Here is a 55507-nt window from a genome sequence, read left to right on the forward strand (position 1 = left end):
ATTAAAGGGTATTCGCAAACGACCGTGTAAGGGATGGTACACAAATTATGTCACGCTAAATTTCAACTTTTTCGACCCCCTCCCCCTCCCCTTTGTCACGTTTTTTGTATGAGTCCTCCGAAATTTTTGTAAGACTTGTCACGCTTGGCTCGCCCCCCCCTCCCCTTGGAGCGGGACGTAATTTGTGCATGACCCCTAAACTCAATCTTTTGGCACTAAAATTGGGACAGGGCTTTGGGACCCTATTGTAAAAGTTTCATTAAAATTTGAGCGTATTCCAATCTTCTGGAATTTTTGAAATACTGTTTCTGTCACGACACTACTGTTCTGTCAAACGCACGCTTGGTTATGCCAAGCCATTTTGCGCCCATTCCCTGATAAAAAAATGAGTTTCGATTTTGGCAACTGAAAATTTCAACTTTGTTGTCTAAAACCGAATCCCATCATCCTTCTGGTAAACCTGGAGATGAGTATCTGAAATGCTTCTTAGAAATCATTGGGCTCCAAAGTTTTGTTTTGTTCTTCTGAAGCGTGGGATACATTAATGAGTTGAATCTCAATAAAATTCCTTAAATTTTACTGCACGATGACCGACGTTTTGTTCATTGTTCCCCTATATATTAATTGATTACGAGGTGTATCCGTAACTTACATGTTCAGTTCGATGTACACCATTTTTATAGATTCACAAACCAAACCCCCTTATCGCTTCTTCTGTTTTCATCTTCTCATTCGCGTTCATGCGCCGCGCTGCACATGTTTTCCTTTGATCTGTCAAATGCTGGTCGTTGAATCGCCGCGAGTCGCAAACTCTTTCCGCATGTGTTGATAGGATTCGGGATAGAAATCCTGCGATATTCCTCGGTTTCCGCGTCCGAAACTAGTGCGAATCGGTTCGATTGGTGCTTTAAGTGTTATTTCCATAACTAGGTTTTTGAACAAAGTCTCAAAATGCAGCAGGACGAGGTGAGTAACGATTTGTTTTGTCCCGATACATGTGTTAACCTATTATCTCAACGGCGATTCGTTCCGTCCGGATCCCGGTTACAGATCGTGTGGAGCATCATCAGCCGGCAGTTCTGCTCGTACATGGTAAAGACCCAAACTCAGAACTTCTGCCGCAACGAGTACAGCTTGACGGGTTTGTGTTCGCGTAAATCCTGTCCCATTGCCAACAGCCAGTATGCCACAATCCGGGAGGAGAACGGTATAATTTACCTGTATATGAAAACGGCCGAACGGAATGCATTCCCGGCGAAACACTGGGAGAAGGTGAAGCTTTCGCGCAACTTCGAGAAAGCCGTCCATCAGATCAACGAGAATCTGCTTTATTGGGACCGATTTGTGCGGCTGAAGTGCAAACAGAGATTCACCAAAATTACCCAATATCTTATCAGGATGCGGAAGTTGAAGCTCCGACGCCAGAAGATGTTGGTTCCGCTGTCCACGAAGGTGGAACGGCGAGAGCGGCGGCGGGAGGAAAAGGCCCTGGTCGCGGCCAAGATCGACAACGCCATCGAGAAGGAACTGATGGAACGGTTGAGGAAGGGAGCCTACGAGGACATCTACAACTTCCCGCAGACGGCGTTCAACAAGGCGCTGGAAGCGGAAGAAGTGGAAGATGAAGATGAGGAGGAGGCGGAGAGCGAGATCGAGGAGGAGCTGGAGAAGGAGATGGAAATTGACGATGAGGTGCAGAAGGAACTGGACATGGATGATGAGTTTATCGAGGGCGATTCCGAGGATGACGAGGATGAGGAGGAGGACGAGGAAGAGGGAGATGAGGATCTGGAAGATGAAGAATCGGATGCGGAAAGTGAATCTGGTGTTCGAGAACGGGTGGAAGTGGACAGCGATTTTGAGTCGAGCGAGGATGAAGATATCGAGGTAGGTGGCAAACATTATATTATTTAAAATGGAATGGTGTTCGTATGTCAGTATTGAAGTATTTCAAGTTTTTCAAGAATCTGAATGACATTGCTTGATATTTAATTTTGCTTCTGTTGTTTATTTGGAGGGTGATGGCAGGTAGTGTAATTAGACAATAATTAGATGTAGAAGACAGAACTCGTAAATGCTTGACTCTTCAACTACCTTTACTGCACTGATAATAATCCACACGTTCGATCTGTGTGTTTAAAATTTTGGATCAATTCATGAACGTCCACATCGATTTGCTGTGATTTTCTTGCAAACTTCATGTGTGTTACACATTAAATTCCTTTGTTTTGCTTTATGGATTGATTCATCAACCGATAACAGGGATTTCATAATATTTCCACATAAGTTCCCGAAGCTTTTCCTTCAGGTTCGTATGCGCAAGTTATGTGTTCCCCTCATTGGGCAAATCTACAAGTAAAACACATGACCTTGACGTATAGATTTTTCTCAGTGTGAGGATTCCAATATTATATGGCGATTATATGGTGGCACATTACGCACGTGAAAAATCGGACTGCAAAAGATACTCCATAGCCTCTGATTTTTGGATTTTTTAAAAATGTGAATACCTTTTACTTTCCCATGTGTCTGATAGAATAGCCAACAGTTTAGCCTGGGAGTTAATCTAAAAAAACTTACGTGTAACAAAAGTGATCATAAAAATGACAAAAAAATTTATATAAATCAGGGAGGATGCAAACCAGTTCTTTTTTTTTCCTACTCGTTGCTTTTGTTTCTTTTGCAGAAGCAATACCCCGTTTTCATAGCAAAATTAGGAAGAACCTATCAGGTGTAACTATAACATTCTTTACATTTTTACATCTGTATTTTTTCTTTTTGTTCCTCCATTGTTTATCCATAAATTATTCAACATTCAATAATACATATAAGACTACCCCTAAATGACTTTTTTCATAAGAATTGTTTTTTTTTTCCAAAATCATGGATATTCAGTAGTATGTTCAGATTCTTTTTCTACAAAAAAAAAAACAAATTTTGTAGCTTATGAACGGTCGCTTTGCACTTCTGCTCTCCCGTAACAAAATTTTACATTCAAAATTATTTGAAACTTAGAATCATTTTTAAAATACTAAGTACTAGTATTTTGAACGCTGATTCATAAATTGTGACTGGTGTGTATATTTCCCACAATTTATTGATCAAGTATTTTACTCAAAAATCTTATCCATATCCTTATAAATACGCATTTTTCTCTCATGGCTATGTTTATTGCATCTGTAAATGTTGTCTGGGGCTCAATCTCTTACAAAAAAATGTTGTTACAAACTTAAAAACGTCATTACTAGCTAGGCGTCAATAGGCACACGGCTTACAAAGTTGGCCAAAAATACAGCTTAAATAGCTACAAAATAAATTTAGTAATATTGTTGGTTCATACCGCGATCAAGAGCTATTTTACTGAGATAAAAAGCCTTGAAATGGCTCAACATTATGTGTTGCTTGTCAGAAAAAATGATTCTGTTATATTTTGTGATAAGTTTGATAATAATTTTGTCTTTTGAAATCAGTTGATTCATAAATTGTGGGTGATTCAACTGCGTGGGGTGACTGTACCATCGTCCTAAATCTTGGCTGCTAACGTACGGCCCTTGGGCCACATCTTGCCCGCAAAGAGGTTCAAGATTTTTCTCATATCTGACCCGTTAAATGCTTTACCAACTTAAAGCTAAATTATCATGGCTAATTATTTTATCTTCAAATTCAATTTCAAAGTATGAAGATACTCTATGCCCTGAGAAGTCCAAAAAAAAAAAAAAACGTTTGCGAACCGACCCTCAGCTTGGTCAAGCTGCGCGATTGTCGCTACGGCTATCTGGGCCCTACAATTGAGGTAATTTGATGTGGATTATGCACAAAAAAAAAAGCTATATTTACTTCACCAACGGAGTTTAAAAAATTCTCACTGAATTATAAGTTGGATTTCTAGAATTTTCAGGATTCCCTGAGCATAAATTTTGAGGAGGATTCTCTTACGTCTAATATTACAGAAGAACTATTCCTGGATTCGATTACAGTGCTGGTAGTAGGTACTTTTTAGACCTGGTAACTAAAAAGCCACTGTTTGCAACAAAAAATCTTAGAGTCATTTTTTAATGTAAAATTGTTGCCGCTAAAGTCACTATTTTCGTGGAGTGAAATTTTAGGCTGGGTCAGCTTTTGATACTCAAACAGCAAGAAACAGACATTTGTTATTATAAAGACGAGTATAGTGTGATTTGGAAATCCAAGTGTCAAGAAAGATAGGGATTGCTGGCCAGCTTTTTGGAAAAATTCAGATGAATGTTTTGCAGACATTTCCAATGGACAATGTGAAACAAAATGCTGGGCATTGTTTTATAGAATATTCTGACAAAATTTGGGAAGTGACCCTGGGCTGAATTTTCTTGCCGAAAAATTTGAATGATTTTTTGTGAAAACCAGTACCAACATCTGACAGACCTGCTGATGAAATTATTAGTGATCTTGCAGCAGTAATTTGCGGAAATAAAAGGAATCCTAAACCTGCCTTTTGAAAGAAGGTCATTAAAACTACTCCGGAAGGAATAACAATAAAAAATTAAAGAATTTGTCAGAAACTCGTTCTGTGCTTCAAAAGCGAGTACTAATGTTGCTATAAAACATAACATAAATTACATACAAATTCCAACAAATGAGCTAAACATGTTTCCCATAAGTAACATTCTGCATTTTCCATGACTTTGATCAACTACTTCTATACAAAAAACAGGTTTCTGAAAATGAATTGAACATTGCTTGAATAATAATAATTAATCAATAGTCGACAAATGAAGAAAAATTGTTTATTGTTTCCATTATAACTAAGTATGCAAAATTAGTCAGGTTTAAGGTCGTAGAACAGATTAAACATGAGGTTCGAGTTGGTACTGCGTGGTATACCGTCAAACGGGGTGACTTGCAACACATGACATTTACCATTATATTTCACTATAAAACACAAATAACAAATGAAAATAGGTCATAAATCGATCCTACAATATCCGTGACCCACAATTCGATTAGTGGACACATCTAAAGCTTGTAATGTAGTAATTTCTACAGATCAAACATAACTCTTGAAAATGCCTTGAAAATTGATACTTGATAGATATTCAAAATCATGGCCTAGAAACATGAGGTAAATTTAATATACAAAAATAATACTCTACATGGTATTTCTATAACTAATGAGTAATAATATATAGCATTTTATTTAGCAAAATTGTCGAACCAACTTTTTCAATAAAAATACATTGTTCCTATCTGTACGGGGTGACTTGCTCACTTGCAACACCCAAGCTATTTAGTGTTTCGTAAAAGCGGAAAGCATTTGTGTTAAGTCTACTTTATAACCAAAAGAGTGGTAATTCATCATTCAACTACAAACACGAAATTTGGTTGAAAAAAAAAAACAAATAAGTATTAAGTGTTGCAGGTTACCTCGCAAGAATACATCGCTCTGGAGTTACTGTTTATGTGAAAAAAGGGTTTGATTTTTCAGAAACTCTGCCACAAATTTAGCCTGATTTTTAATTTTTGCTTGGTTTTGATTTGTTTCTACTTTTTTTTTCTCAGGATATTTTGAAAGTTTTCTCGCAATTTATTCCACAGAATTGGTAAAAATGCTGTTTTGTATTTCTACTTCAAAATCTTCAATGACTAGGTTGATTAATATCCACATAAACCGTATTTTCATTTGAAGTCATTTTTATCACTAACACATGTAATTTTGAAGTCACTTTTAAGTCACTTCTCGCATAACCTGTGATCTCGCCCTAAAAACCATTGGTAACCGAGTGTGTAGCTTGTTGTTACTGAGCAAACGAATGGATTTACGCGATATTTAACAATGCTACAATACACTCTATCTCCCAGTGGTTATAATTTTTATCCCGGGCCATTTATTTGCTTAGAAACGAGGAGCTACACACTCTGTTACCAATGGCTTTTAGGGCGAGATAACAGGTTATGCGAGACTTCTTCGTCACCATGTTGACCATTTTGGTCATTAAAGTCATTATTTTTTTTTGCTGTCTGGCCGCTACCAGCCCTGCGATTATATTCCTGGCTAGGATTCTGCGAAATCCTATCAAAGTTACTGCAGGAACCATTTCACAGAATCTTTGGGCACATTATGCGTCATATTGGGGTGCTTCTTGTTGCATAACTCTTATGGAACTCTGGGCGGGGTTTTCACACAATCCAAAGTATTTTTTGATATAATTCTGTTCTGGAATTTCATGAATTTTTGGACAGCATTCTCTGTTCTCAGAAAAGGATGAATGAGTCTCTTATGAAATCTTCGAGATAATTCTTCTCAAATTCCTCGGGGTTTGTTTTTCAGGTTATTCCAGGTGGTTCTAATAGAATAGATTTTTTATCAAACCCTTGAGGTAATCCGTATTGAGGCTAAGGTATAAGTTTTAAAAGAAACCTGAGAGCTAGATTCTCGAATAATTCTTACATAATTTAGCATAAGATCGCTACAGAACGGATTTGCGTAGTACCTAAGCATGATGCATGATGAGTACAAATAATCTTTTGTCGATAATCCTAAAGCATACAACTCCTCACCGACTGACTTTTGTTAGATCTTATCATATAAACTTAGCTCGCCCTTCTATATCGTTTCTAAAATTTAACCCGTGCACAATGGTCGGAAAAAATGAAGTTTGGCCAAAACTAGTTTTATCGCCTTAATCAATTAAATATATAGTCTGAATATGTTATTTGACGTTTTTATTGTTTCAGAAGGGATTAATCACATATTACGTAACTTATTTTAAAATTATTTTAATGTAGTTTTTTCCATTTTTTTTTATTAGAAATGCAATCAAATTTGGCTGAAAGCACAAATATTGTTTGTATTTTACCTAGATTGATCATAGGGATGAACCTGCCTACGACAGAAAATCCCTTCAATAAAAAGTAATTCAATTCCTAGATTGATCAAAATGTGTATGGAGAGTGGTTAAATATAGTTTAAATGAACTTTGTATGAAAAATATCGTCAAAATATATGTAAAATATTGAATTATTCAAATATCTCTAACTTGAAAATCAGCAAATTTCTGCAAAAAAAAATTAACCGTTTTTTGTAAGATCTAAGGATGCTTTTTGATGTGCAATATTCGAAATGGCGGCGACATGACGCGACAAGAGTTGTTATTCATGTTTAAAATCTTCAAAATCTTCAAAGTGTGATATTGAATAGTATTAAAACTTCAACCAAATATTTTTTTCCATCCTCATGCTTGATAAAAGTGTAAAAATAAAAGCTTTCAGATAGTGCGTAACTTTGCGGAAATGTTGCATTCCTTAAATAAGATTTTGTACTTTATTTTATTGTTACATTTTTCAATTTCTTGACTTCAGCCAATTTGACGTCATAATAAATTTAAATTTTAAAGTTTTAAAAATATTGATAGTTATTGGTGGGGCCCGACCATTGTGCATCGTTCAACCACCACTATACAATGTTATGAAAATATAAGATCCAACAAAATACTTTTGCTTGAATTGATTCAATTATTGTTTTCCCATAAGCACTTTATCAATCCATTTATGGTGAAACTCATACCAATATTTCCTAAAACTTCTAGTTTTGTCCCTGAAACGGCAGCGATATGAACTTATTGATCTGTTTACACGTTCACTCTCTAGCATGACATCCTCAAACACACATTTCACACCTCCATTTTCAATGAGCTAAGTGTAGGTACATACAAGACAGCACCTGAACTCAGTCCATTTGTTTAAACAATTAACTTGGTGAAGTATTTGTTGTTCCGCACGCTGGACATTTGCGGAAAACATGCATATCATCTACCAACTCAAAGCAAAGCCAAGCAATGCGGCATAGCTGCAAGCACTCAACAACTATATTGATATTTGCAGTACCTACAAGCAACTGCTTCAAACAACTGGCTCCCAACCAATTTGTTGCATGCGTGTTGTTCGCTTTCCGTACCATCGTTGGTGCTCTGTTTTCTCTCATTAACTAATTCTTTCGTAAATTCTTAGCTAAATTTCTTGCCGTATCGAAGTCAAATCGAATCGAGATCGAAACAAAATCGAATTGAAAATTACTTCAAATCTCATCAAAATACAATAAAATCAAAATCGACATCGAATCTAATTTAGGGTAAGTGTTCCCTTAGTTGTGGGTGTTCCTATAGTTGCGGTAGTGCCGTTTTCACTGATTTTATTAGATTCGCCACAGAACCGACACTGCCAAACGACGTATTGGCTTGTTGATACACGAAATAGTTGAAAAGAGCGTTCAAATTGCTTTAAAACTGATGAAATATCACTTAAATTGCTAAAACTGTTCTTGCTTGTACCAATAGTTGCGGTAAAGTGTTCCTATAGTGGAGGATCCCATAAGAAAACCACGGATACCGCAACTATAGGAACACAAATTAAAAAAATACCGCAACTAAAGGAACAGTGTACCAATAGTAGAGGTATTATTTTTCACTGACATGCTGTGGATTACAGCGATGAAATATTTTTTCTCGTTTCTTCGAATCTATATCAAATCGAAATCATCGATATCCCTCCCCTTGGTTATGCGACCTTGCCGCGATGGGAGGGCATAATCCATTAGCCCTTATGATGGAAACCAAAGGCGTAACCTGTAGTGGTGGTATCACATTTTGGCATTTTTTGCTTGAAGCCGCATCATAATTCATATGGCATGGACGCAATAATATCTCGGATGTGATCCAACGGACATCCTGCGTCGTTGATAGAATTGATGCCCATTTCAAATAATTAATCTATTCGAAGTGGACATTAACACTATTGGCGACGATTAGTTTGCCTTTTGCTAACCAGATTGATCCTTAGCCACTCTTACTATTAGCTAGCTAGACACATTGTTATCATATACGACGTAAGGAATATTACTCTGAGGAAAATGACTGGAATATTCACTGAATAGAAATAAGTGGCGACAATCTTATATTAATATGGTTTTCACATTGCCATAACACATACCGTAAAATCGGGTGTAATTGATCAGAAGGGTGAAATTGATCATCGTATCACACGATTTTATTTATTCGTAACTAGTGGTCCCGGCAAACTTCGTCTTGCCATCAAGTAGGCTGATGGAAAATGTCAAGAAATACATATACAAAATGATACCTTAGTCTTCTCCCGTTTTCCCCATTATTCCGGAGACTTTTCGGAACTTTTTCCTCGCACGAACACGTCGCATCCCTTGTGGAGGGCAACAGTGAAAAACTTGCGTCAATCCGATGACCCGTTCTCGAGCCATTTCGTGACATACAAACACCACTCCATTTTTATTTATATAGAAGATAGAAGATGGAGCACAACTATCAATGTAAGCTGCAGTAAATGAACGTTGCTTGTCGTAACTATTGTAGAATTGTGTGTTGTGAAGTTTTTTTGCGTTAAAGAATGTTTATTACTATGAAAATAACGTAAAATTTCAAAATAATGCACGGTGCAGTATTGACAAACAGCTATGAACTTCTATTTATAAGCAAGGATTTGAACATGGTATGAACCTGAAAGTTTGTGAGGATGCTTGAGATGTATTCCCAAACCAAATTTTTTTTTTTTTTTTTTTTTTTTTTTTTTTTTTTTTTTTTTTTTTTTTTTTTTTTTTTTTTTTTTTTTTTTTGGTATGGTGTTCAGTTGGAGCTGCCTGACAGCTTAACTTGTCAAGGCTGAACCCTCGGTCTGGCTTTTGCCAAGTTTCCCCTCTACCAGACGGACTAGGCAATGGCGCCCACATGAACACTGTTTTTTATTAGTATTGTGACGTGGTAGTTTTTGAAAAGTACCCATATTCCTATGCTTCTGAGAAAAAGAAGCATTGTGAAAATCAGCAGCTCCATCAGAATTTTTTGTTTGAAATAGTAGTGTAGTTGTGTCGTTACTAATACTGTCTAGTCGAAATGGTTTTGAATAATTTGTCAATCAAGTGCTATTCTGATTACTTCTGTCTTTTACGTTAGATTAGAGTCTTAAATGTCAATTGTCGTCAATTAGGCTGTTTAGTAGTAGTTCCAGTTAATTTCTTTTTATTGTTAAAAGTATTAATTGGTCATTACGTTCATATATCCTTAAAGAAAAAAGTCATTTTTAGTCAAGTCATTTTTATAGTGAATATTTACGAGTAAAGTTACCTTAGACTTCTATTACAGTCTCCTACAAGCAGTGCTGGGAATGGTAATAGTAGTAGGCTTGAATTTTCGCAAAAATCACGTGGCTCTCCCAGTACAGTAGTTTAAAAAAATGAATCTCATCAAGTAGCCTATGTTGGGTGTACGAATTTTCTAAATCATGAGTGTCATTGAAGGCTCTAAATGCGGGAAATGCAGCGGGAAATAGAACATTTTTCTACAGTAATTCTGGGTTGCCCTTAGCAACGGGTGTTTTGCTATTTTCAAGGCTTTTTGCCTACAGCAGCGATGGGCGTGAGTTTCACTGGCTTCGCTGACTGTGATTGGCTTTGCTTGGCTACTGTAGAGTGAATTTCAAGATTTTTCCCAACCCTGCCTACAAGATTCACTTTTCGGTGGCAAATGCATTGCTTCACAACGCCTACTTTCTACTTGTAAATTTTGCGAAAATGAAGCTGGAATTAGATTATTTATACCGTTGTTACAAAAGAGGTATTTCTTATTATGGCAATGTAAAAACCATATTAAAATAAGATTGTCGCCACTTATTTCTACTCAGTGAATCTACTAATCATTTTCCTAAGAGTTCCTAAGTATTCCCTGCGTCATATATGATAACGATGTATCTAGCTAGCTTATAGTAAGAGTGGCTACGGATCATTCTGGTTAGCAAAAGGCAAACTGAACGTCACCAATAGTATTAATGTCCACTTCGAATAGATTAATTATTTGAAATGGGCATCAATTCTATCAATGACACAGAATATCCGTTGGATCACATCCGAGATATTATTGCGTCTATGCCATATGAATTATGACGCGGCTTTAAGCAAAAAATGTCAAAATGTGATACCACCACTACAGGTTACGCCTTTGGTTCCCATCATATGGGCTAATGGATTATGCCCTCCCATCGCGGCAAGGTCGCATAACCAGATTTCATCACCAAAACTCGTACCAATTAGTTCATATGGTTGAAATAATTGAATTTCTGTTAGATATAATTGAATTCCTTAGGAAATTGCATACATTTAGGCGTTTGCCGCGTAATTCTTGAAATTCAACTATTCGTTATTTATACAAATATTGCATTATTAAGAATTTTACAAGCATATTCGGATTCAGGGAGCTCAAATTAATCATATAGAGTTGTTTTGGAAACTAACAATAATGGCATTGACAAGTGATCAATTTCACCCCGAAATGAGATCCTCTGATTTTTTATTTTAGAGGTATTTGTTAACACTTAAAGGACATTTGTTAGAAAATTTCGGTATATAAGTCGATGAGGCTCACCTTCGTACTTGTTTTCATGTATTTAGTTGTTTGGCATTGTTAACATTATAGAAATCAGACTAGGAAAACCGTGAAAAATGATCAATTTCACCCGAAATTACGGTACCTCTTTTGTTACAATGCACTGTGTTTTATTTTCTCGTTTTCATGCGCTTTTTGGATAGCGCCCTAACCGTTGATTTTAGCGATATAGTTTGTTCGGAGAAGTTTCTTGGTATATTAAAGCGCAACTTTTGACGAAAAAAGTTTTGTGATCAATCCACCTAGCAGTGAGATAGAAAAACTATTTTTTCAAAACATTTAGATAGACATATGGTGTCTTCGGCAAAGTTGTAGAATTGGCGATTTGAAACAACTTTGTCGAAGACACAATTTTTCTATCTCTTATACTTTTTGAGATATATGCCGTTGTATGTGAATGACCCCTAAAAATCATATTTTTTATCATAACTTTTTTCAAGATTTTTAACATTTTTTGTGTTTTCTACAAAGTTGTTTGTCATAGAAAAACCCGTGTTTTTGCTGAACATATCATCACCCTATCTTTTGAAATAACAACGTTATTCATGAATTACTCTTTTTGCAGGGGTAGTTTAGGCCTCTATAACTGGCTTCGGCGCAAAATGGCGCAGATAACTCTTACAAATCATGAGAGTGCCATATCTCCCCTTTAGGCAGTTGATAAAAACTTTTGTTTATAAGCGTCTTTGCATGGGTTTTTGCTATCAAACAAATAAGCCTTATTAAAACGAATTCTACTGACAATTCTTTTACTTTAAAAAATAGAGAGGTGCAATGTTCAGCAAAAACACGCGTTTTAAGATGTTTAACAACTTTGTAGAAGACATGAAAAATGTTAAAAATCTTGTAAAAGAGTTACGAATTTTTTAACATAAAGTACACAAATTTGAATGGAAAAAATCGTTTAAAATGATTTTCGTTTATAACTTTCTACTTAAATTTTTAACATTTTCCATGTCTTCTACAAAGTTGTTAAACATCTTAAAACGCGTGTTTTTGCTGAACATTGTTCCTCTCTATCTCTTAAAGTAAAATAATTATCAGTCGAATTCGTTTTAATAAGGCTTATTTGTTTGATAGCACAGCGTAACAAAAATGACATTTTTGCGTGTCTCAAGGATCAAATTATGTGTCTCTAGTAGATTTGGGGTGGCTGAATCTGGTGCCATTCTCAGAAATGTTCCAGCACGTCACAATTTTTAGCTACAGGTCGCCAAAGTTGTATAAAACACTGGTTTTATTAATGTTTACATGAAATTTAAAATACAATTTATCATACTTTTTTGTAATCTAATCCACCAAACATGCAAAATAGAACTTGAACTTTCATTTCAGACATAATTTGATTGAAATTGCGCGATTAAATTTTGATTAAACCGATTTTTTCAACATGCTTGCAGTCTCCATACAAAATTCTTCATTTCTTCTATATGGCAAAATACAACAATTCTCTAAACCATCAGAAAATAACTTTTCCGTATCGAAAGTAATACAAACTTTGATGATAAGTATTGTTATAGACATAAAGTTTGAATTCTGTGCCAAATTAAGCCAATATATTACCTTACAAGCTGGCAAACTTGCATGCAAGTTGGCTAAAATAGTCATTTTTTGCATTTTCAACGGTCAATATCTCAAAAACTAGACGTGCTATGATATTTCTGAAAACGGCAATGGATTCAGCAACTCTTAATTAAGTGAATAGCGGTATTTTGATGCTGGAGACAAAAACATGTTCCGCAGTGTAGTAAATACCCATGCAAAGACGCTTATAGACAAAAGTTTTTATCAACTGTCGAAAGGAGAGATATGGTACTTTCATGATTTGTAAGAGTTGTCTGCGCCATTTTGCGCCGAAGCCAGTTATAGAGGCCTAAACTACCCCTGAAAAAAGAGTAATTCATGAATAACTTTGTTACTTCAAAAGATAGGGTGATGATATGTTCAGCAAAAACACAGGTTTTTCTATGACCAACAACTTTGTAGAAAACACAAAAAATGTTAAAAATATTGGAAAAAGTTATGATAAAAAATATGATTTTTAGGGGTCATTCACATACAACGGCATATATCTCAAGTATAAGAGATAGAAAAATTGTGTCTTCGACAAAGTTGTTTCAAATTGCCAATTCTACAACTTTGCCGAAGACACCATATGTCTATCTAAATGTTTTGAAAAAATAGTTTTTCTATCTCACTGCTAGGTGGATTGATCACAAAACTTTTTTCGTCAAAAGTTGCGCTTTAATATACTAAGAAACTTCTCCGAACAAACTATATCGCTATTCAAAAAGCGCATGAAAACGAGAAAATAAAACACAGTGCAATGGTATAAACGATATAATTCCAGCTTCATTTTCGCAAAATTTATAAGTAGAAAGTAGGCGTTGTGAAGCATTGCATTTGCCACCGAAAAGTGAATCTTGTAGGAGACTGTAATAGAAGCCTAAGGTAACTTTTAACAACAAACACGAAATGAACTAGATCTACTACTAAACAGCATAATTTTGTTTAGACTTGACGAAATGTCAACTTAAGACTCTAATCTTACGTAAAAAACCGAGTAATCAGAATAGCACAAATTATTCAAAACCATTTCGACTAGACAGTATTAGTAATGACACTACTATTTCAAACAAATTCTGATGGAGCTGCTGATTTAAACAATGCTTCGTTTTCTCAAAAGCAAGGGAATATGGGTATTTTTCTAAAAACTACTACGTCACAATACTAATAAAAGAACAGTGTTCATGTGGGCACCATAGCCTAGTCCGTCTGAGTATTGGTCCTGGTAGAGGGGAAACTTGGCAAAAGCCAAACCAAGGGTTCAGCCTTGACAAGTTAAGGTGAAACATCTCAGAATCCAAAGATGGCCGTCACAATGTCACTTGTGCCCCTACTCACGATTTCAAAGGCACAAAACTGGAGAAAAAGTTGGCAAACGTTTCTGATCTTCTTATTTTAAGCTTTCTGCTAGTGCACAAAGCCAAAATAAAAAGTGCACGGTTGTTGGATGCTTCCTGTGCCTTTGAAGTTTTAGTGCAATCTTAAAAGTTGATTCAAAGCTTACAATGGGTTGTGGGTACTTTTTTAACCATTCGATGACCCTGGAGGGATCGATTCTGCTTTTTGTATAATTCTGAGCAGAGTGTGTTCTCCTCATTGTTTAGTTCAAACGCGCTTCCTTCCTTTTTTTTGACTTTCCTAAAAACAGTACCATCCGTTTTGTAATTTAATTTATTTTTGACGGTCGGATATGTTTGTGTTTTACGCACATTATTATCTTTTTTTACAAACGATGACCCTGGAGGGATCGGTTTTGCTCTTTACTGGCTATTGAGCAAAAAAAAAAAAAAAATTACCGGACAGTCGACAATCATTACTCTAAATACTATTTAGATATATAATAAATAAACTGTTGCTTTCTCAAAAGACTAAATAATTACCACCTAATCACAAATGCTCTGGGTCCATCGCTAGCTTTTCAGGCGAATCCTGACGTGACCTTATACCCTTCCCAACCCCCACCTCCGTAGCATTTAAGAGGGCGTCGCTGAGTCGGTGGCCTCTCATTAAGTAAGTGCTACATCAACATATCCTTCCCCTATCCTATGTTACGGTAAAGATGGGCGTGGCCGGGAATAGCGATGTTCATGCTTTCAATATTCTTGTTTATGATTAGAACAAGGTATATTCCCCTGCCTTGTTCCTGAGAGTAGTCAGGATGAGATTATTAAAAAGAAACATGAATGTTGCTAGTATCCAATCTACGAAGTATACCGTAACAACGCTAACGCTAATCTTAAAAGTTGATTCAAAACTGTTTCACCTTAAGCTGTCAGGCAGCTCCAACTGAATACCACACAAAAAAAAATCGAAACCATCGATATTGAATCAAAATCGAACGAAAATTGAATCGAAATGAAATCGAAATTACATTAGAATTTCGATCGACGACAATTTGATTTTAGTTAGAACAAATTAAACAGTTCTAAATGACGTCACAAAATACACAATCGCCACAAATTAGCAAGTCTCTACTGCGTTTCACTGGTAATTTCAGAGTTGTATGTGTCGCTCTGAGAATTCCCTCCTAATGCTGAACCGGTTTGACAGAACATTCACAAAAATTGCATCTCTCATTCACGATGGATGGCGACAAACATCGACCGCCGGCACAACACCGGCTCCGATGATGACGCAAATTGGATAACTGGAATTATCGTCTAAGTGATTCTATTCTGAGCAAGATTCGGTTGTTCGAGTATGATAAGGTCAGAACAACCCGTTCGGTAAGAATAAGTTGGTCGATAAAAACAAAATTATTAATTAGAACCCTGTTCTCAGTGCGGAAGCTTTGCGCGCAGGGCTGGTAGCGAGTAACTTTTTAGTGACATGGCCACTTAATTATGTACCAAACGATAAAGTTCAGGCCAGAAACACATGTGTGTTTGTTTACTCAATTTCTCAATGTTTTTTTATAGGTTCAAGTAAAACAAAAAAAAAATGTTTCTGGTTTTTGAGATTTTGGTTTGAACTCATATTTTGGGTGATTTTTATTTTCCGTGTACCTTCCGATATGTCAGATAGCAACAACCCCGGTGTTAAAAAGTTAAACCGTGGCGTTTTTGTCGAACGTCAAACATGATCAAAAGTGTCAAAGTTGAAATTTCTAGTTTTAATATGATATATCCGTTGTTTCAGAGGGAAATTATCAAAAATCGTATCGAATGCGAATCAAAACCGATTTTAAAATGAACTTATAGTGCAAACTCAAAAGCACTATTGTTACCACCATGCTGATTTTTTAATCTGTACTTTTTTGAGTATCGTTATCCACTATTTTCTCAAATCTGATTATTAAAATACATATTTTTGTCGCCACTTTTTGTTACCAGCCCTGTGCGCGAGATAAGAATATTGCTCTTATTCTTGTCCGAAGCATCCGAAGAGCGAGAGAAGGGTAATGAATGGAACTCGTTCGCTCGTCGCGAGGCATTGCTTGCATGTTCTGTTCTCCCGTATCCACCCGCTTGGTTGATTTTTGTTTTCATGGCTAACTTCGATTGACGGTGGCAGTGGCGGCAACGGCAGTATAGTAAACAGACACGACCAGTCAGTAGTAATTTGCGCGCCGTGCGATCGTTCCGCGTATCAACGCGTGTGTTATGTGCCTCTTCTGATTTTTTTTTTCTATAGCCATAAAAACTCGGAAGAAGGCGCCGAATCGAAAGAGCGTGCGTGCGATCGATCATTCTTCGTTCTTGTTTCTGATAAGAATTGGCGATGAAAGTGTGAGATAAGAAGAGTTTAGTTGGCTCGCCGAAATTGATATCCGATGAAGATCAGTGAAGAGTGACGAAAGCTAGTCAGCCGGTTCGTCGCGTTTGCGAGCGTTGCGTTCTTTCGGAGAAGAGTGAGAAATAGAGGGGGAAGTGATTGGATTAGAATCGAAGCGAGTGAAAACGAGAAGAAGAGAAAGGTGATTGATTGATTGAATGAAATGCGATCTGATTCAAGGTGCTCGATGAAAGTGAAAATTCTATGAAAGTTTTTCTTACGAATGAAGACAGTTCTGATGAAATTGAAATTCATTGATATCTTCTTCTGGGAAGAGAAAAAATAGTATCGCCAATTTGTGAAGAAAACGTGGAAAAGTGAAGTGGTTTTAGGCTTTTGCTGAATCATTTTGGAATAATAGGTTAGTTATTGTACTCTCCAACGATCAAGTGCTAATTTAGCGAAAACAAATCTGAGGAATCTCACGATATTCTAATGATAAGTCTTTCAGCTCAGTTCGGATTCGATTGCTAGACATTCTTCCTAATAGATTTATCCACAGTCTCTTTTCGGTCTGTCATGAGGCAGAGTTTTCGAGTACATAAGTAAATTATCTACCTTGGAAGTAATTCAAATTACTTTTTCTCGAAATCTAAAATGTATTATCCTCCAAGCTTCATAGTTTTAAGCATAAGCATTGATGACCGTACAATTCGTAGTTGCTATTCCATGATTGACCGAAATAATTAAAATTGCACAGGGAACCAACAGAAGTAGCTTGGGAGTAGCATACATCTTCAATGTACAATTTGAGGACTCCAAATTTAGTAATGTCAATAACGGCGCCGGCCACGTCCTTACGGTCATCGGGGAATGGAAGGAATGTTAGTGTGACGTCCATTACTACTAGAGACCGAGATTACCTCTGCATCTCCATGGTTTTCACAGGAAGAAGTTTTGTTAGTGGGAGGGTTCAAAAACTACTTGATCAGGATTCACCTTGGTAAGTGATGCGATTCATGCAGCCTGAAAAGTTTGAAAAGTTATCTATCAATGCGTGGACAAGTTTTATGTCGAACTATTCAAAGGTTATTTTTCGGTAATTGCGGAATAAAATACATATTCGTTAATCTCAAAAATTTATACTTCGAGATTAAGGGCTTATGCCGACACTTCTAGTGACGAACTTCCCATAGTTTGTTTAGCGATTAAATAAACGTAAAATTACAATACAAATGTGTGTTACCGGGTACCCCCGTTGGTTTGACCACATTTAATCTGAACACTTTTTAATCTGTACCCCGCTAGTTTGCACATCGTTCAGATTAAAAATGGCTCAAACGTCATTTAGCTCATGGAACACAGTGAAGTGAGAAGGAACGCTGAGGAACGGAACGCAGAATCAAAACAAAACAGCGAAAGAGGTAATCAGAAACACGTTTCTAGGGTGACTAGATGTTCAAATTAAAAATGAACCCCGATGGTTTGCATGAGGTACCGTTCAAATTAGCGGGGGTGCACAAGCAGAGGCGACTTGTAACTTCACTTTCTACCTGTTCCACGCATCTAAAAATGCCTCTTTCCGCAAATTGAGATCATAAAGCAAATAGTAAATGATTGGAATCTTCCTTTCTAGCATATCTTCACTTGATAGTTGCAAATTGGTTCCGTAAAATCAAGAATGTCTATTCGTGGAACAGGTAGATTTGAGCTTAGGGAATCGTCACTGATCAAAAGTATGAAACGAGCTCACCAGTTGCTAATCCATTCTTGAATGAAATCATGTTCTCGGCATCAACGAATTTATCCAGCCCACTGCCCAGTAAGGCCCAAATCCGAAAATATTTCTCTCCGGAGTCACGAAAACAGAATCCGCTTACTAAGGCTTCACGCAGCACACTGCCCAGCGAAATGTCAAACCAAAAAAAAAAGAAAAACACAAATTTCACTCCGGCGACGCGAAAAACCGATTCCGATTTCATTTCACTCCGGAGACGCCAAAAAAAGAATCCGCAAACTCAATCCTTTACGACAAAAAAGCATGTAGTCAAGAAAGCACTTAACAGCACCAGAACTCGCAACCAAATCAGACATGCTTTATCATTTTTTTCTGTCACTTTTACAAACTAAAAAAAAAACTATCCGGGTGGCGTTGCACCAGTCCAACCACCAGCGGAATCCCGTAAAATCTATCACATATAACGCCACAAACAGTTTATGAATTCAATCTTCGTATAAACAAAATACTTTTATCACTTTTCAAAATATTTGTTATGCCACAATCAGCCGATTATCCCTGCAAGCTTCATAGTTTTCAGAATAAAGTTTTCCAAGTTTATTTGTAATTTGTAATTTATTCATTCATTTAACGTTAGCCTGTTAGTTAAAACACTTTTGATAAGTTTATTGAAATAAGCTTCCCAAGTTTAGTTGAAGAAGCTCTTCAAACATCGTGGAAGAAACTTCCCATTGAGATCGATTCTTTTGAAAATTTTCCGTTCTGCGGTAGCCGCCAAGTTCTACCGCAGCTGTCAAAGTTCTACCGCAGCCTTGAGAATCATTGTATCATTGAACGAAACCATCTAATCAAAGTGTGCTAGTAGAGTCCAAAGCTTTGAAAAACAGTCGAAAACAACAATCATCAGTCTGGTTTCCAAGGTATCATCGCAACCGATCGATGATGCTTTGTGAAAATCAGTAATGTGACAGCTGCGGTAGCTTTCTGTTCAACCGTAGAACGGAAAATTATCTCTAAAATTGCAATAAATAAGATACAAAAAAACTCTTCTTGCTTCCAGATCAATCTATTCAAGCATGCTGAAAGATATCCAAGCTTCAAAAGCTTGTAGCTTGGATTTTGGATTACAAGCATTTTAAATTTCCTTCTTAAAAAAAAGCTTCGCAAACTTTCTGTAACAAGGTTACCAAGCATACTTAGAGAAACTTTAACAGATCATTTCCAAGTTATCAGGAAAGAAGACTACTTAGATTTTTGGAAGAGGTCTGTGCAAGTTTTATGGAAAAAGTTTTTGAACCTTATGAGAGAAGCATTCCAAGCTTTCTGGGAAAAAACTTTCCATGCCTTCTTGAAGAAGCTTTCTGGAACAAATCTCCCAAGCTTTCTGGAAGAAGTTTCCCGAGTTTTCTATAAAAACCATCCCAAACAGCTTGGAAGAAAATTTCCAAGCTTTCTGGAAGACCCAGATAACCAGAAATCGCATGAAAGTTCCCGTTACACCTCGTATATTCATACTAATTGCTTCAAACCCGCAAAACACCGTGGATAAACTCGTCAGATTGATGAGTTTCCTCGCATAAAACACTTCTATTCTGAGTTCATTTGTACATTTTGTTTCGTCCCGTACACTCGTACAAAGTAAGTCGAATCAATCCGTAGCAGCTGTCAAATCAACATTTGTTATCATAAGCTAAGTCGCATGAGATCACAGGTTAGTTCAGTAGAATATTTATACACTCGCATTGTATGTTGTTATTCATCACATAATATATGCACGCATATCGCCTCCACTTTTGTACGTAGAAGGCCTTTTCGCGACATCTTATAAGTGAAAATTTGCACATACACAGCCTCCAGGTGATTTCGTTATACGTACATTTTTGTTGTCTGGGGAAGCTATCCCAGCTTTCTGCCTGGAAGAGGGTTTCCTAGTTCCTGACTGGTAGAAGCTTTCCAAGCATTCTGCCTTGAAGAAGCTTTTCAAGGTTCCTGCAATTAAGTAGCTTTCCAAGGTTCCTGCCTGGTAGAAGCTTTACAAGGTTGCTGCCTGGAAGAAGAATTCCAAGGTTCCTGCCTGGAAAAGCTTTCCAATATTGCTGCCTGAAAGATTTCCAATGGAAGAATGTTTCCAAGCATTCTGGAAGAAGTCCAAGCTTCTTGGAAGAAGCTTGTAAAGCTTCCTGGAAGCAGCCTTCCAAGCTTCCTGGAAAAAGCCTTCCAAGCTTCCTGGAAGAAGCTTTCCAAGCTTCCTGGAAGAAACCTTCCAAGCTTCCTGGAAGAAGGTCTTCAAACGTCCTGCAAGAAGGTTTTCAAGCTTTCTAGAAGAAGCCTTCCAAGCGTCCTAGGAGAAGCTTTCAAAGCTTGCCAGTATAAGCTTGCAAAGCTTCCTGGAAAAAGCTTTCCAAGCTTGCTGGGAGAAGCTATCCAAGCTTCCTAGTAGAAGCTTTCTGGGAAAATCGTCTCAAGCTTCGTGGTGAAAACTTTGTAAGGTTTTTGAAAGTTTTCAGGAAGTACTTCCTAAACTTTCTAGAAAAAGATCTCTAAGCTTCCTGAAAGACGCTTTTTAAGCTTCCTGGAAGAAAATTTTCAAGCTTGCTGGACAAAGTTTTTCACGTTCTCTAGACGAAGGTTTTCAACCCTTCTTGGAAGAAGCTTTCCAAGCTTACTGTAGGAAGCCTTCCAAGAAATTTTTAATTCTGAAAGAAGCTTTCCATGTTTTCCAAACAGTCAATAATAAACATTACATGTTTTGAGACAAGCATTACAAGTTTTCTTGAAGCTTTTAAATGTTTATGGAACAAGCTCCCCAAGCTTTGATTTGTTCAATAGAGTGTTTTCAAATGTTGGTCTAGGACCAACATTTAATTCTATGCAACTTTATTGTTTTCTTACCTTGAATTTTGCATAATTTCATGCCACTTTGAATATGATCTCGCGAACTAAGGTCAACTACTCGCATTCATATCAATGACAGCCTCACTGGTCATCAGCATCATCGTTCAGTACGGATTGCTAGAAGTACCACCTTGACTACATGATATGCATCCGAGAGCCATGCATTTTTCAGTTCAGTTCGGTCGGTGCAAACACTTAAACCCGAAACATGATGTAAGCAAAATCGTGCCGATCTCCCTTTCCCGCTTCCGCCAGGTAAAAGAGTCAACCCCATCCATCGGATCGGAACCGGTTTTAATTGCAACCGACTGCTCCATTCGAATTAAACCCCATTCCTCTCCACGTGTGTGCGATACTCGTCTCCCTCTCTCGGCGAGGGTGGACTACCGGCTCGTTTTACTGTCAAGGTCAGTGAATCACACACTTAACCCACTATGTCTGTTTCACACTCCACTGTGAAGTACTACTACTCATAATGCTTCGCAATCGCAAGCGATTTTTTAAAAACCCACCAAAACAGATCGACTTCCTTCTATGCCTAGACATCTATTTCACCATAAACCGATCGGATCAACAATATACCCATGGACGATGCCACCGAAAGGGGTAACGATCTAATGAGCACGGTAGTAACCTCGCTACTACTGGCTTGCCGCTGCACAGTGGTTTGAAGGCGGGCAAAACCTCCAAAAAGTAAAATGATTTTCTACAAACGATTTCGGCAACGCTTTGGTGGTTTGTGTGAATTAGTGGCTTAGAACAAATTTGAATAACAACTCATGGAGTAGACCGTAGACAAAATGTTTCATGAAAATGTGGATTACCAGCCACTAATTCACTTGCTTAGGCGGCGTCCATTTATTACGTAACGCCCTCCCCCCCTCCGTAACGCTTTTTGTATGAAATTTTTATAATTTTTGTATGAGCCGTAACGCTTTAGTCTACTCCCCCCTCCCCCTAGAGCGTTACGTAATTTGTGGATGCCGCCTTATTAGTTTAATACTTCAATAATTTGGCGCTGTTGTATTTTGTACAACTCGCCTTTTCTTTCGTATGCGGCATCAGCGCGGTGCTTCTCACGGTCATCAACCGCATGACAAACGGAAGGTTGATGAGAACCCTAATCGTAATGTATCTTACGAAAAGTTGTACACCTGACTCGAAAAAAAATAAGATGAATACAACATAAATCAATGCAAAACATGCTGTTTGTTACAAAAAGTACCATAAGACTATCTATAGTAGCCCATGTATGTCCACGTTTAGATTAAGTACATTTTAAAGTTTGAAACAAAAGCTTATTTGGGGCATTGTTTATTTTGCGAAAATTGTACACTAAATTAAGATCAAGTAAAATAATAACCTCTTATTAATGTTCGAATCCACTGAGCAGAATCTCAATAGAGAAACTTAAAAATAGATGGAGTACCGTGTACCTTTTAATTCCGCTCCTAAATGCTTATCTTTGACACACGGTACACGGTACTCCAAAGTAGATGGAGTTAAGTTTCTCTATTGAGATTCTGCTCAGAGGATTCGAACATTAATAAGAGTTGTAATGGCTTTTACGCTTTCCGAATCAAATACTTTTATCAAGCTGAAGAAGTCGATCGCAGGGTTAAAAAAGACATAGCATTTTTAAGTGAGTGTCGTAAGCTTAATCTCACACCAAAGAGTCATAAGATTAAGGTTAGAAGTCAGGTCCCCAGGACATTATTAGGAAAATGGAATCAGAATATTTACGATCCAGTATCAAGAAATTGCACTCAAAACTGAACTCACAAACTTTGAAGTGTTACAATTTACATTTGAAATTTGCCAATAACCCAAACAACACCCTTGGGAATTTCCACTTTTCCTTACCAAGGTTTTAAAATATAGCAATTTTAAAAAATAAGCAGCAAAGCAAAGTGGTAACAGCATTGCCGAAAGTCCATTCTATTGAAGGTTTTGTGGTCAATCGTTCGACGCAGCAGTTCTCAGAAGAATTGCAACACTTCTCAATAAGGGATTAGCATATGCGGTTGCCACAAAACCAGATATTGAACAGACAATAATCGATGTTGAAACCGCCATTACACACACAATACCAATAGAGTTGCAAGAATCAGCTAGAAATGACACTGAAGAGTCATTAAAAGAAAACAAATTTCAATTAAGAGGTCAAAATAGTGATGAGGATAAAGTTTGGTGTGAACTTCGAGATAAGTCGGTATGAAGAGTAGTGTGTGATCTTTTGACCGTGACGCTTGCTCCTGCGGGGGCGGGTGAAGCGGTCAAGCAGGATTAAACGTGTTAGGCGCGCAGTGCAGTTGGGGGGGAGAAGAGTGGCGTAATTCGCGGGCTTATTTAGTAGTGTGTGATCCTTTGACCGTGACGCTTGCTCCTGCCGGGGCAGGTGATGCGGTCAGAATCGATCATGTTACGTGTATAGTGTAGTGAAAGTGTGTAGTATTTCGCGGTAAGCACAGTGCGGCGACGGGAGAAACAGCGTTACATCCTGGTAAATTCATTCTTTATTATTATTTACTCACCTATTACCCTATGAAACTAAATACGTGCCAGGGTCGAAAATTTAATTTTCGATTCAGGAAGTGTAAAAACATTTCAGATATCCATTTGATATCTGGGTGTTTTTATGCGGGGCTTACTGTATATGAAAATGACCTCAGAATGTGTGTGTATTTACTGCCATTCTTGAAAAGGGTCGTTGGAATTTCAGTAGAGCTATCACCTTTCATCTCCTGGGCTAAAATTGTCTGCAGATATAAAGATATCGAAGGGTATCAATAAATACATGCATACAATTTTCTTCCATAAAAGCACTGCCGGTCAGTGGGAGGTGGATTGTATACACACACACACACACACACAACTTCGAGATAAGTCGGTATACTATGTAAAAGCGGACAGAGGTTATTTTGGATAAAGATGATTATGATAATCAAATGAACGAAAAAATAACCACTGGTCCCTATAGGTATTTTAGAGTCGATCCACTTTCCACAATGGTGAGACATGTAGAAAAAAACTTTAAAAGATTGTAAGCCACTTCTTGGAGATAACACCAGCCGCCTCAAAGTTTCTAATCCAGTTCTACCAAGAATTAAAGGCTTGCCAAAAATTCACAAACCTGGCAATGAAATGAGAGAAACTATTTTAGCAGAAGGGTCTCCTACACACAAACTTGCAAAGTGTTATCAATACTCAGGAGTTTGCGAGCCAACTTCAGGCTTCTGGGTATATTCAAGATGATGAAATTATGATTTCTTTTGCTGTCAAAGCATTATTTCCTAGTGTGCCAGTTAAAGAAGCCATAAACCTTTTGGAAGAATGGCTACTTAACCAACACAATAAGTCAAATTTGGAAAAACAAAGTTCGGTATTATATTTAATTAACTCGACTTTGTATAGAAGAGAACTATTTTAGCTTCCGTGGTAATTTTTATAAACAGACAAAAGGTGCACCTATGGGTAATCCATTGTCTCCATTTTTGAGCGAGTTGTTTATGGCCCATTTTGAAAGCATTTTGAAAAAGAAAGAATTGTTACCACAACGTTGGTGGAGATATGTAGATGATGTGTTTAGCATTATCAAAAAAGATTGTTTGCCAAAAATTATAGAGGCAATTAACAGTATCCACAAAGATACCAAATTTACTCATGAAGAGTAAAAGGATAATAAACTACCTTTTTTGGATTTGCTTATTACTAGGGAATCGTCACACTTTGAATTTGAAATTTACCGGAAACCAACTAATACTATGCGAGTACTTCCAACCACACTTATCAACATAAAATGGCGGCTTTTCGTAATATGATACATAGAATGCAAACCCTTCCTTTAAGTGAAACTGGAAAATCAAAAGAACACGCAGAATAATAGTGTAGGGTTGAATAAAAGAACGCGACAATTAGAACTAACAATTCTTGTTTGAATTGAAACAATCCATCTGTTGGTTTGTTTCTAATTCGACATATTTTTGAAACAACAAAATTCTGTGTCGAATGAAATATTGATGCTCGATTTTCATTTCAACAAATGACAATTGTTGTTTCAACAATATCATTTTGTTGAATAAACCTTTTTTTGTCGCCATTTTGTATTTGAGAAATAAGCAGAAAAGTTAGAATCGAAAATTAAATTTTACCTAAAGTTGAAAAATAAGTGTCCATGGGATATTCGGTAGCTGTCAATTGTAATATCTTTGGTGAGTATACATTTTCCGTCGTAGTTTAATTTTAATACAATAATATTTTAGTAATCATATGACAAAAAGCTGACATAGATGATTTTACTATTCATGAGGGTTATGGCGGTGTGAATGCAAAAAGAAGGAAAGCTGTAGGTAATTAAAAACATACGATTACATTGCAAGACAAGTTGATTATTTAAAATTTGTTTATTTCAGAATTTTCTAAATTTGTCGGACGGTTTAGCAGATAACGGACTATATCATGTTACACGCATTTATTCGAAACACTAATTCAATGATGAAATATAATCTGTGAAGCTACTTGCGCACTGAATTAGTAGGAATGTTAATAAAAAATGATATTTAAATCAATGAAATGCTTTGTTAATATCAATTAACAGAATTGTAGAAACAACAATAATTGTTTTTTGTTTCAACACACTTCTTTGTTACTTTTAAAAGGTGTGTTTTTAGAATCAACAAATTATATTTTTGAATCAATTGCATTTCTTTTTGTTTTTGACAGCTGGCTATTTTGAGACATTCTTAGAAACAACAATTCATTTTGTAGGAATAAATGAAAGTTATCATTGAGTCAACAAAAATTGCCGATAAGCCGTGAGTCAACAATAAAATTTGTTGAATCTATACCGATTTCGTTTGAATTTACAATATATTTCTCTGCGTGAACTGTATTATATCTTTGAGACGGCTAGGATTAACGGATATAGGAATAGTACAATACAAGCAGTAATAGATAAGAGAGCAAGGGAAAAATATAGAAAAAGTATGACAACACTTACTGCCGAAAAAGAGGATTTAAAAAGAGTAGCGATGAATTTTGATAGTAAGATTACAAAGTCTTTGGCTAAGAAATTTCGAAAATATGGAGTAGATTTGGTTTTCAGCAGTAGGAGTAGTTAGCTAAAATCTAGATTAGGTTCAACAAAGGATACAATTAATAAACTGAATAGAGCAGGAGTATATAAAATTACATGCCCCCATTGTAATAAAATCTATATAGGACAAACAACACGACCTCTAGAAATAAGATTCAAAGAACATATTGCAGAGGTTAAAAAAGCGGGGAAGGAATTAGAAAAGGGTTTAGCGTATGACTTTAAATCAAAAGTGGCTGAACATGTTTTCCAGGATGGACACCAAATGACTAGCGATAACATAGACATCGTACGAAGCGTATCTTCATCTTAAAAACTAGACGTCGCTGAAAGTTTAGAAATTTACAAACGAAAGCCTGCACTACTTCTTAATAGGGATCAAGAAAACGGACAATCAAGGCTGTTTAAGTTTGTACCTAAGCAATATGAACGAGCTTGAATATATAGGTAGATAATTAAGGATTAGTATAGTTATTATTATCCCTTTTCTATTTTTGACAGGTGTATACCTGCTATGTCGTGAGCAGGTATACACCTGTCGAAATTTTCCTATGTAGATTGATTGTGTAGGTACTTATCTGGTGTTCAGTGGATACGAGTAACTGACACTGAAGAAGACTGCAAGTGGTAGTCGAAATACGCGTATCTGTCAAAGATAAGCATTTAGGAGCGGAATTAAAAGGTACACGGTACTCCATCTACTTTTAAGTTTCTCTATGTAATACGCTTCTTTAGATGTTAAGTAGATTGTTTCCATCTTGTTTCGCATTTAAAAATTATATGTTTCGTGAGTGAAATTGTTTTACCAAAACATTTAGTAACTATTAAGTGAATTATTACTGCCAAACTTAGAAGCTTTTTAGGTAACTAAAGCAGCTACTTTGCACTTACTCTTACAGTTACAGTTATGCGCTTACAGTTATAGGTTTTTGTATTCTTCTCTTTGTCAAACATTTGATTCCTTTCATTTCTCAAAACAGAATCATAACGTTTCCTAGAGATGGTCGGGTTTCACACTTGAGGAACCCGAAACTGACCCGATTTATATTATTTTTTCTAACCCGCTATCCTGTTGCGCTCTACATACACCATGCGTTAGGGGTTGCAGATGCAGGAATTGCAAGAAAAATTTGACTTGAACCGCAAAGTGCCCTAATTCAGCGCATCGCTTAATTCCGCGCATTTAATTAGAAAATCGCCGAAATTTGTGAAAATATTAGAATTTTCCCATATTGTTATCTGCACATTACAATTAAAATTAACACAATTATCATTAAAATTAATTTCCATTTATTATAAACATTCCAAGATGCGCGGAATTATGTTAAAAAAAGGATAAAAAGGATAAAGTTCTGTTTAAGTCGTCAACCAGTTCGGACGCGTTTGTTAATTGCTCCAGCCCACCTGTGCGCGTTTTCATTTGTCATTAAATTTGCATTACATCAGCTTTAAGTAGCTACAGGTGCCGTGCGCGATATTGTTTATAATCGAATCAGTTTTTTTTGTCACGCGTAATGAGTTGCGAAATTTGTGCTTGCGACACTTCTGTCGACTCGGTATTGTGGTCATGTGTAGGCTGCCCGCGGAAGTTCCATGCAAACTGCATTGGTGTCACCGTGCAGAGGGGTTCACTGCGGAGAAGAGACAGGAAGGTAGTGGACGTTAACTCTTACGTACTACCATGCTGTGAATCCTTTCAAGAGCTAATCCAGGCGAAATTGGATTTTAACGGACTATTGGAGCAACAAAAAGTTCTCGAAAAACAACTGAATGCCAATACGGAAGTAATGCACAGACTCTCGCTTCATCAAGAAAAACCAAATGTTGTCCACGAAGCTATTGAAGGTATGGAGATTTTGCTTACTAGCGTGAGGAATGAACTGGCAGCAATAAATAAAAACAGTAGCTTGGCTGGGAGTGTCGTTGCCATCAAGAATCATATTACCGGCCTTCTTGATACCGCAATAACGGCAACTACTGAAAATATGTACTCCACGCTAAAAACGGTGACATCCGATATATCTACTGACCTGCGCAACATAAATGACGAAATTAGTCATTTAAATCAATTATCAATTGACACAGCGGCAAGTTGCGCGATGAATTCAAATCCAATGCTGGGGCTGGACATCCTCGATGAATTAAAGTCTTTGTCCGCAAATATATTGACAAATAAAAATACGTCGGATCCACCATCAATAGAATATCCAAGTTTGGAAGCCGAATTGAATAATAAAATTGCTGAAGTGTCAGGATGGCGCCTACTTGGAAGCAGAAAAGTTTGGAAAGCCGATTGGACGCAATATGACATACGCAAAAGCTATCACAAAAGGCAGCAAAATATGGCCGATAAAGCGAAAAAGCGTAGAAAGCGGAGAATCAGGAACTCTAACAAAAATTGTAATAAGAACAACATCAACAACAACGACGTGAACATTAATCACCATTGCCATAATAATGTCCCATCCAAAATTCATCACAAAGTAAGCAAACAACAGAATAACAATCGCGGAAATTTCACCTTCAATAATAGCCAGGAAAGGAATCATCAACTTCCTCCTGACAGAGAGCTTCTTGCGGCAGCGAAACATCATTTCTCTAGACCGCCAACAAATTATCGACCAACCATGCAGTTTAAAAGACGAGAAATTTTAAACCCATATCCGGCGAGGGAGGCGCCCCGGCAGTCCGTTGCAGTACCACCACCGAACTGGACGACGGAAGGATCCTCAACTGGTGGATCTTGTGAAGCATGCGGTGCATGCCGGCATTCGTGTTTTCAACGGAATTGACGGACCCCTCAGAGGCAGAAAATAATTCAATTCAACCCGGTGAAGCTAATCAGCACTTGGTAACAAATAATAATGACAATTCACCATATGGTTTAACAGACTTAAATAACGAACTACCAATAATTACTTCTGAAACACAGCCAACTGAAATTTTAATCTATTGTCAAAACTTTAATCGTATGAAAAGTACTTTTAAAATTAATGAAATTCATAAAAATATATTAAGTTCATCGTACTCAATCATATTGGGTACAGAAACAAGTTGGAATGATGATGTGAAAAGTGAAGAAATTTTTGGTAGCAATTACAACGTATTTCGCAATGATCGTGACTTATTTTTGACACAAAGAAGATCGGGCGGAGGAGTCGTCGTTGCAATATCATCAAATTTCAGTTCTGAAATCATTGCTTCACCTAAATTTAAAGAATTTGAGCATGTGTGGGTTAAATCAAATATTGGTAATGAAACTCATATTTTTGTATCAGTTTACTTTCCCCCAGATCAGGCTTGTAAGTCAACATACGAGAGTTTTTTCCTGATAGCAGAAGAAATCATAACTCAACTTCCTCCCGAAAACAAGGTGCATATTTATGGCGATTTCAATCAACGTAATGCAGATTTCATTCCTGATTTTGAAAACGTTTTTGTTGGAGATAATGAAACTTTGCAATTTATTTTTGACAAAACTGCATCCTTAGGCCTTAATCAAATAAATCACGTAAAAAATAAACAAAACTGTTACCTAGATTTTTTATTGACAAATATGCATGAAGATTTCTGTGTAAGTGAGTCAATTTCACCATTATGGAAAAATGAAGCGTTTCACACGGCAATAGAATATTCTATGTTTATGCATATTTATCATACTCCTCACGAATATGTGTATGAGAATATTTTCGATTATAGTAGAGCCAATTATACCAATATTAGACTAAAATTAGATAACGCAAATTGGCAATCTGTTTTGAGAAATCAAAATAATATTGAATGTGCAATAGAAATCTTTTACAATTTATTGTGGGAAACCATTAGGGAGGAAGTACCTGTTAAGAAGAGACGAAGGAATCACAACTCAAAAAATCCAATTTGGTTCAACAAACAAATCATAAATTTGAAAAATCGAAAACAAAAAGCTCACAAAGTTTACAGAAGATATAAAAAACCAGACGATTTAGAAAAATATTTGGTTATTTGCGACCAACTCAATTTAGCCATTTCTACAGCACTTACCGAGTACAACATAAAAACTGAAAATGAAATAAAGTCATGTCCGAAGAATTTTTTCAATTACGTTAAAACAAAACTCAAATCGTGCAACTTTCCATCAACAATGACTTTGGATGAAAAAGTAGGAAATAATTCTGAAGATATTTGCAATCTTTTCGCAAAATTTTTTCAAGAAAATTATTCAACATTTTCGGAAAACGATCGAGATTATTCTTACTTTTCACATTTTGCTGACTTTCCGAGTGATGTTGGCGTTAATTCTATAAATGTTCAAGACATTTTGTTTGGTCTTAAAAATTTGGACGCCACTAAAGGATCAGGGCCCGATGAAATTCCACCCGGTTTCATAAAAAACTTAGCAACTGAACTCACAACTCCATTATTTTGGTTATTCAATATGTCTCTTCAAACTGGCCAATTTCCAAAGGTATGGAAAAAATCATTCCTCATACCAATATATAAATCAGGTAAGAAATCGGACATTCGAAATTATCGCGGTATTGCTATTATGTCATGTATTCCAAAACTTTTCGAGTCAATTGTAAACAAAAATATGTTTGCCCAAATAAAAAATCGTATAACAAACGCTCAACACGGCTTTTTCAAAGGTCGTTCGACCACTACGAACCTTCTGGAATTTGTAAGTTACTCACTGAGTGCAATGGATAAAGGTTACTTCGTAGAAGCTCTTTACACTGACTTTAGTAAAGCATTTGATAAACTGGACATTCCAATGTTGACTTTCAAGCTTGAAAAAATGGGAATCGAAATGAGTCTCCTTAAGTGGATCAAGTCCTATTTAAACGACCGTCAGCAAATAGTAAAATTCAATGGGAAAAGATCAAATCCAATATATGTTACATCTGGAGTACCTCAAGGCTCACACTTAGGCCCTCTTCTTTTTATTTTATATGTTAATGACGTTTCTTATATTCTAAACAAACTGAGGGTCCTTATATATGCTGACGATATGAAGCTATTTTTAGAAATAAAGAATGATGACAATCATAATGTTTTTAAGAATGAGATACAAATTTTCTACACGTGGTGCTGCAAAAGTTTATTGGAATTGAATATAAAAAAATGTAACCTCATAAGTTATAGCAGAAAACGAACCACACCAAATATGTCTATTGTTTTAGGAAACGAACATTTAAAAAAATGTGATAAAATAAGAGACTTAGGAGTTATCTTAGACTCAAAACTATCATTTGTAGATCACTATAATGCAATAATTCATAGAGCAGGAAATATGCTCAATTTCATAAAACGATTTGGCCAACACTTTCGTGATCCTTACACATTAAAAATACTATATGTTGCATATGTAAGATCAATATTAGAATATTGTAGTATTGTTTGGTCACCTTATACAAAAAAACATGAAGAACGTATAGAATCGATACAAAAGCAGTTTTTATTATACGCACTACGTAATTTAGGCTGGTCAGTACTTCCTCTACCTTCATATGAATCACGATGCATGCTTATCAATATGAAATCACTGAAAGTGCGTCGTGATTATGCTATGGTTTCTTTTGTTAACGATATTGTTTCACAGCGCATTGATTCTGCTGATATACTTTCAAAACTGAATTTTTATACTCCAACTCGTCACTTGCGCAATCGTTACTTGTTCACAGTAGGTCATCATCGCACGAATTACGCTAAATTTAGTCCGATGAATCAGATGATGGCTATATATAATCAGCATTGTGAAATGATTGATGTTAACATGTCTCGAGCAAAACTGAAAAAATACTTTTTTGATGTACAAAACTATAGTAACTGAGGAATGAATTATGAATCGAGTATACTCAACAAATTTATAATATATAAACATATAGATATTAAGAACACAATGTAATTTAGAATGGTCTACAAAATGCTTGACGTCAAATAAATAAATAAATAAATAAATTAGGGTCTTAGCTGCTTAGCGCTGAATTACGGTAGGTACTTTCAGTCCAAAACCGTAGCGTTACCTCTTGGCGCCTTTGGCAAACCTCTATTTTCGCGCCCTCTACACAAACAAACTAGAAAACTCAAAAGGATTTTTTTTTCAAATTCTATCTTTACTCTTGAAAAAATAGTCACACAAATCCTCCTAAGTATTATTACAGCACTTAAAAATCATCTTAAAATCTATTAAATAATGGACTTTTGGTTAAATTTCTGCTAGAGGCCTGAACTTTTTGTTTACGAAAATTGTCCTTGTGTCATTCGATATCACAAAAAAAATCTTAGACGCTATTATCAAAAAAACTAAATGGGTTCATAGAAATGACACAAACAATTTAATTGTCTTCAGCGAGAACGTAAAAGAAATTTGTTAGTACACAATAAATCATGCAAAATTACGGTAAGTTCAAACGTTTGTGGGTCGCTGTAGAATATTCCTTCAAACAAGTTTAAGACAATTAGTTTTACAAGATTCTTTGAGAACCCTGTTTAGAATTCTGTATGAATTATAACAACAAACATAATTTTCAAATAATAATGCTAAGAGTTGTTTCTAGTTTTCTGCCACAATTTACAGTAAGATTCCTGTTCGGAATTGTGCTTGAATCATTTCCAAAATTGTATTGGATCAATACTCAGGATTCTATGAAAATATCTGTCGAGATTTTGTTGGAATGTAGTCTGCAACTCAAATAAGTTATGTTTGAAAGAATTGGCTGTCACACAGCAAATTTTATTCAAGTTCAATAAAGTTCAGTTTGGGTTCATTCACAAATTTCATAACGCCAAAAATGGCCATTTTTGACACTCACCCATCCCCTCGTAAGGCTTTTTGTATTAATATTTAACAAATTTTGTATGATCCGTAACGGCACGAGGACACCCACCCACCCCCTTCAGCGTTATGAAATTTGTGAATGGGCCCTTTGGCTTGTTAATTAGTGAAAAAGACGTGGGAGAGGAACGGATTCTTGTAATTCTTGTTAAACAAATCATGATTTTTTCTAATCAAATTAGTTATTCCAAATTAGATTTATGTGTAAACAATTCTGGTAATTAAAAATTTGTGTACAGCCTAGCTGTTCAACTAACTCTTTTTAAATTCATAATCGCAACAAAAAGCAGGAAAAGTTTGGTTGCCATAGACCTGCCTCCTGGCGCCGGATGATTCTACAGCAGGAGATTCTCATTTGACACATTCCTGCATGCGCATCAGTTTGTTTTGATTTGATTGTGACGACAATTCAGTTAAAAACATCAATAATTCGCGACTACGAAGCTGCTGATGTTTTCTTCGGTTTTCTGTGAGAGAAAACAAGGAGAGCGATATATTTTTGCTTTTTTTTCACGCACACGATGACAGTTAGGTTTTCCGTTAGTGAGAGTGCTTTGTGGGATCTCTGTTTGCTTCGTAGTGAGTAATTATCGCTGAGACCGGCCCACTATTTACACTTAGTCTTTTAAAATGTTTAAATTTATGCTTACTTGAAAGCTCCTGTGGAGTAAGTAAAGAAACTGTATTTGGTTTGTCAAATTGATGGACTCTTCGGTAGTTACAATCAAAACAGTTTTTGAGGTCCCCTCGATTTTTGACAATTTTTGCCGCACTCAAACTGGCATAACTCAAAAATGTCTTCAACAATCCCTTCACAATAACATGGTTTTGGACAGAGAAAACATAGGAACTTCATTTGGAAAAATAAAAATATTTGGCGGCCATATTGAATTTGGCCGCCATTAGGATTTTATCAGAAAAATTGAATTTTCATGGTGTTCGCAACCACCGATTCTAAAAGTCATCACTGGAAAGCTGAGCTAGTTTTACACAAAATATGAAAAAAACCAGAGGTGTATGTTTTTCTTATCAAAAGCTATTCTCGGCTTACTCATGAGGGTTTACAAAAGAGTTTACTTCCCCCCTAAAGGTTTTTGAACCGACCGAAAATCCAACCAAGACACCTGTACCCGCGGACTTTACCACTAGGCATAAGAAGGCCCCATTCTGTCACCCTGAATTGGGATATTTTTGAGCGCCTATCCCCACCCTTCCTTGGAACGTCTTTTGTACCGGCATTTGGTCTAGATCGAACCACCGTGCGCCGGTTCGGCTGCCTTTCCATTCGAGCGCGCGAAACGAGAATCTCTTGAACTTGACAGTGAATTAGCACGGCTTGGCAGTACGGTAGCTAGGTATGGGTGACGGACGAAGGCGGCGACGATGGCGCAAATCTCCACATGCGGAGGTAACCTTGGCAATTGCTACCGATCGCCATACTGTGGTTGCTTAGATTTCCATAAGTTGCTCGCAATTTGCATACGATCCGCTCAGAGACTGCGCGATCGTTGCTCAGGTGGTTGATCGAGAAGAGTCACCGACTGACCGATTGACTGCTGCGTCTATGTGTGTGGGCGGTTGTTTTGCCGTTGATCACTCACATTTTCATTCATTACCGGGTTATTTCTGTCCGGGGAAATTGTTCGATTCCGGGCACGTTCGAAGCGAGGGAGATGCACCTTATCGGACATGTGTACGTGCTTCGACCGGCTAGTTTTTCGATTATGTCCGTACACGACTCGTGGCTATTACTAAACAGTTAGCTCGGAAACGTGTTTGATGTTTGATTTCGGAATCTAGTAGGTATTGGGACGCGACTCGATCAGCTGTTTGCTTTACGGCCGTTGTTTATAAAGAAATGACGAAAGCGCCATTGATGAGTTTTGGGTTATTAGAAAATTCATCTAGTTATTCTTTCATGGATTTTCCTTGGAATCTTATAAAAGTTTTCGATCAGGATAATTGTATTTGATTGATTGAATTATTAATATTTCGAATTTATTCTAGAGATTCAATCAGGAATTCAATCACAGATTATTCCATGAATTTCTCAAGGAAGTGGTCCAGGAATACATCTAGTCCCTTAAAAAATTTCGTTTAGGACCCTGTTCACGCAAATTCGGTTATAACCTACACATTTATATTAGATTGGTCAGACTGTAATGCAATCGTAATTTCTCATGAAATTGATGGGTACTCAGAAGATTTCATGTACTTTCATCACCAAAGCTAATCATTATGTATACTAACATCCAATGATAGGTGATTGATCGCTCTCCTATTGCTTATTAGGGTGCTTCAAAACATCATTTTTGCTCCACACCTTAGCATTAGAGCTATGTTTATGTTCCAAGATACATTCGACAGCTACAACTTTGCCGAATACCGTATTCAAATCGGACGTCTCTGTAATCGGTTACTGAATTATCCAAACGGAAATTCTTCAATAGTGTTCATTCATATTCTGAACAGGCAACATGGCTGCATCTAGCGCGAAAGATAGCGCTCACAAATAGTACCTAAATTACTGCATAAATCCAGAGATGCCTGCATAGCAGTTCAACTGCTATTATTATAGCCAATTTCTAATCAATACAAAAATCAATAACTAATTACTGAGACGTCCGATGTGAAAACGGTCTTCGGAAAAGTAGCAGCTGACGAATGTATCCAACAGTATCGGAGTACCTCTAACCCTCAAGAGCATGTGGACAAACGCTATGATCGATTAAATTATTTGCTTGCTTTTCCCATACTAATTCCCATACAAAATTTGAAGGGCAGTTTAAGTTCTCATCCATATGAGCTCAAATTTTGGGAGGACAATCAGAATTTCATCTTAAATCGAATGAGCTGTGTGAAGCAAAAATGATTTTTGAACCACTCTAATGCTTATTATTAAAATACACTACAGTTACAGGGCTGTTACAACAGGCGCGAATTTCGCGATTCTCGCGGATTTGTAGCGGATTTGGCCAACCAAGCGCGAAAATCGCGGGTGAATAAAATTCTGTCGCAAAAATCGCGGATTTCCCAAATCATGCAACAAAAATTGCAGTTATTTACATACAGTCATGATTTCATAATTAGAAAATTTCTATTTAAAACAAAAAATTCATGTTTCTTTTTGAGAGCACTAAAGTTCAGTTAGTATAGTCACTGATACCGAAAATGTTGTTCAGGGAAATATAAAAAACAGTAACATGTTATTTGTAAACCATTCTCATTTTATTTGAAGTCATATTTCTCGAGGGTTGCTAGGCAATCAAGAGATCGTTCTTCCCTAAATTCTTAATGACACTAATCTAAATTTTTTATTTGTGTTTACGGCGATCGATAGGTTTTTGGTTAAATAGGTTAAACTGGAAATAGAAAATTTTCATTTCTTTCTCGTTAAAAATCTTAGAAAATGGCGCTCATTTGGCTTGGTTTTTCAAATACCTGAAATCAGACATGAATGAATATAATATATCAAGACATTAAACCATGTAGGAATTTGTGGCACTCTGGCTGAGTTTTGGCGCTGCAGTCATAGTTGGTTACCCTATGAAATCTTATCATCAATAGAAAAGTTTAAAACAATATATAGTTCCGCAGTCAAATTAAGAGTTTTGTCAGTGAAGAGCATTGTAAATTTAGAAGATAAAAATTACTTGAAGTTAATAGAAAGCAACACTGAAAATTGTATGTATAATTAATGCAATAGTGGATGTAAATATAACTAAATAAAACCTTTTGCAGTTTAAGCTGTTCACCATAAAACCGTTTTACGATCTGCTTTGAAAACCAGTACAACGATTGAATCACCACCAGAACACATCAGTTAAAAAGTTAGCATCTGTTGAAATCGCCAAATTTATAAATTTGTAACTCTGGAAGAATTTTTTTTTACTTAAACGTTTATTTAACAGGCTCAAGCGGGTGGAAGAAATTGTTGAACACCGATGAGTGAAGAAAAATTTAAACACACTTAGAAAAAATCATTGAAATTTATGTCATATATGCCCGACATATTGAAGCAAGTAAAATTAGGTAAACTTAAGTCACAAATTACGTAACTTTCCGTCATAATGGACGAAAGATTATTCGAATCACAAATTTTTTTTAGTCACGTTGGATGTAATTTTACAAGAATAACGTATTTTTAATTTATAATGCCATCAAACTTACGTTACGTACGTAATATTAGTTTCTTCTTAGTGTGCAGTACTATGACAAATTTGGTGATAATAAAATTGAAGATATTTAGAGTTTTCTGTCAAAATTCCATGCGTTTTGCTCAAAGGAGAACAAAGTTTTAGCATGTTAAAGTTGAACATTCTATATGAAAATCGGCTTTCACTACTATTATTCTGAACACAGCTGTATGTACCAGTGTTGCATTTGAACGTGTTCAGTTTGCGTTCCAGTTCAATTTTTTGAAAGAGAGATCAAGTAGGCTTGAACAATTTGAAAAATTTGAACTCAGAAGAGCTGAAAAGTGGACGCGAAAGGAAAATTGTTTCATGGCGGATTAAAAACAAATTTAAAAGTAGAAAGATTTTCGGCTGAAAGATTGCTGTGAGGGACATTTAAGGTTCCATACATTGTGCGTGATATGGGCTCAACATAGTTTAAAGAAGGGTTTTTTTTTTTGGTTTTGTGCTTCAAAGTGCATTTTAAGGTGAACGGGCATGTATAGTCCAATGTACTGCCAATGACTAATGAATATTACTGAAAAAAAAAAAATGTATTGCTGTTTGCATTTGAGATGCAAATATTGAGTAAACGTCCTCCAAATGCGGTAACACAAAGTAATCAAAAAACACTTAGCAACGATTACATAAATCACCGTCGCCCTAGCAAGCAGTGTTGCCACATTATTTTCAAATTTCATCTGTGTTTTAGGTTGAAAAATTTTTTTTATCTTAAATCAACCTCCAAAAATCTTGGTAAAAATCTGTGTTGCGCAAAAATTTGAAATTTAACTTTTTATTTCAAAAAGAACCTTTACAAACTAATTATGGCTGTTCTTGGCATGTCAACAAGTTATTCTACTAAAACTAAGAAGAAAATGCATAATTGTTCCTAAAAATTTAAAATTCTAAAGAATTCAAGAAAAAATAATCAGAGTAATGGCATTTTTTCTCAATATCTTCCACATTCATGTCCCAAACTTGTGTAATATCCTAAAATCTTTATCTAAAAAACCTGTGATCTTTGAGCACAGATATTTGTAGGCAAGAAAAAGTAATAATATATGTAGTTACAGATAACAGGTATGTGGCATCACTGCTAGTAGGAAAAATCTATCTTTGACATCGCATTTCTTATGAATAATCTTACCGCGTTTGGTGTTTCCGCATTTGATATTTGCATTTCACACGCACACAGAAATTACAATTCATAAAAACAAATTTGTTAAAAATATTAAATTATCACAACAATCTTAAGTATTTTTACCTCAAATTGATTGAATATTAGGACTTGAAGTTTTATAAAAATAAAAACAGTCCACATCTCATAAATAAAACAATATTTTTGCAACATTATTTTCTTAAACAATATGATGGTGTTTGCCTATCCATGTATTGCATGAAAAAAATACACTATTGACGATCTAATTTTATTAATGGCAATCTTTTCGCTCTCGATAATATAACCACTTGAAATATAGTGTGAACTTAGATGAGAGAAAATTGTAAAATTAATGTGTACGTTTTTCTTCTTAAGTTATCATTAATAACTTCATTTTGCATCTCCTATTGTATGCAAAGATCATATCGAATTGTGTTAAGTATAGTTGCAAACTAGGCCTCCTCTCTGCTTGTAGTGATGCTACCATTTATTGAATTGCACGATTTTCTACAAAAAAATATATTGAAATGTTGATGACAAATACATTTCGAGTGACATTGTTGAATACGATTTTTAAGATTTTTCTACAACTTGTTCTGCTCAATGGTAGAAACTTTAAGATAAGGCGAAAATATTCACTTTAAGTACCATTAAAAACTAGTTGTTGGTCATGCACGTTTTCGCATTTTTTTATAATGAATAGTAAAGATGTCAATGAAACAGATATTTTTCGGCGCGGATTGGTGTTTCTAGGCGCGGATCGAATTTCTCCAGTCGCGATTTTCGCGGATACGATTTTAAGATTTTTGTAACAGCCCTGCAGTTAATAACCGATCGACAGTTAAAGCAGTGAACCCGATCGAGTCTAGTTTATTATAATCCAGAAATACCGTGATCGGTTAAGTGAACAGTTTACAATGCATTACAGTGGTTTGATCCAAATACAGTCAGGATTTGTAGTTTGAGATAAATTGAAGTAAAATGAAACTTTATGTACCAGTTCTCCGTCAAATAAACAACATGCCCCTTCAACAATTTTCTTGATCAATTTCTCCAAGAACTCAACCAGTGTATTTGCCACAAACTTTTCTTTTTAATTTTTTTTAGAATTTCGAACAGGAGTTGTTCTAAGAATATCTCGTGAGATTTCTCCAGGCATTACGTCAGGAATTTACCTCGGAATTTCTCCAGGGCTTTTTCCAATGAATTGTTGCCAAGGACGTTTTTTTGCGTTATGTTCAAACTGACAAAGAAGAATTCTCAGCTTAGTGCTCATATGAGTACTTCACAATAGCCCTTCAAGAACTACTAACACATCCCTTTCAAGCACTTTTTCAGCGACAAAACCATTTAGCCTGCCTCTTTCTCCACCTGCAACCCTGTACTTTGTCTTGTTAGAGAAGATCATCAAACCTACCATCACTGTTCGCCTCTTCAGAAGAACGAAAGTTTCCCTTCGCGTCATGAACTCCAGGAGCATAAGCGACCGTGTGGTAGTGCCGTTCCACTGGGCGCGAATGAATTATTGCATAATCAATTTTTGGAGAATCTAGAAAAAATACTGCAGAAATTACTCGTTGGAGAGACTATTGAAGTAACATATTTATTAATGTTTGCCCTTTACTGGCATATACCAGATTTGCTGGTATGTCTGAAACATAGTGGCTCGGTAGCTTAGTTGGTAAAGCGCTCGTTTAGCATACAAGAATCCTGGGTTCAAATCCCAGCTGAGCACATGGATTTTTTTCATAATATCACCCATAATTTGTCCATCTTTATTACGCGTAATGAGTTAATTAAAATAATGCATTTATCTTGTCGCATGCTCGTTTGTTTCGGTATCAAAGAAAAATATGAATATCTCAATGAGTTCGCAATTTGGTCTCTATGATAGCAGAAACAGTTTTCAATTTGCCTTCACTGACCGCACAAATAGTTTTCAATTATTTTGATTTCATGAGAACATTTTTCTGCTCTCAGTTTCGATATTATAACCGACGATATTTTAAAACGACCGAAATGACAACAAACTGAGTTATTAAATTCTACAACATCAAAATTAGTTTTCAATATGATGTCAAGCTTTGCTAGGGTAGACGATGTAATAACTGAATAAATTAGTGGAAAAATCGCTGGATAAAACCCTGGGAGAATTTTCCGAGCAATCCCTGTGAAAAGTTCAAGAGGTATCAGCGTTAAACTTCCTGAGGGAAATCCTGGAGGAATTCCTCAAAATATCTTATGAAATTACCAGACGATCCTTGGAGGAGTGCTTGTATTTCTGAGGAATTCTTTGGGGGAATCATTGAAAGAAGCTCTTCCTCGAGGAATCTTTGAAGGAATTCCAGAACAACCTGTGAACGAGTGGCGTGTAAATCTCTGGCGACTCAAGAATGTACTCCAGGCTTCTTTGCAATGATTCTGATTGATCTTGTTTACTCGTGAGATGTTTCTAGAGATTTCCATGGAATTTCTCCAAGATTTCACAAATCATCTTCTTTTATGGTATTTTTAAAACTCCTTTCTATCAGAAATTACAAAACAATAACTTCAATGCATTTCTGCATTCTATTTCTCTAAAAAAAATTTGAACATTCTTGGTGCCACTCATTACAGGATTGTCAGGAGTAATTTCTAATAAAATATGTTGAGAAATTTCTGAAGGTCACCCAAAGAGAGGAGGATGATTATGAATTTTTTTATGAAATTGTTTCTAAACCAAATACCTAGAGGTATTTGTACTGTGGTTACAAGCAATCAAGAAGGAATACCTAAAAAAATAGTGAATGAATAGAATGAGGATTTCTTAAAAAGTTTGGAATGGATGGATTATTCGTGCCCAAGATGGCCACTGGCAGATTATGTGGGACACACATAACAAATGCTCATTCAATTTTGACTCCACGTCAGTATATCTTCTTCCTTTCAAAATTCCGTGGCACAAAAAAGAATCATTTGCGATTCAACATTGAACCGAAATAGCATTAGACTCGAGAACACGCAGTGCGGTTTTTCCTATTTTGCTCATTACCTACTGGGCAGTGGGCACTGCAACGGAGAATACAAGTTGCATTGCATGCAGGAGTAGAAGCCCGTCAAATTTATTTACACCTCAGTGGAAGGACACTATGGTCAGCAACGGTCGTGCAAGTATCTAACAAGGTACTCGACAATTAATGCTGAGAGATACAAGATACAGATAAATCCAATTTGAGTGGGTACTATCTTGAATGTGCATGCATGAGGATGCAAAGTAGAGCCTGCAATGCATAATGTAACTTACATTATGTATTATTTATTACAATATGTAAGAAGTTTAAAAATTCCATCTCCCACTCTTGTGATAAAAAAAACCGTCAACGAAAATGCTGAAAATTTCACTGAACATTATTTTTAATCATGAGGATTGTAATGAAGATATCATAGATTGGATTTTCTATCTCTTCTGTAATTTGAATCACCATAGTACACACCATTGGGTATAAACAGGCCTGTTCCATAGACACGTTCCTCACTATTTGGGAAATTTGTGTCATTAAGTTAGTACCTATCAGTGTTTTATCACAGAACGTATGGAAGTTACACATTTCAAAATGTTTAGTTAATAGCCAACAGAGTTCACCATAGACTAACTCAATTCTTATTCCTTTCCTCTCCCAGGATATCGCACCGAAGGTCACGCCCCGTTTGCCGAAGAAAGCGAAACCGTCGACCAGCGCAGAGCAAGGACCCAGCACCAGCGCCAAGAAGAAACCGAAGAAACTGCGCAAACCCCACCTGGAGATCGAATATGAAGTGGAAACCGCACCAACGAGGCATCGGTTACATAAATGAGGTACGACCGCCACCACCAACTGGTCACTATGTTAATTCTTTAAGAGTTCAGTGGATATATTTTTATGTGCGGAAAGAACACACAGAAATGTTATTTCCGAATTGCAAAACAAAGTAATAAAGTTCGAGAGGAAAGACAGCAAAAAAAAAAAACACCGAGTAAGATCGTGACATTTAATTCAGCAATTTACAAAACGACGATGCTTGATTCCGAAAGTCACGGTTGGAGGTATAAAAGTTCTTACGAGATGACATGGCACGTCACGTTTCGCATATCAGTCCCATATGCCCCAGGAATCGGGCATCAATGAGACTGACGTGCAATCAACAGATACGACACTGATGAGGAGGGCTTTTTTCAGGCGAAGGATAATTACGGTAATTAGCGCAATTTTTGCTTCTCTCTTACGATTTGCGCGCGAGAATGTTGAGCTGTATCGTGTGCTGAAATTGATGTATCGGTTGAAGGTCAAGTCGAGGGACGGACGACGCGTTGTCGATGTCCAGGGCTGGTAAGTAGGTCTCTTTTTAGAGATTTGATCACTGTTTTAACGCTTGATTTATCATGGTAGGTTTCTTAATTTTTTTTCGATCAAAATGGTCCTTAAAGTAACTTTTTTCCCTTTCACATTTCGCAGTGACTTTTTGTACAAATTCTAATGATCTGTTCAGAATGTTTCTCCTGAAAAATTTTAGGGGCTCCTTCAGTGATCTCTCCAGAAATTGCTTCAGAGATTCCGTCAATTCTCTCAGCAATTTGTCCAAAAATTCCTCCAAAGATTGATCAAGAGATGCTTCAAAGAACTTCTTCAGAAATCGCTCTTATGCGAAACTGTTAGGGACTCAGTGTTTTGAAAATAGCAGGGGGTGGCATGAACCAATATTCACCAACCCAACATCAATTCAACATGGCGTCCAGTGTTCTTGTTTTGATTGTTTTGGGAGGGACAAAACATGTGTTTTTATGGGTAGGAAACATCATTAACACCTCGCTGATGCGTAAAACATTAAGCAAAATGATGAAAAAATGAAAAGCGTAATCAAATACGACGATTCAATGCGATATGTTTAATTGCCAGAATCAAGCACTAGCAGCTTATAAGCCGTATACTCGAAAATCAAGAGCAAGGTTAGGGCAAACTGACCAGAAAGTGGGTACCAAAACGCGAAGTACCAAAACGATGTGAGGAAGAGCCGAAATGTATGCAGGATGACAGCCATGTCATAGAACCTTTACAGACCTCTGGCCTTCAAAAGAGACCAAACGGGACCGAGAAACCTAACCGGAATCTGGCGACAAGAATTGGATTCCTCGTAGATCAGACATATCTCTAGAATATTTTCAGGATTGGTTTGACATTACAACATGCAATTTTTCACGATGTTCTCCTGGAATTTGATCAGAATTTAATTCAGATATTCGCTCAAAGTTTCATTCAGACACTACCTCATTTTTTTCAAAGGTTCATTGAGTATATGTTTTGCAGACTTCCTAAGGAATTCGTATAGGCACTTTCAAGAATTTGACCTGGATTTTTTCTAACGATAATCTCAGATATTCTATCTAGCATTTTTCAAAAAATACTTAGTTATCCAGGAATGTATCTAGTGATTCTTCCATCGATATTCCTAGCACATTCTTCCGTTTAGAACATCTTCCAGAATTCGACCACTAATTTTAAGAGATTTCTTAGGACTAGGACTTTCTACGAAAGAATTTCTTTAATATTTCAAACAGACATTTCTCTAAGAATATGTCCAGGAATTACTCCACAGATTTTATTTTTGATTTTTTTAATTGAGTTTTCTAACAATTTTATAGGGATGTCTGCAGGGAAATGTCAAGTGATTGTTTTCATAGATTAGCAATTAGCAATCTATAGTTTTTTTAAATGTAGATTATTGTAGACTCTTTTAAACATTTTGAAAAAAATCCTTCTGGAACCTTATATGAAACTTTTGTAAGTTCTAAAGTAATCCTTGATGAACTCGTACAGGAATTTAATTGAGTTTTCTAACAACTTTATAGGGATGTCTGAAGGGAAATGTCAAGTGATTGTTTTCATAGATTAGCAATTAGCAATCTATAGTTTTTTTTTAAATGTAGATTATTGTTCACTCTTTTAAACAATCTGAAGAAAATCCTTCTGGAACCTTATACGAAACTTTTGTAGGTTCTAAAGTAATCCTTGATGAACTCGTACAGGAATTTCTGAAAAATCTCCTGGCTCTTGTGGAAATCTGATAATATTTCACAGTTTAATTGCTAAGGAAGGATTCAAAAATGGGTTCCATATTTTTTCGGGATTTCTAGGCGCCTTCCTCCCTCCTCTGTCACGCTATTTCTATAGTACCTAGTACCAGGACTGCCCAACATACGGCACGCGGGCCGCATCCGGCCCGCGACCTCGTTTTGTGCGGCCCGCGGAGGGTTCAAAGATTTGGCCCGTTGACTATTTTATCAACCCGAAGTTATAACATACCAAGTCTATTAAATTTTCAATTTAGTTTTCAATCTAATATTTTAGCTTGGTTATTATATAAATTGTTTTTAGTATTCAATTTTATGAATGATTGAATTCTAAATCTCAAATTCTGGATGTTTCAACAATTTTCTACCATGACGTATATCGAAATTAAAAAACAATGAACAAAACTTATGGACAAAAGGCTAAATTTTAGTACATAATTAACCCGAATTTTATACTAACACCCTCTCAGAACCTGGAAATAAATTTTACCAACAACTGAGACACAGAATCCTTGGCAAGATTATAAAAAAGGCTTCACAAAATCTTGAATAAGATTTTTTTTAAGAATTCTGGACACGACTTTCATGGATAATAATGGCAAGATTCTTACAAAACTTTCACTAGGATTCAATATACTTCTAGCCAGAATTTTCAACAAATTCAATGCGTATTTTTTTGCAAATCCTGGGCATGATTACAATGTAACGCTATGAATGATTTGGCAGAACCTTAAGCGAATTTATAATAAAATTTTGAACAGGTTTCTTATTAAATGCTTTTAGCTTTATGAAACTCTTCAAGGTCGTATTTCGAGATAATTATTGAGTGAGATTTGGAAGGAATCCTATATTTGGAAGGAATTGATTTTTGTAAAAGCTTGATCAGGATTTTAGTACATTTTGGTTCTTGCAAATAATACTAGGTCAGATCTTGACAGTATTCGGAGTATGATTTTTATAAAATCCTGGATATTATTCTCACAAGATCCAAAATTGTTGGGCTAGATTCTTGAAAATATTATGGACAAGATTATGGACAAATTATATAATTTTGGAAGGGATTCTCACAATATCCAGCAGGCTACTTAGCAGCAATTATCTGTTTTTATTTTTATTTCTTCAAATGAAATTTACTTCATTCAATTATTTTTGTCAGATTATGTGAACTTTGTTTACCGTAAACTGGGGGGAAGTTGATCACTTTTGAGTGATTCTGTGCTATAATTCCTAGCGGGATGCATGTATTATCATCAGGGTGACCAGCGCACCGGGAAATCGGGAAAACCGGGAAAAAGCCGGGAATTTCGAATCACCGGGAGTAAACCGGGAAATATACGGGAATTTCAATTAGTACCGGGAAAATTTTGCATACCAAGTAATGTTTTAACCAGCACGATCTATACCAGAGCTTCCCAAACTTTTTCAACTTTCGCCCCCTTGAGGCCCCCTAATATGTGATTCACATATTTTAATTAAGCGCTGTACGCCAGAAAATTTCCTTGACTCACATATCCATAGAATCATAATACAATAACTTTTATGTACATTTAAAAATATGTTCTTAAATATCGATAACCCACAGTTACTATGAATGATTTATAGGACTGTAATTTATGATATCGATTTTAACAATATCTTGCGTGCATTACAGGCTACTGAATCAGTCATTCCATCATCTGCCGTTTCTGGGAACGCATTTTTATCCAATCCAAATACCCTGAAACATATATGAAAATCCAGAATGTTTTTCAACTCATTGTTCAATGCTATTTTTCTAACACCAAGAAAACTCGTTTTTTTCCGGAAGTTCTGAAAGTTCAAATCTGACGCATCTCTGAAAATTCTTCAAATGTATTTTTAAAACACTTTTAAAAAATACATTTGAAGAAATTACGTCTTTAGAATCATTGGAACCCGATTTTTGTTTCCTATTTTTTTCAAAGTTTGTTCCTTAAATGATTTGTACCATAATAACTAATGAAAAAGAGTGCAACCGGAACATGGGCACATTAGATTTTTTTGTCCGTTCTAAAAACTCATGATATTAAAAAACCTGAATGCATCACACAATCATCAAGTGTTGTCTATCATCATTTGAAAATGATCATGATTAGAGGTATAACGGTTTAAGGTAAAATAGTCCTGGAAATAGTTAAGTTTGGAATTGATTAACCATCAGATATGTGTTCTCCAAAGGTAGTAATTATTTTCAAATGCTCCCGTGTTAGCTTTTTAGCCCCCTTTCTAGATTTTTCGCCCCCCAAAATCTGTTTTACAAATTATCACCCACTTGAGCCTGAAAATCGCCCCAGTGGGATGAATTCGCCCACTTTGGGAATCACTGATCTATACTTTAGTGGATTTTTACTAAAGTTTTTGAATTCGAATCCTAAGTTAGTCAATGAAGCCAAGAACATATTCTTTATTTTTTATCAGAAATAATTGCCCTGAGAAAATGTTCTAGATTTGTGGGGATAAAACATAACAAAAATTATATGCTGATAACCATGGAACGAAATGTTGAACAATTGATATATTCATTTTTATGTCTACCAAACCTGTGACCGTTTAAAATTTAAACTATGATTCATTCAAAGATTGACTCGATCCCATAATATAAACAAGGGTCAATCTTTTTTTAGCACTGAACTTGTTCATAACAAATTTTACGATTACCTAAAATGACCGTCGTAAAATATCGTTTCATAGATCAAACTGATATTTAGCAGAATCAGTATAAGCCCAGAAAATTTGAATGCGCAGCAAAATATCTGATTTCCGTCTACCCCTAATAGAAATGCTTTGGTTTAAACAAAAAACTCGTACCGTAAAACGGGGTAACTTTGATAGTTTTTTCGAAGAAAACTTGAATATTTATGCATGCTGTTTCAAAGAATTATAATTTATATTTTTAAAACAAGTACTGGCATCCTAGCTATCGATTGCAGTTGATAGATTGTAAAAAAGATTTATTTTGAATGGATATATAATTTTTCATATAATCGAAATTCGGTTTTCTGTTTTGGGGTAACTTTGATAATGGAGTATGAATCGAACAAAATTGAATGAATTACGAACATTTGTAGGGCATTGCATACCTCTAGGCGTTTAACGTTATATGGAAATTTCTGACTTAGACTTAGAAAATGGTCCCAGTTTGTGAAAATACTTTTCGCTAAGAGATTTGAGACCGTATTCAAGTTCTATGATAATTAGGCTGTCAAAGATAAGTAGCCAACTATTCAAAACTACATCAAATAGTAATCGTATAACAGATTGTTTGTAAGCGTTTTGAAAATGCTAAAATTGTGTAAATTTTTAATATCCGTGTAAAAAGCCTCAAATGCTCTTGATTCATATGAAAATAGCTCTTACATAAAGTGTCATACTAATATTCTTCAGTTTTGCATTTGTTTTGCTTAACCGATTAACAGAAATTATGATGTGTCGTTTAGTATGTGGTGGGTCCCGCACTATCAAAGTTACCCGCATTATCAAAGATACCCCGTTTTACGGTACTTAAAAGTCGTTTGAAATAGTAAAAAACTTCGCAATAATGTTTCTTAGCATATCATTAAACCGGGAATATTTTTGAAATATCGGGAAAAAAACGGGAGAAAACCGGGAATTTGTAATTGACTTTTCACTGGCCACCCTGTATCATCTAAATATTTTTAAAACCTGTACTGGTTGAATGTTTAACGAATTATACAAACGAAATTTTGACGAATTGTTATCATACTAACGAAAACAGTTTTTAGATATCAAAAAGTGGTGTTTTTTGTTTCCGGGGTGAAGTTGATCAATTACTGGGATAGGTTTACTAAAATAAAGAAATATGCTATTCACTAAATTTGGGGTCTCTGAATCTGAATCAAGACTCAAAAATTTTACAACTTATTGATAAATCGGTTATTTTTTTAATAGAAAGTTGTGGATTACAGATTACACCACACTAAACGCCTAAAGGTAGGCAATTTTCTTTGAAATTAGCAACCCTCTTGCAAAAAGATCATTTTTTCTCTAAAAAAAGAATTTGTATCCTCAATACAAATTCAAAACTGGGTACACAGAACATATCTGGAATGTATGAAACAGTTTATTAAAATTGTAGCTTTGTATAGTCGTGGAAATAGACGATTGTTTGGAGAAGAACCCTTCAACATTTCATCAAACATTTCTTAAAAAATCTGTTTTTCCATGAAATAATTACCCTGAATGCTAAACCGAATTTATGAAAATCAAGAGTACACTCAAAAAAATCCAAACGTCGGTGCTACGTGAAAAATCACGTAAGCTCTCATTTATATCACTGTTGTCAATTTTACCTGACCGACTTAAGACTCACCAATCGCTACGTGAGCCAAACTCAAAACTTGTTTAAAAGTCACCGAAGTGTTGCATCAAGTCTACGTGAATTCCACGTAGCTGATTTCCACTTACGTTCCATGTAAGGGCGACGTTGATTATTAGTAGAACTGAGTGGCTCATTGCCACTCAAATTTTGTAAACAAAAGTTTTCCTCTGACAGTTGGTACAGGTGTTAACATCGAGTAGAAATTGTAACATTTCAGTTTCGTGCATTTTGTTTTTAGTTAAAAGAAGTGATAAAATCGAATTGATATGGTTTAAAAATGAAGGTAAGTTTGTTCTTCTATAGTATATTTTTTTTTGGTTTACTAACATTCCATTGATTTCAGCTTGGATTTCAGGCAGCCGGCAAAAAAAAAATAACATTCCGTTAAGACAATAAAATATTTCAGAATGAATTAATCGCAAACCGAATCAAATCAATAAACGTGTGCTATTCTATTATGTTTCAAATCTCTTTGCTTTATTTTCCTGAATTTCTGAAAAACGAAATGAAAACCCAATATAAATCCAAACCACTATTGCATACCTATGAAAGCTATCAAAACAATAACGTAGCTGTTACGTGAAATCTCAGTCACCTCGAGCTTCGCGGAATTGAGTTCCGGCACTCACCATTCACGTAGCTGTTACCTGAAAAGTGCGATGGAAAAAAACTACGTATGTTTTCACGTAGCCTTGACGTTTGGATTATTTTGAGTGTAGCTATCAGGTAATGCCACAACTCAGAAATTGTGATAAGTGAAATCGGGTCATAGCTCTTATAACAGTCTATGCATGTGGGTACAGCAATGATCAACTTCTCCCCGCTGATCAACTACACCCCGAATTACGGTACTGACTTTTGTCAAACTTCATGCGAATATTTGTGCGTTTAAAAATGTGGCCCGCGACACAACATTGTTTCCGCGATTTGGCCCGCGGTTTAAAAAGGTTGAGCGGGCCTGTAAGTACATGCACTGCCACACTTAAACCCTCCTCATCCAAAAGATGGACGTCATTTTATTATATGTTACCTAATACTTACTTACTTACTTACTTACTTACTTATTTGGCTTTACATCAATTATCTTGATAAAGTCTCGCCAACAATATTTCGCCAATTCCCTCGGTTCATGGCCGCTTCTCTCCATCCTCGACTGTGACCCACGCTCTCCAGGTCCTGGTGTACCTGGTCAATCCACCTAGCTCGCTGCGCCCCACGCCTTCTTGTTCCGACCGGATTCGTGGCGAACACCATCTTTACAGGGTTGTTGTCCGGCATTCTTGCAACATGCCCTGCCCAGCGTATCCTTCCAGCTTTAGCTACCTTCACGATACTGGGTTCGCCGTAGAGTTGAGCGAGCTCGTGGTTCATCCTTCGCCGCCACACGCCGTTCTCCTGCACGCCGCCGAAGATCGTCCTTAGCACTCGGCGTTCGAAAACCCCAAGAGCTTGCAAGTCCTCCTCGAGCATAGTCCACGCCTCATGCCCATAGAGGACTACCGGTCTTATGAACGTTTTGTACATCGTGCATTTGGTGCGGGAGTGAATCTTTCTTGACCGCAGTTTCTTCTGGAGCCCATAGTAGGCACGACTTCCGCTGATGATGCGCCTTCGTATTTCCCGACTAACATTGTTGTCAGCCGTCAACAAGGATCCGAGGTAGACGAACTCGTCCACCACCTCGAAGGTATCCCCGTCTATCGTAACACTGCTTCCTAGGCGGGCCCTGTCGCGCTCAGTTCCGCCAACCAGCATGTACTTTGTTTTCGACGCATTCACCATTAGCCCGACTCTTGTTGCTTCGCGTTTCAGGCGGGTGAACAAATCTGCCACCGTTTCAAAATTTCTCCCAATAATATCCATGTCGTCCGCGAAGCAAACAAATTGTCCGGATCTCGTGAAAATCGTGCCTCGACTGTTAAGTCCGGCTCTCCGCATGACACTTTCAAGCGCAATATTGAACAACAGGCACGAAAGTCCGTCGCCCTGTCGTAGTCCCCGCCGAGATTCGAACGAACTGGAGTGTTCGCCCGAGATCTTCACGCAGTTTTGCATACCGTCCATCGTTGCTCTGATCAATCTTGTGAGCTTCCCGGGAAAGCTGTTCTCGTCCATGATTTTCCATAGCTCTACGCGGTCGATACTATCGTATGCCGCCTTGAAATCGATGAACAAATGGTGCGTAGGGACCTGGTACTCACGGCATTTCTGGAGGATTTGCCGCACGGAAAAGATCTGGTCCGTTGTCGAGCGGCCGTCGATGAAACCTACTTGATAACTTCCCACGAACTCGTTTGCTATAGGTGATAGACGACGGAAGAGAATCTGGGATAGCACTTTATAGGCGGCGTTTAGGATGGTGATTGCACGATAATTTTCACACTCCAGTTTATCGCCCTTTTTGTAGATAGGGCATATAACGCCTTGCTTCCACTCCTCCGGTAGCTGTTCCGTTTCCCAGATTCTGACTATCAGCCGATGCAGACAAGCGGCCAACCTGTCCGGGCCCATCTTGATGAGTTCGGCTCCGATACCATCCTTGCCAGCGGCTTTGTTGTTCTTGAGCTGTTGAATGGCATCCTTAACTTCCCCCATCGTGGGAGGTTGATTTCCGCTGTCCGCTGTGCTGACGTAGCCATCGCCTTCGTTGTCCTGACCTTCTGTGCCTGTGTTCTCTGCGCCATTCAGATGTTCATCGTAGTGCTGCTTCCACCTTTCGATCACCTCGCGTCCGTCCGTCAAGATGCTCCCATCCTTATCCCGGCACATCTCAGCTCGCGGCACGAAGCCTTTGCGGGATGTGTTGAGCTTCTGATAGAACTTCCGCGTTTCTTGAGAACGGTACAGCAACTCCATCTCTTGGCATTCCACCTCTTCCAGGCGGCGCTTTTTGTCCCGGAATAGGCGGGTTTGCTGTTTCCGCTTCAGTCTGTATCGTTCCACGTTTTGCCGCGTACCATGCTGCAGCATTGCAGCCCGCGCTGCATTCTTCTCCTCTAAAACCTCCTGGCACTCCTCGTCGAATCAATCGTTTCTTGAGCTCCGTTCCACATATCCGACAACGCTTTCGGCAGCGTCGTTAATGGCTGCTTTGACTGTCCTCCAGCAGTCCTCAAGAGGGGCCCTATCGAGCTCGCCCTCATCCGGCAACGCTGCCTCAAAATGCTGCGCGTACGCATTGGCGACATCCGGTTGTTTCAGCCGCTCGAGATTGTACCGGGGCGGGCGTCGGTACCATACATTGTTGATGACGGATAGTTTTGGGCGCAGTTTCACCATCACCAGGTAGTGGTCGGAGTCAATGTTGGCGCCACGATAGGTTCTGACGTCGGTTATGTCGGAGAAGTGCCGTCCATCGATCAAAACGTGGTCGATTTGCGATTCTGTCTGCTGAGGTGATCTCCAGGTGTACCGATACGGGAGGCTGTGCTGGAAATAGGTGCTACGAATGGCCATGTTCTTGGAGGCGGCAAAATCTAATGTTACCTAATATGAATTAAAAAAATAATCAATCGAATCTCAGGATAGTATGCTGCAGGATTTTCGGAAGGAATTTCTTGAAAACATCAGACGGAATTCCGGAAGAAATCGGGGTAGGAATGTTCGGAGGAATTAATGGAATAATATTGCTAGTGTTAATTGGTGTACTGCATATAAGGTGAACTTTTGAAAAATTCATGAGAAATAACTCAAAACAATGTTTAGAAGAATTACAGGAGTAATCCTTGAAAAAAAGGCTGAAGAAATTCCTAGAGAAACTTAATGAGAAACCTCAGGTTATTGGGGTATGCCTGGAAGTTTTTTTTTATAGTATAGTAGAGTATCATCGTACCTGTCATACGATATACGAATGTGAAAATGGCAATTTAGGCTAAGAAAACTCTCAGTTAATAACTGTGGTAGTGCTCATAAGAACACTAATGCCAAGAAGAAGAACACTGTGGAAACTACTGAAGGTAGTAGCGTTAGCAAGGATTACCTGAACAAATTCCTCCAAGCTCCCTTTGATAAATCACTGTTAGAATTTCTGGGATAATTATTGGTGGAATCTCTGGAACTTATTCTGGAGGGATCCCAAGAGGAGTCCCTGATAAAAGAAGAAAATCTCTGAGTAAATCACTAGAATAATTCCTGAAGTTTATCCTCGAGGAATCCTTAAAAACCTATGGAATAGAAAAGAAAATGCTTTAGACTCCAGAGATTCAAAACTTACATTTACATAGTTTCTTCAGGTTTTCCTCCACGGAGTCATCGAGGAAAAGCGACTTTTCCAGAGATCCTCCAGAAATTTGTCCGAATATTCTCCAGCATTTCTCCCAGTAATTCATCCTAAAATTTCTCCAGTAAAGACTGGACTCAGAAAAATGTGACACACAACAATGAACACCAAAAACTCATTTTGAATCGGATACTTCTCAAATTTTCAGGGATTAATTAACTTTATATTGGCTATGTTTTGGCGTAATTACCTAATTCATTGAATTTCCTCCCCCAAGCTGAATGCTCGTAGATTTCGCTCAATACTGCTCATGACATCTCGGGCAAGGCTTTGTTCATCTTTCTTACACAGTTTCTCCCAGTTTTACTTCAAAGCTTCATCGGTTTTGAATGTTTTCCCGCTTTTCTTCAACTTCTTCTTCATTATCGCCCAAAGCTTTTCGATCGGACGAAGTTCTGGTGTATTTGGCGGATTTGCCTCCTTCGGGACCACATGAATGCCCTTCGTTTCGTACCAATCCATTACAGGCTTGGCGTAATGGCACGAAGCGAGATCCGGCCAGAACAACGTGGGACCACGGTGAGAGCAAGAAAGGGCAGCACGCGCTTCTGCAAGCATTCCTCTCGATAAATCTGCCCGTTCATGGTGCCGAATAGCTTGCTGTACCGTCCGCACTCGCAGATCGCCTGCCACAACAGGTACTTCCTCGCGAATTTGTCCATCTTTCTCTTCCGGAACCTCCATGCAGGACGTACTGATAAAAAACTCGGGGATTTGTTTGGTGTCCGCCTTGATGTATGTCTCGTCGTCCATGACGAGATAGCCTGGCCTGATCAGCCACTCACGACACAGCTTGCGCACACGCAATTTGGCCACCGTGTTTTGCTTGTCAGTCCGGTTTGGTGCCTTCCTGGCCTTAAAAACACGTAGCCCAGCCCGTTTCATGATCTGTTAGACAAACCTCTTCGACGAATTGACCTTCTTGGCACGTCTCGGGTGGAACGGTTTGGGTTATTCTTAAAGTACTGTCTTATCTTCCGCGCCTTCTCTGGGTATTCCGTTTTCCTGCTTGACAGATCGCCATAAAATTTTGCACACAAACATAACACTCTAAACTAGTATTACCCGAAATTTAATTAATTTTTACCCACGCGATAAAAAGTGTCGCACCAAAACCAAGTGTCGCATTTTTTCCGAGTCTCATCTTTAATATATTTTCAATCATTCTTCTAGTAATTTACATGAGAACTCTTTCAAGGAATAGCATTATATAGGTATTTTCCAGGAATAATTCAACAAAATCTATCTATCTTTTTCACGAATTCCTCAATAAATTGACCCCATGTAGTTTCTTTAGGAATTTCCTCCAATGATTTCTCTGGATATTTCTCCAGCATTTCATTTTCATCCAGGGTTTACTCCCGCAATGTCTTCTGATGAAATATAAAGTAATTTATGAAATATGTTGACCATGAATTCTTCAAACACAGACGAATAGACGTAGCACTCGAATTATTCCCATCGTATACCAAAACTAGCGCTCAAATCAAAAATTTGACAGTAGATCAACGGCTCACTTGAGGCGCTCATGTCGCTTTTTACGTGTTTTAAGTTTTGCGCCACTTAGTTTCCGATTGGCCAAAATGCAGGCGTTAATATTCGTGACAACATTTCAAATAACCAAATATTTCTACAACTTCTCCAAACAAAATTCTCCAAAAGTGCCACCAGAGTTTTTTAGGGATACCTCCAAGACTTCCTCAAAGGTGCAGAAGTTCCTTCGTAAACCCTTGCAGGAATTCTCTCCTGTAAATTCGAGAACTTCTTTGGAAAACGTTTGCAAGAATCTGTTGGAGAATTCCTTAAGTAATCTTTTTGTAACAAGGATAGTATTTCCGGAGGTTTCCTTGGAAAAAGTTGGCTTTCTTGAAAGTATCCTAATCGAAAATCTTGGAGGTATTTCTTTGGAAATCTTTGGATTTATACCTGAGGAGAACTTCGAGCAAATAGGTACTCAAATAGCATTCTGATGAAATTTCTGGTGAAACTTTTTAGGGTAAAGGTATTCAATATCGGCAGATAGAGATATGTTTGCCAAATTAAGTTTAATTGTGGTAACATTGTGCTAAAAGATTGTGTAGCCGGCGGGACTTGAACCCACAATTTCCATTCTGTTCCTGGTGAAAATCATCAAAAACACAAAGAATAATAATTGGCAATCCTCATAGAAATTCTTAGGAATGTAT

At 36.9% G+C, this 55507-nt stretch overlaps 1 protein-coding gene across 1 annotated transcript; it reads left to right on the forward strand.

Moving 5' to 3' along the window:
- Positions 1–758: 758 nt before the first annotated feature.
- Positions 759–42587, forward strand: LOC5574723 (protein MAK16 homolog A). Its single transcript, XM_001655255.2, has 3 exons — positions 759–966; positions 1051–1887; positions 42261–42587. The coding sequence occupies exons 1-3, from the start codon at positions 952–954 to the stop codon at positions 42432–42434; spliced, it is 1026 nt and encodes a 341-aa protein (XP_001655305.2). The 5' UTR covers positions 759–951; the 3' UTR covers positions 42435–42587.
- Positions 42588–55507: the final 12920 nt, after the last annotated feature.

Source organism: Aedes aegypti, chromosome 1 (assembly GCF_002204515.2).
Source record: "Aedes aegypti strain LVP_AGWG chromosome 1, AaegL5.0 Primary Assembly, whole genome shotgun sequence".
NCBI lineage: Eukaryota > Metazoa > Arthropoda > Insecta > Diptera > Culicidae > Aedes > Aedes aegypti.

What these genes read in the sequence shown, in the direction of transcription:
- LOC5574723 (XM_001655255.2), top strand. An exon ending in GCGAGGATGAAGATATCGAG is followed by an intron (nt 1,888 to 42,260) that starts GTAGGTGGCAAA and finishes TTCCTCTCCCAG; the next exon opens with GATATCGCACCGAAGGTCAC.